Source organism: Carettochelys insculpta, chromosome 2 (genome assembly GCF_033958435.1).
Source record: "Carettochelys insculpta isolate YL-2023 chromosome 2, ASM3395843v1, whole genome shotgun sequence".
In the NCBI taxonomy this organism is placed as follows: Eukaryota; Metazoa; Chordata; order Testudines; family Carettochelyidae; genus Carettochelys; species Carettochelys insculpta.
This window is the reverse complement of record NC_134138.1, coordinates 279,690,554-279,751,501: the sequence shown is the minus strand read 5'-3', so window position 1 is coordinate 279,751,501 and position 60,948 is coordinate 279,690,554. Positions and strand designations below refer to the sequence as shown.

General features: G+C 53.9%; 2 protein-coding genes and 1 long non-coding RNA gene across 12 annotated transcripts in view; 2 read left to right on the top strand and 1 right to left on the bottom strand.

Moving 5' to 3' along the window:
* Positions 1 to 22,703: 22,703 nt before the first annotated feature.
* On the bottom strand, positions 22,704 to 29,120 carry LOC142008216 (GTPase IMAP family member 4-like). Of its 10 annotated transcripts, none has more exons than XM_074985352.1 (4): positions 29,008 to 29,120; positions 27,591 to 27,771; positions 25,928 to 26,026; positions 22,704 to 23,373 (listed from the first exon to the last, which is right to left on the bottom strand). In XM_074985352.1, the coding sequence occupies exons 3-4, from the start codon at positions 25,971 to 25,973 to the stop codon at positions 22,727 to 22,729; spliced, it is 693 nt and encodes a 230-aa protein (XP_074841453.1). In that variant the 5' UTR covers positions 25,974 to 26,026; positions 27,591 to 27,771; positions 29,008 to 29,120; the 3' UTR covers positions 22,704 to 22,726. The 10 variants fall into 10 exon arrangements, with proteins under 10 accessions (XP_074841453.1, XP_074841454.1, XP_074841456.1 ...); XM_074985353.1 differs by lacking the exon at positions 29,008 to 29,120 and adding an exon at positions 28,617 to 28,943; XM_074985355.1 differs by lacking the exon at positions 29,008 to 29,120 and adding an exon at positions 27,930 to 27,948.
* On the top strand, positions 29,091 to 47,183 carry LOC142008208 (GTPase IMAP family member 8-like). The gene is made up of 4 exons (XM_074985337.1): positions 29,091 to 29,235; positions 31,269 to 31,361; positions 35,057 to 35,821; positions 44,607 to 47,183. The coding sequence occupies exons 2-4, from the start codon at positions 31,316 to 31,318 to the stop codon at positions 45,488 to 45,490; spliced, it is 1,695 nt and encodes a 564-aa protein (XP_074841438.1). The 5' UTR covers positions 29,091 to 29,235; positions 31,269 to 31,315; the 3' UTR covers positions 45,491 to 47,183.
* Positions 47,184 to 55,709: 8,526 nt separating this feature from the next.
* LOC142008225 (uncharacterized) overlaps positions 55,710 to 60,948 on the top strand; it is a 5,318-nt gene continuing 79 nt past the window's right edge. Inside the window, exons 1-3 of the long non-coding RNA XR_012644114.1 lie at positions 55,710 to 55,797; positions 58,496 to 58,910; positions 59,651 to 60,948. The exon at positions 59,651 to 60,948 is cut by the window's right edge and continues 79 nt beyond it. This is a non-coding gene — a long non-coding RNA (uncharacterized LOC142008225). The remainder of the gene's footprint in view (positions 55,798 to 58,495; positions 58,911 to 59,650) is intronic.

Below are 60,948 nucleotides of genomic sequence, written 5' to 3'. Positions count from 1 at the left end.
CGTGTGACACCCGTGACAGGAGCCCCGGAAACGCCGCAGTCACCAGTGGGGGAAACCCGATGCGTCAGAGCTTCGCTCGGGGAGAGGCTCTGTAACAGGCCTCCTAACGCTAACTGATAAAGCTTTAACTTATTAACATAAGATTGCTTAAAATTGCCTATGCATTATTATCACTATCTCTTGTGGCCTACTGCCAGCGTAGCCTTGAAGTGTTGGCACGTGTGCTTTGTTTTGCAGGTGTTGTCATGGCATGGTTAGTTGTTTTGCAGCTTTTTACCTTACACAGACTGGTTTGTTTAGGATTTCTCTGAGGGTTCACAGAGGGGTCGGACTGGTCTCTTGAGACCGTTACAAACTCTTTTCGCACCCTACTCTCCTCCCCGCGTGTGAATGCCGAGGCTAGTAGGAATTGAGTGAGGTGGTTGAGGCCCCTTTGGCAAGACTTTTGGCTATACAGTGTGCACCTGTGGAACAGACTTGACAACAGCACATGAGACCGATATACCCGGCGCAGAGGCATAAGAGCCCAAGGAATAGGATTTGCACCAAGTGGGCCGCCCAGCCCTGCAGTGAGCTTAACCGGGACCAAAGCCAGCTACTGCCGTGGCTTTGTTGGATACCCTGAGCCAGGGCCTCCAAACAATTTAAAGTGGTTTTTACTGTGTGACTGACATTGGTGATGTTGAAACGACACATACCTTTAAACTTAGCGCACTTGTGTTCATGTTGCAAAAGGAGATAATTTACAGCCATGTGGTTTTGTATTACTTTTTTGCTCACCTCCCCGAGTTTCTGATTGAGGGCCACAATGAGAATGGAGGTGAGGTTGATAGTTTTAGCGAGGGCACATGCAAGGTGGGTTATAGCATAATAGTTATGGCCCAAGAGACCGGAAAGACCTTTAAAAGCAAAGATTAGATCTTTTTTTTGGCGGCCAAAGTTACCCTCGGGTTGCAAGTGGGTGGCAGGGGCAGGGTTGGTAGATCACGCGCCGAATGGCGTCGGGCCTTGCGTTGCGACGGATAAGGGCTGATAAGGGGCACAATCCTGCCAATGGTACAAGGGCCACCTGAGCTATTCGCGGGTACGTATGTGCAGGCTACACAGCCACACAACAAGAACCACCCTGTTGGCAGCAGAAGGGGGTTACGGGCATACAAAACAAGCTGGGTTTGAGTACATTGCAGCTTGGTGTTATTGAGGTTTACTTGGGGTTCTGGTGCATTAATAAAAAGCATGCAGTGTGTAGCTTGCGTTACGTTTGCTACGCGAAACGCATATGTGCGATTGTTTGGGGCTGCTAACACAGTTCCCATATTATACAAATTGGCAAAGGTGGCTGTGAAAGCAAAGTTTCGCAAAAGGGTATAGTTTTGCAAAAGAGCAGGAGTAGCACTGACACCTATGGAGCATGTGTTCATGAGCTGTCCCATGGCCATACTGTGGGGCAGATGCGTTGATGGCAGTTTGTGCCAACGTTACCCGTACGTTGGAGCTGTTACTGATACGTGGGCCCCACTTTGAGGCCATTGCTACAGCAGTTTAGAGGTACCAGCGCCACAGCCAGGCCATGGCTACAGGGTTTGTAGCGCTAGTTTGCGGGAAGAAACACAGTGAGGATAGTTCTTTCTGTTAGGGAGGACCATGGCCATGCCCAAGCCTTTTGCTAGGATAGTAACTGCTTGTATAGCCCCTGAGGGCACACCACGGTGCCAGGCACTAATTAGAGATGCACTGGTTGCTGGTGCGGGGGCACATTTTATGTGTGCCGTTGTGGGCGTTACGGGGACCAGCTTGACTAGGGGTTGCCCCACTTCCCAGACAACCGGCTGGTTGGTGTGGTTGTAACACCGTAGTTTAACTAGTGGTGGGCCAGGGATGGTGCAGACGGTGCATTTTAGTCGGGCCACCCAATATGCTACCAGGGGGAATTTCTCACCCTTGGTCAGGCCGTATTGGCGGGCTGAGTGAGCGCCTCGGTGCCCTGACTCCACAGGTAAGGCCATGGCGCGTTCTGTGATTGTATGTTCTGCCATCTGCCTTGAGCTGCGCCTCCCAAGTTGTTTGTTTGGTATGGGGGTCAATGTGCCGCACCGCTAAGAGTTGTTGCCATAAGTCGGCACCCCAGAGGGGGCGATCCGCTATCTTCCATTCCTTGGCTTTCCACGTCGTTACCCGGGTGCGCAGACCCTTGTAGACTACCCAGCTGTCAGTATAGATAAAGGTTTCCGCTTGCCCAGCTTCCACTGCCAGCGTTGCTGCCCGCAACTCTGCCCATTGGCTCGAGTTACCTGTTTCCCAGGCAAAGGCGATTTCACCCTTATAGGGGACGTATGCGACTGCTCGCCTCCGTCTCTGTCCCGTCGGGGTGTACGTAGCGGACCCATAGGTTACCCAGATGCTTCCTCTGCTCTCCTCAGGCACGGTATCCAATGGAGGTGCCTCCGCCACCGGCGAGAGGGCTACTGGCGCGTCGACAGTGGGCAGCTCATCCGTTAGCTGGGGATCATGCTGAAAAGTAACGGTTCCCAGGAGAAGGGCATGTGCAGCAGTGAGCGTGAGGGCTCCCAAGCGCATGCGCTGCTGTAAGTAGTGTTTCCACTTGAAGTGGGTAGCTGCTTGGGCCACTCCTGTATGTGCACACTCAGAGGTATCCGTGACCCACCCCATTAAGGGGATCGGGGTCCGTGCAGTAACAGGGGCGACGCCCGTGACCCGCTCAGTGTCCTGCAAAGCCCACACCACTGCTAGGATCTGCTTTTCCAGGGGGGTGGACCCACTTTCAGCTCCGCAGAGGGTTTGTGACCAGAAGCCGATAGGTTCTTTTCGCTGGGTTCTACCTGCTGCCACAGACCCCAGGACGCCACGTCGCCGACAGTTGTTACCTCCAGTTCAAACGGTTGGCCCTGCAGCGGTGCAGTGAGGCGGGCGTGGACCATCACTGCCTCTTTGCAGAGATTGAAAGCTCATTGGTGCTTCTCTGTCCAGTTCCACTGGGTGGCTTTGTGCACAAGCTCCTGTAAGGGACGCATAAGAAAAGCAAGGTGCAGAATAAAAGCACGCCAGAAACCGAGGAGGCCCAGAAAGGTTTGCAACTGCTGTTTAGACAAGGGTGTGGGAAACGCCTAGATGGTCTGCTGCACTTTCGGCAGAATGCATTTGTCTGTACCTATCCACAGTACCCCCAAGTAGACCACACTGGTGGCTGGCCCCTGCACTTTCTTGGGGTTAATAGCCCACCCCCGTTCCTGCAAACCTGTTACGACGGTGTCTAGGGCAGCTTCAACAGTCGGTTCATCTGGTCGCGAGATCATAACATCGTTGATGTAGTGGTAGCAGGCCGTCTGGTCAGGGAGGTCCAGATGCTCCAGATTGGCCTGCACTAACTTATGGCAGATCGTCAGGGAGTGCTTAAAGCCCTGCGGTAACACAATAAACGTGTACGGCTTTGTTAGCCTTTGTTTGAAGGCAAACTGTTCTTGACTTTTGGGATGAATGTCAATAGAGAAAAACGCATTGGCCAGGTCTATGACAGTATGCCACGGCAAGGCTGCCATGGTGATGCGCTCCAGGAAGGTAACCATGTCCGGAACTACGGCCATAAGCTCCGAAGTCACCTTATTGAGTTCCCGATAGTTCACCATCATGTGCCACGATCAATCCAGCTTCTTTACTGGCCAGATGGGGTTGTTGAAGGCCCTCAGCATGGGGCGAATAATCTCCGCCTGTAGCAATGCAGCAATAGTGTCGCTAATCTCGTGCTCCCCACCAGGAATACGGTACTGCTTGACTGACACCGGGGTCTGGGGGACCGGCAGGCGCACAGGGCCCCATTTGGGATGTTCCCACAGTAGGAGCTCCACAGTTCTGATTGCTCGAATGTATCAGGGGTGCCCAAAGGCAAACAGCCCATACTGCGTATCCACACACCGGCCACGCAAGACGTCCATTCCAATGATGTGTTCACCCAAAGGTGCAGCCAGCACAGTCGCCCGAAAGGGAGGGGCTTTCCCCAGCGTTAGGGTGACTTCCACCAAATAAGCGGTGGTCTCCGCTCCTCCGAGGCCCTGCACGACCACCACACGACCCGCAGTCTGGGTAGAATGCAGAATGGTCACCTCGGCTCCAGTGTCTAACAGAGCCAACACATGCTGCTCCCCTCCCCGGGGCCACTTGATGGTTAACGGGACAAATGGGCGCCGGTCCCCTGCCACCTGTCGCACAGCCACAGCCCGTACCACAGGGGACCCTCCTCCCCGTCACTTCCTAGGGGGAAGGGTCCAGTCGACGGGAGCACTGGGCTGTGTCCTCCCCCCGGATTCTGTACCTTTTTGTGGTGCCTGGGTCTCGCCCGCCCTCTTGGAGGCGCCCACATCCTCACTTCGCTGGGTAGGCGGCAGTTGTAACCAACGTTTGTACAAGTTTGGTGTTGGCAAATCATTGATCTCCTCACGGGGGACTCCTGCCTTCAGCAAGTCCATCCCCATGGTTCTCCGGGTCACCCGAGTGTGCCCTTTCTCCTGTCCAGGGGCTCCCGTCCGACCACCTTTTCCTTTTGCGGCACAGACCACTTTAGTGCCTGTGACAGTCTCCAACCGCATCAACGTTTCAACCAAGTCACCTATACACCCATCCGCCACCATGACCACAGCCATAAGAGAGGCCTTCAGCTCGGAAGGGGAGGGGCAAGGCATAACAGAGCGGCCTTGATGGATTTTTGGACCTCTACATCGTCCGGTCCCGTTTCTCCCTCAAGAGCCACAGCCCAAGCCACGCCCAGCTGCTGCAGCGCACTCACCCCTTCCGGGATAGTACGCCAGGGCCTCACCAGTGCTTCCAGTTCCCCTGGGGAGGGGTAGACCACGTCCACTGACACAAGCAACCAGCGGTACAGGGACGGCGCTTCCACGGCGTTTCCCTGTGCATTGGTAATGCCTCGCGAGCTCTGCAGCACCTGTTGGACCTGTGAATCCTGGGACAACACGCCCATCTGGCAGAGTTCCTCTAGTAGCAACAACACAGCGTTGCCCGCGTTGTCCCACACACGCACCAGCCAGGCCAAAAGGCCTTCCCCTGGCTCCTGCTTAAAACTCTTCACCATCTCCTACAACTCACTTGTTTTAAACGTCTGCCAGACCTCCGGCTGCAAGTTGCCTCCTTCTAACCTCAGCTCCGAAATGGGACACGCCTGTCTCAGGACGGTTTGCACAGCCGCCCTGTTCACCTCCTCCTCCTCCTCAGACGAGGAAGAGCTCCAAATGTTCCCATCCCAGGTCTCAGGGTCCCAAGTGGCCAGCACAAGGACCGCACGCACTTGGGCCGTCAACACCGGTTCTTTGCCTAGTTTCGTGCGCCGCCGATTCACCACTCTCGCCGCCAACACCTCACAACGATGGGTTAACTCTTGCGTCCTTTCGGACTGCGAGGTAACCACCTCCTGCGCTATTACCCGCGCATCCGCCAAATTGCGACATTCCTGCTCCTTCCCCGCCAGCGCCTTCTGCAAGCGGAGAAGCTCCTCATCCAGGGCCCAGAGGGCGATTAGGAAAAGCCATGCTACCTCTCCCACCGCCCTTTTCTCCGTCCCTGGCCGGCGGCTCAGCCGCAGCCAACACAACGCCTCTTCTACCTGTATCGGCGTCACGCCTGCCGCCTCCCGCAACTCTGGCCAATCTGCCGGGGCTGCCCAACAGGCCACCATCTGCACTACCGGCCCCCATCGCTCCATCGAGGGCCATCCTGCTATGTGCTGCAGGGACAGCGCTGGCTTCCCTGCCTCTCCCGCTTTCGACCAAAAAGGCATCGTACCTGGAGAACCCTGCTCGCTGCGCCAATTGTAGCCAACAAGGCTCCGGTTCCCCAGAGACGAGGCTGCACCCAGAAGGCAAGTGCTATATTTGGTTTATTGAAAGCGTGTGACACCCGTGACAGGAGCCCCGGAAACGCCGCAGTCACCAGTGGGGGAAAACCCGATGCGTCGGAGCTTCGCTCGGGGAGAGGCTCTGTAACAGGCCTCCTAACACTAATTGATAAAGCTTTAACTTATTAACATAAGATTGTTTAAAATTGCCTATGCATTATTATCACGATCTCTTGTGGCCTACTGCCAGTGTCGCCTTGAAGTGTTGGCACGCGTGCTTTGTTTTGCAGGTGGTGTCATGGCATGGTTAGCTGTTTTGCAGCTTTTTACCTTAAACAAACTGGTTTGTTTAGGATTCCTCTGTTCACAAAGGGGTCAAACTGCTCTCTTAAAACCATTACAAACACTTTTCGCACCCTACAATGCTTTAAACGAGGGAGCCCTGTGTAATCAATGTCTTATGCAGCTATCGCAACTGCCCTGTCCCCCACAACAACCCAGAGCATTGGTGAGATCTCACAACTCCCACACTGAGTGTCAGCTTAAATTGTGATTTTACAGCGACGTGTTTACAATAGACCAAATCTCATGGCTTATTTGCTACCCATTAGGCTATGCCTGAAAGGTATCACACATGCACACCTTTGCATTCTCATGCAAATGATCTCTGGGAGACACATTCCTCCCAGCCTTCAGCAGCACTGCATTCCTTCTGCCACATTCCCTACATGTATAAACGGGGAATAGGAGTTTTCTCAAAACAGGGGGCATCCAGCCCTACCCAGGGTGTGCTATCAGTGTGGCTGCTGAGCGCTAGTTCAATACACATTCGTGTGTAGATGCAGGATTCCAGAACAGCTGGTTCCAAAAACAAGCGGCTCTGTAGCCACAGCCTGAGGGACACCTGCCTTAAGCCCAGAGGTACGAGATTTGTCACCGTTAAGTAAAACAACTCCGGATGTTCCTCTCTCTCCCTCTCTTCATCCAACAACTTCTCCAGGCTCCTGTCTGGTCTCATTCCCAACTGAGGCCGCACCAGGTCTGCGATGTCCTGTTAGCGATGGGGTGACAGCACCGCCCACAGGATCCCAACTGGACCTCACTATCAACTAGATTCTTTGCACTACCCCACCCCTCATGGGCCCTCATGTCCTGCCGGCTTTCTGCCCACAGCCACAGCCTGAGCAGAGGGCATCAGTGAGGTGGCCGCAGTGATGCTCATGACCTTTGGATGAGTTGCTACAATTGCCCGAGAAACCTAGAACGTATCCGAGGAGTTTAAATCTCTCCCTGCAGTGAGCATCACTTTTCATTTATCAACAGCCAGTTGAACTCACTGCCGATTCCCAGCGCTTGCTGAGGGAGTGGGGCCGAGCTTCCCAGGCCAGCAATACATGCTCCGTCTGTACCTGGGGGGTGACAACAAAGGCAACTCAGAGTCTGCCCTCACACAGCCTCGACCGCAGTCAGCCACCACGGCTCAGTGCTGCTCAAGGAGGTGGCACGAGGGTGTGGCTCTAACGGGCTGTCATGGGGCAATTCACCACCACGGCGCCTCCTGTTGGTTGGCCCAGGAATTCACTGGTTGTCCTCAGCAGGGCACCTCCATCTGACGGGTGAGTTGTCCACTGCCGCTCCCTGTGCGTGGTCAGTCCCGGCCCCACGTCGCTCTCTGGCTTGCGGCATCCTCTTCAGGACGCTGCCCTCCAGCAGTGACCCCTCTAGGAGTCCTTTGCCCCCCTCCAGGGGACTCAGCAGTCCTGGCTCATTCCAGGGCACCCGTCACTGTGGCCCACGGCAGCCCGGGTCTAACCCCTCATGTCGGGGGCAGACGACAGTTCATTAGGGCCACCCAGGTGTGGGCAGGTGCAGTACAAGGGGGAGGAGGAGGGGGAGGGACTCAGGCCCACCCACTACTCTGAGTCCTGCCCCAGGGGCCCTCCAGCAACAGCCTGGTTCTGCTCTGCTCTTCTCTCCTCCCCCTCAACTGCCTTGTTCCTCGGGCCGCTTCCCCCACGGCCCCTGGCACCTGCTGGGTCTCTACTGCAGGGCCAGCAGTCTGGCAAGCATCAGTCTGGAGCCTCTCCCTAGCCACACTTAGCCGGCCCAGCCCTGCTCCTCTGAGGTGCCTGCAGTACCCGGGAGCTGGTCCTGCCCCTTCTCTGGTGTAATAGAACGGGGTTTGTGGGTACAGCTAGAGAAATCAATCCAGGGCACCTTCGCTTAAACCCAGGCTACTCACAGCCCCGGGCTGGGATTTCCATCTCACTAAGGCAAATCCAACCAACCTCAGTAGCATCTCTGCCAGCCCCACTGGCCAGCCAGAAGCCACACAAGCAAACCCACAGACTTCCCCACCGCTCTACCAGCCCAGACCAACAACACCCAAATTCAGGTGAGGGGCTCTTAAGCCTGTGTCACCAAACACCACACAGATTCTTCCAGACCCCAAAGGGCCCAGCCCCAGCCCCCTGTCGATAAATACTTGGATCTTACCCAAACACCACGCCCATCAATTCTTTCGATCTAATACCTAGAGACTTATTAATACAAAAGAAAGAACAGGGTTAGAGAGAAGAATTGTTAAATCAATACTTTACATACGTCAGTCATAACTGCTGATGCAGCCAGTGACGTAATCTGCTGATCCTTGAAAGTCTCGGAAAGTTCACGTCAGGTTACACAGATTCAGTTGTCAAAGCATTGTAGATCCAGCCTGCTGGGGTCTACGTGCCAGGACATGGGCCCTTGGACACCACAAGACAAAAGATCCAAGATGGATGCTGCTAAATCCACATCATCCCCCTTGCAGAATGGGCCCCCAGTCCAGACAGGCTTAACCTGTGAGGACTGAAGAACGAAGAAAGTCCCTGCCAGGGCCTATCTTACAGCTATTCATATCTGCAGGGAAAATTCCATTCTTCTCCATAGGCCTTGGCTTAACTCCTGACCAGGTGGGTCTCTGTGCTGAGTTTCCATTCGCTGCAGTCCCAGCAGGAAAACCCACCGTTGCAAAATGGGTGTGGGCCATCTGGACCTTCGCTCAGTCTATTGTGCTGGCTGGGGTGGAGCCCCAAATCCCTTTGTGAACGTCAGCACTGAAACATTTCTCACACAGCTGCAGAGTTAAAAATCTGTAACTTTCCCTACATACATGACACAGACATGTGAGTAGCATCCATAGATTCAGGGCACCATCAGCTTTCATTTGGCACCTCACATGGCCCCTAGCACAATATTTGGGGCCAACAGCCACACTAGACATATAAGTGGTTTCCACACCCAATGTCAAAGTCCAGCCACATGACACCAAGTCAGGACCTAACTGACCCAGCTTTGCTGGAGCAGCTCCTTATGTACTAGGCTGCTTCAGAAAGCTGCCCTGTGATTGGCTTCCTCCAGGACCCATTCATTTATTGGCTGGGGGAGCTGTGCATTCTCCCTCCAGTTTGTCTTGTCCATTTCTTTGCAGCGGGGGTCCCTTGTCCCACTACATGGGCACTTACTATGTTGGGAGAGATTGAAGTGTGGACACACAAGTTGGCTGACACAAGGTAGGGGCATTGACCTAACTCTGTTTGCGGAGCAGGCCTCAGGAAGACAGATGCCCGTGTGTGTGTGGGGCGGGGGGAGAGTGAGGGTCACAGCCCATGCTTGGGACAAGAGTTTCTGTTTCTCGTAAATCAGAGGAATACAAGAACAGGCTCAGTTGGCTGCTTAGTATTTCTTGGCATCAAGCAGCTAAACAATGACTACAAAAACAGGCTGCATGGAAATAGTTGCTGTCAAGGGTCAGGGGGGAAGCGTGGGAGGGAAAGGAAACCAGCTACATGAAAAGCTGAGCTTGGAACCTAAGCAGATTAAGTGACTTGGTCAGCCCCCAAACTGAGCCATCCAGGGACTTAGCAAATTCACCTCAGTGTTCAGCTGACGGGTGTTTATACAACTCACAGCCGGTCACTTTCTCGCCAGCTACTTGGGGTGAGTGTGTGGATGTGGTTGCGCTCACATTTAACCCTTTGCTGGGCCCCGTTTCCATGGGCTGACCCCTCTCTGAAGCCACAAACAAGTAACAGATTTCTTCAGCTCGACTCGACGGTCTGTGTGTGCACGGGGGGAACGAACCCAACAACAAAGATGCGGAGATGGAGCCTGAGCCTGCCCCTCCCTCCCTTCCCTCCTCCTCTGCAGCTCCCAAACCATCACCATCATCATTATTCATTATGTGTCTGACCCTTCTGCCAGGTGGAGCCGGGAGCGGCCAAGGCCAGGTTCAATACCTGGCGGTTCCTTTTCAGCCATGCAACACAGAACCAGCTCACGACCCCTACACTAACCTGGGAAAATTACACCCCACCCGAGCCGTGTCTACACGTGCACGCTACTTTGAAGTAGCGGCACTAACTTCGAAATAGCGCCCGTCACGGCTACACGTGTTGAGTGCTATTTCGATGTTAACATTGACGTTAGGCGGCAAGACGTCGAAGCCGCTAACCCCATGAGGGGATGGGAATAGCGCCCTACTTCGACGTTCAATGTTGAAGTAGGGACCGTGTAGTCGTTGCGCGTCCCGCAACGTCGAAATTGCCGGGTCCTCCATGGCGGCCATCAGCTGGGGGGTTGAGAGACGCTCTCTCCAGCCCCTCAGCTCAGTGGTGGCCGCGTGGACCGGCCCCTTAAAGGTCCCCTCCCCCTCCCTTTCTGTGCAGGAAGCTGAGAGAGCGTGCAGGCGGCAGCCCAGACACGCGGCCAGCCAGCACGCTCTTGAGCAGCCCCAAGAGCCCCCAACCGACCTCATGGCCGCACGGCAGCCCCCCCAGCGCCCCCAGGGGACCCCCCCCCAAGGGCAGCCAGGGCAGCCAGGGCAGCAAGCGGCAGCGGGGCCCCTCCTTGACGGAGGCTGAGCTTCGGGACCTGCTGGGGCTCTGGAGCGAGGAGGAGGTGCTCCAGGTAATGGGGAGCAAGTGGCGGAACGCGGATGCATTCGCTCGGCTGGCCGAGGGCCTGGCCGCCCGGGGTCACCCTGTCCGCACTCCGGACCATGTCCGGAGTAAAGTGAAAGAGCTGCGGCAGGGTTACGCCCGGGCCCGGGATGCGGCCGGCCGATCTGGTGCCGCCCCCGTCACTTGCCCCCTTTACAGGGAGCTCAGGGACATCCTGGCCCCCCAGCACACCTCCTCCCCTCCGGCCACTCTTGATACCTCGGCTGAGGAGCCCCAGCAGGCCCCGGAGCCGGAGGCCGCCCTGGAGGTAAGCCCCGCACCCTGGGGGCCCCCCCTGGAGCCCACCCCTGGGGCATCGCAGCAGGAGGAGGAGGAGGAGGAGGGGGACTCCTCCTCCACTGAGACGGAGCTGCACATCGTCCTCCCCTCCCGGAGCAGCAGCCGGGCGTCCGCCCCCTGGGTATCCCCGGACCGTGGGAGTGGACCTACAGGTATGTACCCCCCTGGTGTACACCCCCGGGGTTGAGGGGCGGGGGTAATAGATATGTGGCCAGGGCCCTCCACATGCCCAGATGGCCATGGCCCCAAGGACAGCAGTGCCATGTCCCTCACAGGAGTGCATCAGCCCCTGCCCCCGCCCCCCAGCACAACAGTGCCATGCCCCATCCCCGAGGCAGGGGGGAGCGGAACCTCTAAGGTCCCCCGGGAGGAGGGGGTGGGACACCCCGCAGCAGCGGCAGCCGCAGCAGCATGTGATGGAGTAGGGGGAGTGCAAATGCGAGACTCAGGCTAGATATGAGCAGCAAGCTGAATAGTTCCCAGGGGCAAAGGATGATCCTGGGGCTAAAACTGGCAGGTGACACCCCTGACCTGAACAAAGAGGGGGGAGGAGCCGAGCTGGCTTTGAATCGGGGGGGGCTGCAGGTAGAGGCTAGGGGAAGGGAGAGCTGGAAGGCAGCCAGCCTGAGGAGGGGGAAAGCTACACCCCAGAGGGGCACCCCTCGGGGTCTTCTCCCCAGGATGGGTTGGAAGGACTGTCTCTGACTGCTGTACTGTCACTCCTGGGAGAAACTGGGCATCTGTGGCCTAAGAAACCTCTCCTGTCAGACCCTGCTGAGTGAAGTGAGAGTCACTCCCGCCAGGGGACGGGGTGCAGTGCAGGGGGACCCGTGAACCCCATCACAGCAGCATCTCCTGGGGACGGGGATGGGGAACCTGCAGCACAGGGGTGGGGGGACAAGGGCCACGGCTCGGGGCCCACACTAACGCCTGTCTCCACTCTTCTTCCCCCCCTCCTGTGTTCCGCAGCTGCACCATCGGCAGGACCGGAGAGCGCCGGCGAGGCGTCAGTGGTCCCGGAATCCCCTCCGGGGCCATCGCTCCAGGCCAGCCCCTCGGCGGAGGACCGACCAGCCCCACGGCAGGCAAGACGGCGGACCCCGCAACACCACACGGCGGCAACGGACCCCCAGCTGCTGGCCATCCATTGCCGGCAGCTGGAGGTCGCAGAGCAGCGCCTGCGGGTGGAGCAACGCCGCCTCCACCTCCAGGAGCGGGCGCTGGCCTGGCGCCAAGAGGCATGGGGGGCCTACATGGAGACATTCAATTGGCTAGTGGACTACCTTGCCCCCCCATGCTGCGCCGGCCGCTGCTGCGCCCGCCCTGAGTGCTCCACCTGCTGCACCACCCGCTGCTTCACTCGTCGCCACGCCATCGCCCCGCCACCCGCCACCGAGGGCCGGACCGCCGAGGGACACCTGGGGCCAGCTGAGACTCGCCGGATGTATCTTCCGGTCCGCCCGGCCCCCAGCCAGCCCCGGACAGGGCTGCGGCCGAGGCGGGGCTCAAGGCCACCCACCCCCAGTGCCGGACTATAGGGGTGTGGGGCCCAGGACATGGCCCCCCCCCTTGTATATAGTTGGACTTATGTATTTGTGCCCCCTGTTTGCCCAGTCCCCCCCCCATGTAAATAGTTCTCCCCATCCTTGCAATCCCTGGTTTTCTGTTTTTTGTTACATGTAAATATATGGAAACTTTTTTATTATTCACTTATGTTATGGTTTAGTTAGTAGGTCTTGTGCATAGTTTTGTCGTTATTAGTTCAAAAAGCAGTTAAAAAAAGAAAACCAGTTTCATTTTACCAACGAGTGCGTGCTTTTATTGTCCAGGAGAAGTGTGGGGGGGATGCTGTTGGGTGCTCCGTGGTGTGGGCATAGGGGCAGGGAGTGTTGTGGAGGAAGGGGGGGGGCGCAGTGGGGGCCCTGGCAGAGTTCACCCCATGGCCTCCTCGAAGTGGGCCCGCAGGGCCTCCCGGACCCAGGTCCCTTCGGGGTCCACCTGGCGACTGGGGGCAGCGGGTGGCTGCACATCGCCCCTGCCAGCTTCCACAGCCCAGCCCTGAAAAAAGCCTCCCCCTTGCTCTCCACCAAATTGTGCAGGGCGCAACAGGCACCCACAATCTGGGGGATGTTGTTGGGGCCCGCATCGAGGCGGGTCAGGAGACATCTCCAGCACCCTTTGAGGCGGCCAAATGAGCACTCCACCACCTGGCGCGCGTGGTACAGGTGCTGGTTGAAGCACTCCTGGCTGGCAGAGAGATGGCCCATGTATGGGTGCATGAGCCAGGGCCGGAGGGGGTAGGCCGCATCTGCGATGACGCAGAGGGGCATGGTGGTGTCCCCCACAGGGATCTCCCGCTGGGGGATGTAGGTCCCCGCCTCCAGCCGGCGGCACAGGCCCGAGTTCCAGAAAACCCAGGCGTCGTGAGTGCTACCAGGCCAGCCCACATACACGTCCTGGAAACGTCCCCGGCTGTCCACCAAGGCCTGGAGGACCACAGAATGGTAGCCCTTGCGGTTGATGTACCGTCCTCCACTGTGTTGCGGGGTGTGGATGGGGATGTGAGTCCCATCCAGAGCCCTGAAGCAATTGGGGAAGCCCAGGGTGGCAAAGCCCGCGATGGTGGCATCTGGGTCCCCCAGCCTCATGAGCCTGTGGAGGAGCAGGGCGTTTTGATGGCGCGCACGACCTGCAGGGAAAGCACATGGGAGAGCACCAGTGAGGGGTGAGCAGGGTGTGCGTGGCCCTGCCCTGCCCTGCCCTGCCAGTGCCCCCCTGCCCTCCCCCCACCCCCCGTGGGTCCTCTTACCTCCATGAGGACAGCCCCGAAGGTGGCCTTGCCGACGCCAAACTGCTGTCTCCCGGATTGGTAGCTGTCTGGAGTGGCCAGCTTCCAGACAGCGATGCCGACCCGTTTCTCCACTGGGAGGGCACGCCGCATGGCGGTGTCCTGGTGCCTGAGTGCGGGGGTGAGCCACTGGCACAGCTCCATAAATGTCTGCCGGCTCATCCTAAAGTTCCTGAGCCAGCGGTCGTCGTCCCACTCCTCAAGCACCAGCCGCTCCCACCAGTCGGTGCTCGTGGGGTAGCTCCACAGTCGGCGGTGTGTGAGGCGGGGGGCGGGGGCGGGGTGCTGCAGGGTTGCGGGGTGAGTCCTGCTCCCCTGCGGGCTGCTCCTCCTCCGGTGTGGCAAGGAGGTGCTCAGCTGCCTCCCGCATGGCATGGATCAGGGCGAGCCCTGCTCCTGCAGGGAGGGCTGGGTGGACCTCTGGCTGCTGCTGCTGCTGCTGCTGTTGCTGCTGCTCGGGGTCCATGCCTGCGTCGCCCGAGGTCTGCGTGCCTATGGCTCTTCAGACCGCGTGCTGTGCAGGCTGAGTGTGTCTGGGAGGTGCCCTTTAAGGGAGCGGCTAGCTGTTGCCCCGGAAGCGCTAGTCCGCCCTGTGACCCTGTCTGCAGCTGTGCCTGGCACCCCTATTTCGATGTGTGCCGCTTTGGCGTGTAGACGTTCCCTCGCTGCGCCTATTTCGATGTGGTGCTGTGCAACGTCGATGTTGAACATCAACGTTGCCAGCCCTGGAGGACGTGTAGACGTTATTCATCGAAATAGCCTATTTCGATGTCTCCACATCGAAATAGGCTACTTCGAAGTAGGCTTCACGTGTAGACGTAGCTCCGGAGTGTCTCACAGAGACAATGATTCCCCACCAGTTGGAGAAGAGGCCATCTCCTACTCTGAACCACCAGGTTTGATGGTTTGGTGGGGAGTGTTAGACCAGCAACCCCTAAGCTTCCTGCCATCTACCTTGGTTTGATTGCTGAGGTGATCATTTCTCTGTGGCTGAGGCTGGACTCACTTCCTACAAGTGGGATCAGATGCTCCTGTGCCATATGATGGGATTCCCTCTGTGACCTCTTTCCACTCAGCTTCCCAGGAACTCAGTTTAACTCCAGACTTTGTCACTTGGGTATAGTAGCTAGTGCCAAGCAAGGCTTTGCTGGGCTGACCAGGCTCAAATGCAGGGGGTGGATTTAGCTGTACCAGGATAGGAAGCAACACTTCCCTTGCAGCTTGCTAATATGGGAGAGAGAAAAACTGGGGGGTGTTGAAAAACAGGGTGTTGATGTGTAACTCATGGGCACTGAGACCACTGACAAGGGAGAATGAAATCTCTGCTCTACAGCCTCGGCTGAGAGCCAGCTGCCGTTTAGTTCATGAGGTCGCAGGTTCATTCACTCCTGCCAATGACCCGCCTCCATCAGCCTTACATACAGAAATACAGTTTGCTCCTGCTTTGGCATTATGCTCATTATCATCAGCTTGGCTGGTGTTGGGGTACAAATTGTGTTAATGGCAATTGCAATTTTACCAATCCTTGTGGGCATACAGAACGGACAGCCTGTGTTCAACCCATTGCCAAGGGAGAGACACTGTCCATGAGAATGACCATGGAGCCCTTGGCTGAATTCTGTGAAAACGCATGGGGGAGAAGAGGCCTCTGAGTCAGCAGGGGAAATGCCCTCCAGGTCTGAGCTCTAAGAGTGGGTCAGCCTGGTTCTTCCCACTGTTCAAGGACAGAGCTCAAACAAGCTCCACGAGGAGTCCTCTTTATTATTTCAGCTTTACTCCAGTGGATGCTGGAGACGTCTTGTGGCTGGGGTGGGCTTTGGGCCAAGAGCCAAATCCACCACAAGGGGGCGGAGGTAGCGAGCAGCTGCCCGGGGGTGCAGCAGCCGTGGGCGGCTGGCAGAGCGGTTGGCGGGAGCAGCAGTGCAGCCTCAGCAGCGCTATGAGTGGCCAGCAGGACGGCGGGCGGGAGCAGGCGGATGGCGAGTGGCCAGTGGAGTGCGTAAGGGCAGGACTGTGAACCCTGCAGAGGAAGAGGCAACCCTGAACTCTGGGTCTGCCCTGACCCAGGGCAGCCACTGGGAGTGGGAAGCAGAGGACGTGGGGAGGGGATGTTTGGGCTGCTGGATTTAGGCCCCGAGAGGAAGGAAACACTTCCCAGCCTACCTGGGTGGGACTCTCACTCCTGGCTGATGTTTATGAACCTGTTTGTGGGGTTCTCCCAGTTAATGCCAAGTTACCTCCCCTGTTTCATTAAAACTGTCCTTTCTCCACTCTGACTCTGTCTCCTCTGTCCACTGTCCTACTGACTTATCTCAGCACCCGCGTTCTCTTTTCAGCCGGACGCTCCATTTACCTCCCTCGTCCTGTCTGTCGTGGAGCAAGCCTCTCCCATGTGTTAATTACTCTTGCCAGGCCAGGCCTTCCCACACCAGATTCCAAACATTGCCTGGCCCCAGTTACCCCACCCATCCCCGTCCTTGGCACACAGGCACAGTGATGGTCACCGGCCCAGGCTGTGATGCCTCATGCTCCCAGCAGAGAACTGATAACTCATCTCTGGGACTTGTGCTCTGGACTTTGGGGCCATATAGAACTGGTCAACTACTTCCTCCCGTATCGACCTGTCCCCACACCACCATCCAGGCTTCCTATTCCTGAGGCAGCGCTGCCCGCCAGAGCACCTCCGGGTGGGACGAGGGCGGGTCATTTCTGTGCCTGTGTGGGGCGCTGAATGTCCCCCCCCACGAGCACACCCCTCACCCTTCCACAAGGCGCCCAGGTGGTCTCAGGCTCCAGGCACAGAGTCAGGCTGAGCACACTAACGTGCACACAATGCAAACCACCCAGGCAGAGGCACAGCGCTAGGTGCGGGGGCCTGCGGGAGCGCTAACGCTGTGGCCGTGCAGTAACTTCTGGAATGTTTGTCAGCTGGTCTCCAGTGCCAGTGAACAGATGATCTCCGTGGCAGCCCTTGCTACACGGCTCACAGGGTCGGAGCCTGGGAGTTGCCTAGGGCTGCACCAGTGAAGTCACAAGTCTCTGAGAACATTAGCTGTATCTCGGGTGACGGAGACGGTCTATCACGAATACAGTGATCAACAGACCCCCGATTTTCATTGGGGGGTGCTGGTTTGCAGCTGTGGCTCCTGATCCTGGGGAGTGAAGAGAGGCTGACTATTAAAATGAGCTACTTATCGGGGTGGGCTGTATCTGAGAGACCCGTTGACCAGGTGACCTTAATTTGCACAGCTAACACCGCCCCGATCCGGATGTGGCACAGCTGTGTTATGGAGGGCTGGAGGGGGCACTCCAGTAAAGTTCGCACCATGATCTCCATTTAAAAGGTGTAAAAAAGGTCCAGAGCGATACCCTCCTTTGAGCCAGAAAATCGATTACAAATGTTTCATGTAGGCCGGGCTTTGCTTGATTGCAGTTGGTCAGGGAGAGATATCACTTCAGGCACCTACGGAATGGACAAGATCCACGCTAGTGACAATACACAAGGAAGGAAGTGCATTGGAGTGCAAGAGCTACAGAACAGAAGAACTACGTTACTCTAGCAAGTCATCTAGGCAAGGTGCTGATGATGATACTGACAGAGAGACTAAGACTGCGGGTAGAAAAACATCTAGCGGATGAGCATGCGGGATTCAGGAAAGATAGAAGTACCATACAGCAGATACTGGCACTAAGATTGATAGCACAGAACGGTCAATGAAAAAACAAGAATATCTATGACTGTGTTGTTGATTTTCAGAAGGCATTTGACAGTATAGCTCAGAAAGTGACTTGAGTGGGATAGGAATCGTACAGAGTGGATAGCAGACTGATATGGCTGAAGGTTTCAATGACAATGCAGAGGCAGTGGTGAGGACGTGCAGAGAGTTGGGAAGTTGGTTTAGAACGAGTAGAGGTACAAGACGAGGAGATCCAATATCGCCAAGTATCTTCATCAAGCACCTAGAGCGAGCGATGGACAAGATCAAGGAAGAGGTAAAAGGGACGTTGGTGCATGGGATAAGAATTAGCAACTTATGGTTCACAGATGATACAGTCATCATCAAGGAAGATGAGGAGAAGCTAGTGAGAATAATGCAGAGGTTGAATGAGGAAGGGAAGCAGTACAGACTGATTATGAACATCAATACAACGAAGAATGGTATTTGAAGATAAGGAAATGGGAAGGAAGATCATTCTAGACAGGATCGAACTAGCGAATGTAGAGAAGTTCACAAATCTGGGAAGCAACATGATGTATGATCCAGACTGTAAGAAGGAAATAGCAACTAGAATAGTGAAATGAAGAGTGAGCTGGAAGGTGATAGATAAGATCTGGAAAAGCAAAGCTATTAGCTTTGCAATGAGTGTCTTGAAAATGTGTATTCAGCAGCATGTTGGACAGAAGTGAGACATGGGTGATAACTACAGGTTTGAAGAGAAGAATATTGGCATTTGAGAGGAGTTGTTATAGAAGGATTCTGAGAACAGGATGGATGCAGAAGGTCACCAATGAAGAACTGTATAGGAAGATACAGCTGAGAGGGAACCTGCTACCGAAGGATGTACAACATGAGTTGCAGATATTCAGGCGTACCTGCAGAAAGAACATGGAGCAAACAGTCAAGAGCCTGGTGTTGGGCATAATGGACGGTTTGAACCGGAGAGGTGGACCCCACAGAGAATGAGTAGATGATACACTAGATAGGTGCAGAGCTAGTCTGCAGAAACTAAGCCACTCCGCACTGGATGGGGAAGGATGGAAGGAAAGAGTGAGGGAGGCATCAGACACCAATGGATGTTGAGCCCATGGATGCGGTTGTTGATGATAGATCTGCTGGAAATGCTCCTGCTAACGCACCCCAATATGTCATTAGCCTTCTTGGCTACAAGGGCACTGTTGGCTCATATCCAGCTTCTCATCCACATAATCCCCAGCTCTTTTCTGCCAAACCTCTCCTTCGCCAGTCGGTCCCCAGTCTGTGGCAGTGCTTGGGATTCTTCCGTCCAAAGAGCAGGGCCCTCCACTTGCCTGTGTGTGGAACCTCATGAGATTTTCCTCCTCATGAGGAGTCCATTAGCTTGCTCAGGGGCTTCCTCTACACCCACGCTGGAGTGGTGGGCTGCCTTGGCCTCCTACCGAGCCCCCTGCCTGGGTCCAGCCACAGAACCCAGCGTACGGAGTCCATATTGTCCAGGCAGTCACACTGTCATTCCCCGGCATCCCACACTGCCAACAGCCCATCAAAGTCCCTCCCGGTGCCCCTTGGGGCACCACCTTCCTCCCCAGACATCCCCCCTTGAAGGGTTCCCACCGCTCCCCCCTCCCGTCTCTGTGTTTTCAGGCTCAGTTCTGCCTCTGGGGGACATCTGCTTCCGTGTCCTGTTCCGCCAGCCAGACCTCTGCCTGCTCTGTCTGGCCTGGTGGTGTCGGATCCATAGACTGTCTGGCATAGCCTGCAGGAGCTGCTCCAGGACCACCGTGTCTATTATCTCCTTCACAACCTGCTCCGCTGGCTTCACTCACTGGGTTGCCCAGTCTGCCAACCTCTGCGCGAATGCCCAGGGCCGCACTATCCCTGTGCACTGGGCTGACCAGAATTTCTGCTGGCACCTCTCCACAGAGAGGCCCACCCCATCCAAAACAGGCACCTTTATTGCATCAGTCAGGGCCTGTTCATTGCTCAGGGACATGTCAGCTGCTTGAGCCTCCCAGGTCAGGGAATGTGCCAGGCGCACGGCTCAGGTTGTCCTCCCCCATCCAGCACCCACGGACACCCACTCAAATGCCCCCAGGAATGCATCCAGGTCATCCACAGGGTTCATCCTGCAAAGTCCCAGGCCTGGGGGCCAGCTGCCACACCCCTCCCGCAAGACTCACCAACCACTGCAGCATCTGCTCCTGCACTCGGCTCTGCTCCTTGATGCAATCTGCCAGTCCCTGCTGCTGCTCTGTCTGCCAGGCCCCCAGGGTCTCCTCTCCGACGGGGGGTCTGCTGCCTACCTGCAGGGCCTGCCGCCTCTGCTCCTGCTCCTGCCGCTGCAGGAGCCATTGCAGGGTCTCCTCCAGCTCTGGGCTTCCAACTCTGTGCTCTGGCTCTGGGACCCTCTGCTCCTGATGCCCTGGGAATGCGCAGCGCAGTCCGAGTCACTGGTCCCGAAGAAACCGTCCCCCCAGCTCGCCAGCTCCACCTCCCCTCCCTGCTCCCCGTCACACCCAGCACTGAGACGTGTCTAATGCAGGAAGAGTTTATTTAACAGAAAGCAGAGATGCCTCTGATACGAGTATTGGAAACAACTGGCTACATGCAAAATCACATCACAACCTGCATTCCAGAGGCTGGACTGACCCAACCCCCAACCCCTCCACCCCAGTTCTTGTTCCTTCTGGGGACACAGATCCTGGCCCCCCCAACCCTGGCCCCTTTGCTGATAAGATTTACATGGCTGTTTGTTTGCCGTGCGCAGTGCAGAGCTGTGGAACTCAGAGCCCCCGGCCCTGCAGCATCCAGCGCTCACAGGGACGCCTGCTGGGCCAGCTGGACGGCAGCTGCGTTTGCGCTCAGTGGACTCAGGTGTGACAGCAGCATCCCTGCCCTCCGGCTCGCACCCTGCGTGGGAAGGGGCACATCCCAGAGTGCTCTGCAGCTGGGATCCAGCTGGGGAAGGAGGGGCAGCGATTGTCTGATCACATCAGTAAACGCTCCTGCGCCTCCTCCCTGCTTTCCCTGGGTGTGCTGGAAATCCGCACGCAGGCTGGCTGCTCACTACGGGATCCAGGCACATGAGCACAGGGGGATTGGGGGTTGGGAACTCTCAGGGGGTGGTGAGGTTGTTACAGGGGGGCCATGAGCTGTCAATCACCACCCCATCCCCGCTTTGCCTTCAGCATCTAGAGTTGTGTTGTGTACCTAAAAAGGTGTTTTGAATTTCTAAGGGGCGTGGGGGCACAGTGAGAGGTTTGCCGTGGGAAAGGGGTCCCCAGTACTAAAGATCAAGAACCACCGCACTGATACATACGCCGCTATGACTTATGTCGTTCGGGGCGTGGGGAACCCCTCCCAGTGACATCAGTTACACCGACTTACATGCCAGCAGGGAGAGCGCTTTGCCAGTGAAATAGCATCTACATCTGCACAACGGAGCTGGTCCTGCCATGCTAACGTGTTCCATCCCTGAGGGTACGTCTGTGCTCCAGGGGAGATCAACAGGGCTGCAGTCATCTCCCAGAGTTCAATATAGCGCACCTCGTCAGGCCGCACTAAATCAATTTCCAGGGCACCCGCGTCGACCGCGGTGCTCCCACCCCTTGTTCGGAGCAGGGGAGGTTGACGGGAGCACGGCCGCCCTTAGTGGAGATGGTGTGGAAGCCTGAATTAAGGGCTTTAGCTACATAATTAGCATAGCTGAAATTGTGTTCTTTAATTGGACCTTCCTCTAGAGAGTAGACCTGCTCTGTGTTCATCAACACCGTCATTATGCCTGGGGCGGCAGATTTAGCAGGTGATAGATACAGTGGTCAGAACTGCTGAACGTCCAGATTTCAGCATCTGCAACAGCTGTATAAATTTGGGAATTTTGTTCATTTTTATAAATCTGGCAACCTCTTTTTGTGATGTAATTGTTTTTGTTACTGAAAACTGGAGGGCTGGGGGGCATCCTTCTCTAGGCCATTGGAAATTGTGCTGGGGAATGAGTGTCACAGGTGAGCCGACAGGAAAGCTGACTCATCCAGTTTCAATGTACCTTTTTAGGTACACAACACAACTCTAGATGCTGGGGAATGAGTGTCACAGGTGAGCCAACAGGAAAGCTGACTCGTCCAGTTTCAATGCTGAAGCGGAAATATAAAAAGTAAAGGAATAAAATTATAAAAGTTAAATTTGAGTTAAAATATTGGTGTTATTATGCAGGGAGATGCAATTCTACAATGAAGGGAAAAGTAGATACATGATTTTAACGTCAATGTCTAATTTATTTTTTTGAGCAATTAAACTCGTCGCAGTGAACGAGCATTCCAAAGTCCAGCCCCAAACAATAAAAGACCAGTGAGCCCCTTTCTCAGAGGACTGGTATCACTTAGAGCAGGGGCCGGCGCCCTGCGGCTCTAGCTCTTTAAGGAGCCACTTGCATCTCCATCTTAAAACAAAACAACTCCGTTCAGTTGGTTCAACAGCTGGATCTCTCCCGCCGTTAAACGGAATTGGATTTTTACGGTTTGAGCGGCGGCAGCCTCCAGAGCCACAGGGCAGTCGGCTGTGGTGGGGGGCCCCCAAAGGAGAGAGCCGGCAGGGCAGGTAGCTGCCTGTGCTGCCCAGGGGAGAAGCCTGCAGGAGAGCTGCGGGGAGGGTCGGCTGCGCCTGCTGGAGCCACGCAGAGAAGGAGATGGAGGAAGCAGGGCATGGAGGCGATGGCCATGAAGGAGCAGCGGCAGCAAGCAGAGCTCTGCTCTGAGGCAGGTTAAACCTGGTGATGTGGGGGGGCAGGTTTGCAGGATGGGGGTTAAGCTTGAGGCTAGCGGGGGATGATTGGGGTAAAATCTTAACTTTCTAACCGGTACAAATCACTGCGTGTGCTGTTCTTAAAACAGGGGTTATAAAAAGCATGGTTGGACATTACGTATGAAGGGCTGTCTCATATTCGCGTGCATTGCAGCTCCTGAACTATTGATTGTGTAACTGAATTTGAAAAAAATAAAATAAAAAGGTTCTTCTCACAATTTCAGTCGCAGACCCTGCCTTAGAGGATAGAGCAAAATTTTAGCAAAAGTGGTTTGTCTTCCTCAAACATTTCTTCAGTGTAACAGGGTTGCACATGGTTTGCACCCGCCATGTTATCGATCATGTTAAGCAATTCAGAAGCCTGAGCAGATCGTTCTGATTCTGAGGCTGTGTTGTTGAAAGCAAGGTAGCGGTTTCCACAATTACGAATCAGATCCTGAAGATCGCCATCAGCATTTGTTAAGAACTCTTTCAGTGTTTTCTTCCCTAAATCTTCTTTTCGGGTGAACAGTAGGATCATGTAATTCTTTGCTTTAAACTTGAAAATCTTCTTTATCTCCCTGGCCACTTCCTTTTCTTCTTGGGTGAAACGTCCCAGCTGCATGACGTGGATGAAGGCATGGATTCCTGGATAGAGGAATTTAACAGACCTGCCTATTTCTTTAGAAATCTCTTCATTTCGTTGGCTTGTGTCAAAAAGTCCTGGGGTATCAACAACTGTGATGGTTCTCCCATTAACAGTCCTAGTGCCTTTTTCACAATCCATTGTAACCGAAGCAGGTGAGATATCCGAATAAAATACTTCCTCACCAAGAACTGTGTTTCCTGTTGCACTTTTCCCAGATCCAGTTTTACCAACGAGGACAATTCTCAGTTCAGAATCTGCTGAGAACAAATGAGAGGGGGTTTGCCAGCCAGTTAGTCTGGTTTTACTACCATATCAGGGAAAAATGTACATGAACAGTTAGTTGAACCACAGAATCATAGGGCTGGAAGGGACCTCAGGACGTCATCTTGTCCAGCCCTCTGCCTAAAGCAGGATCAACCCCAATTAAATCATCCCCGCCATGACTATGTCAAGCCGGGACTTAAAAACTTCTAGGGATGGAGATTCTACCACCTCTCTCGGTAACACATTCCAGTCCTTCACCGCCCTCCTGAGGAAACAGTTTTTCCTAATATTCATCCTACATCTCTCCCTCTGTAATTTCAAACCATTTGCTCCTTGTTCTGCCATTTGTCACCACTGACAACAGTCCCTCCTCATTCTCTTTAGAGCCCCGCTTCAGCAAGTTGAAGGCTGCTATTAAATCACCCATAAGTCTTCTCTTCTGTACGCTAATTAAGCTCAAATCTCTCAGCCTCTCCTCGCAGGCCATGTGCTTCAGCCCCCTAATCATTTTCGTTGCCCTTCGCTGAGCCCTCTCCAATGTGTTCACACCTGGCCGCCTCATCAGTGTCAAGTAGAGGGGAATAATAACTTCTCTAGATCTGCCGAGTCTCCTAATGCACCCCAGTATGCCATTAGCCTTCTTGGCTACAAGGGCACACTGTTGACTCATATCCAGCCTGCACTTGGGACAGAAGAATCCCAAGCATTGTTACAGGATAGGGACTGACTGGCTAAGAAGCAGTGAAGCAGGAAAGGACCTGGGGATTATAGTGCATGGGAAGCTACAGCTGAGCCAACAATGTGTCCTTGTAACCAAGAAGGCTGCATTAGGTGCAACATTGTAAACAGATCTAAGGGAAGTGATTATTCCCATTTGTTCAGAACTGGTGAGGCCACATCTGGAGTATTGTGTCCAGTTCTGGGCGCCTCCCCCCCACACTACAGAACGATGTGGATGCACTGGAAAGAGTCCAGCAGAGGCCAACAAAAATGATGAGGGGGCTGGAGTACGTGGTTTATGAGGAGAGGCTGAGGGAGTTGGTTTCATTTCAACTACAGAAGAGAAGAGTGAAGGGGGATTTGATAAAAGCCTTCTACTACCTGAAGGGGGTTCCAAAAAGGATGGATAGAGGCTGTTGTCAGGGACGACAGAATGAGAAGCAATGGTTTCAAGTTGGGATGGGGATGTCTAGGTTGGACATTAGGAAAATTTTTCATTAAGAGGCTGGTAAAGCACTGGAATGTGTTACCATGGTTGTTAGAATCACCTTCCCTAGAGGTCTTTAAGACCCTCCTTGAGACAAAGCCCTGGCTGAGGTGATTTAGTTGGGGTGGGTCCTACTTTCAGCAACAGTTTGGACTCGATGACCTCCTGAGGTCTATTCCAACCCAAGGATTCTGTGTGGCCACAGCTGCGGCACATGGAGCTCACGGGGTTTGCAGGTTTCAGCCGCTGGGTTGAACCATTTGCAGTAAAGCTGCAGGACACTCTGTGTGTCCCCCGTGAGAAGCAGCAAATAGAAGCCAGCTGGTGCTGAGAACAGGCTGGGACGCCCCCTCTGGGATTTCTGCAGAAGAGGGGCTGCCTGGCCACAGAGTGTCATTTCTGCTGTTCAAGGAAACAGGACGGTGACGTTCCCGGGCTCCCCCGGGTTGTGTGGCCCCTCGCTACCCCCTGCCTTTAGTGTGAGCAACCCTGCTCTGTGCGCCTCTTGGGAATCGGCCCCCTGAACCGAGCGACACCGGCTGTGACGTGCAGGCCGATTCACATCCTGCGCTGCCTTTGCGGGTCAGCAACAGACACAAGCCGGCCTGGACCTCTCTGATCTCCTGGGAACTCACAGCACTGTCCGAGTCACTGCTCCCGAAGAAACAGTCTCTCCCGCTCGCCAGCTCCACCTGCCTTCCCTGCTCCCCCTCACACAGCACTGCGACGTCTCTGAACTGCAGAAAGTTTATGTAACAGAAAGCAGAGATGCCAGTGGCACGAGGAGAAATACTGGAAACAAATGGTTCCTAATGTCCAATCTAAGCCGTCCTGTCAGGATTGGTCACTAGGGAATATTGCCTGTTGGGTGGTTCCGCACTGGAATAAATTGCCTCGGGCAGCTGTAGAATCTCTATTGCCGGAGATACCTAAGGACAGGTGTCACGAATGAGTGCAGGGAAGGGGTTAATCAGGACTACAGTAACTTAGCCAGAGTCCAGGGGTCTAGTCTGGGGTGGGAGGGTGGGTGGGTGAGGCTCGCTGGCCAGTGAAGAGCAGGGAGGTCAGAGCAGGGGATCATGGCGGTTCCTTCTGGCATTAAAATCTTTGAGTGTATAGCAGGCGATGGGGTAGCTCAGGGTCCCTCACACCTTCCCATGAAGACAAGGCCCCTGGGAGAGTTCTCTGCCCCCTCCCTCTTACCGGTCGGCCTGGGAAGGAATCACTGAGTCACACCCTTTTCCTCCTCTCCCCTCTGAGAGCCCAGGCTGGGGAGGCTCAGCAGAACGGGCTCAGCTGATCACACAAACGTGCCCAACTAGAACTGGAAACTCTCGTACCTTTCCGCGAGCCGGACGCAGCTGAGGGAGTGGCCTGGTTAGACATGTCTCTGGGAAGAAGTCTGTTTCCGTCCCAGGGCTCAGAGTCTCACGGAGCGTCTGCATTCAAAGAAGAGTGAGGGAAGTGGTCGCTCAGGCCTGGCTCCACAGAGGGACTTCAGCTCTGTGACACTGACCTGTGCCAGCCCAGACTGCCAGGCACCTAGGAAATCCCTGGGGGGCAGGGAGCCTGAGTGGTCCAGGCTCCCCACACACTGAACATTGGTGGGGACCCCCTTAGCTAACCAGTGGGAAATAAAATGAGAGACGTGCAGGGTCATCCTGAGTAGGAAGGGGGAAGACAGTGCAGGGCCTGGGGCAACCTCCACCCCAACACCCCATGAGTGGGGCCTGAAGCAACCTCCACTGCACCACAGGCCTTACCCCTCTCTGCCCCCCAGCCTGCCCCCTCTGTGCCTCTCCCCAGACAACGGAACCCGGGATGACTTGGGGCTGAGGGCTGAGTGCCCTGGAGGCAGCCGAGTGGAGCAGATGCTATTCCTGAGGCTCACCTGGTGAATGCCGGGGGAAGGAGAGTGGGAGGGACCTGCTGCCTCTGCCAACTGATCCTCCACCTTAGATACCACCCACAGCCCTCCCCGCTATAAGTTAGTTACAGCGGCTGCTGCAGGGCTGCCAAAAACGCAGGGCTTTGTCTGCCATCCCAGTTCTCCTATGGACGAGATGGCTCTGGGCGCGTGCCCTAAGCCATGTGCTCCTCTAGGATCTGCACACTTAAGTCTGGGCTGCAGGAAGGAACATTCTGCTTTGGATCCACAGCTGGCAACCCTGCCCTGGAGTCCGGTACCTCGGCCATTCTCCATCCACACCAGCTGGGGCGGGGGGGTGACTCCAGAGTTCTTGGTTTGGGGACTTACAAGAAAGCTGGGGAGCCCCAGGACTACATCTTCTCTCATCAAGCAGAGTGGATAATTTGAGCTCAGGTCTCCCACACCCTGGATGAGTTTCCCTAACCGCTGGGTTAATTGTACAACGCAGCTCTTCTCCCCTTTCCTGACCTCCTCACACAGCCAGACCGGAGGTACCATCAAGTACTGTTCGTTATTTTTTGTTCTGTCGTATGTCATGGAACTACTTTTCTGTAAATTTTATTTTGTTGCAGCAAACATCAATGTTATGACTTTTTAAAAAATATGTGGAAACACTATTTTCATATCATAGCTGGGGTATGAGATTATTAACACTTTTTTTTTGCAAAGTTCCTAAAATTGTACATACATTTCTGCCTCAATAAATAATGCAATTGCAAAGTTTTTAAATTGAAAATACCAAATGTAAAGGGAAACCACAACATTAACGTTAAGGTCAAATTAACAAAATCCGAATTGTCTGAGTTTCATAGCTGCATTTTCACTTTTAAGTATCATTAAGCAAACGGCAGAGCAAAAACATTCTAAAAGAGCCTTTGTGCACAAAATTAACCAACCGCTTTCATTGGGTTTCCACTGTGGATTCCTACATACAACAAAGGACCTTGAAAGATGAATCCCAGCAAAGCGTTTACACACCTGTGCTTATAATTCATTTAAAAGTAATTATATTAATCACTAAATTAAATGAATATAATTGTGCGTTGTGTGAAGGGGAAGTAGCAGCTGCTCACGTTTGGTTCTAAATGGTGAGCAGAAACGGACTTGGCATCCCAAGGAAATTGTCCAGAGCAGCTCGCCCTTCGCGCTGGCCCTGCCAGTGGCTGGCTGAGCAGCAGGCCGGGGAGAAGCGAGGCTTTGGCGGAGCCTGTAACTTCACTGCAGCGGCTGTGGCTCTGGGTCCCCAGCCTGGCGCTGGGCAAGGACAAGGCAGCAGTTTAGCGGGGCTGACAAGGGCAGGGGGGGAGAGGGGCCGACCCCGCGGGGATCCCACCGCCAGGTATTCAGGGGCTTTCCCGGAGCGGCGGCTCTGAGCAGCTTCAGCGCCGCCAGACGCTCCCGGGCGGTCTCACCCCCAGGGCAGCCGCCGGAGAGGAGGAATCGCTCCCCAGCAGCTCCCCAGGGCGCCGGGCAGCGCTCCCCAACCTCGCCCCGCCTGAGCCCGCCCCGCCCCGCGCTGCACGGCCAGAGCCCGGGCGGGCTTCGCTCCGGGGTCGGCGCAGACCCGCTGGCCGGGCTCAGGGCTGCCGCGAGCGGCCGGAGAAGGGAGCTCCCAGCCTGAGCTCCCGGGGAGATGCTGGGCCGGGGACCCGCAGCCGGGCTCCCAGGGGCACCAGAGCCCCCGAGAACCACCCAGCACCCCCGCCCCCCGCCAGCGCGGGACCCCCCCGCCCCGGACTGCTCCCGCCCGGCCTGGCCCGGACAAGGGGGGTCGGGGCCCGCAGCGAGGCCGAGCCCGGACAGCAGCTCCCGCGGGGGCGGGGAAGGAGCTCGGACCCCGCCGGACTCGCCCGAAGGCGGCGGCGGTGCTGGGGGTGGGGGGTCGCACCAGCCGGGAGAGAACCGGGAGGCCGAGCCCCGAGCCCCGTCTCGGGCATCTCCGCCCCGCGGCCCCCCAGGAGCGGGGCTGGGATCCAGCCGCTGCTTCTCCCCTGGGCTGGGCTGGGCTGGGCTCGGCTCGGCTCGCACCCCCGGGGGCCTCAGCCGCGCCCGGCGCCCCAGCGTGGCCAGCCCGGGGCGCAGCCGGGAGCCGCCCGTACCTCGTCCGCCGCCGGGCGCGTCCTGCCTCTGGGGAGCCGCTGCCGCCTGTGGGGCGCCCGCCCCGGCCGCGGCCTTTTATCCCGCCCGGCCGCCCCGCCCACCCCGCCCCAGGGAGCGGGGCGCTGCCGGGGGAGGGGGGACGGACACCCGCTGGCGGCCCCTGCCCCGCGGTAGCCCCGGAGCGGCCCCTGCCCCGCACGTCGGTACCCGCCCCCGGCAGGCGGGGGGAGCCCGTCGGTCTGTAGCGCCGCGAGCCCGCAGCGCCCGAGGGACCCCGGGAGCCGACGCGCGACTCCCCCGCCAGAGCGCGTCACCCAGGGCTGCTCCCCGCGCGGTGCTGCGCCCCCGGCTCCGCCCGGCCCTGTGCCCCCGCGCCGGGCGGTTCTCTACCCGGGCCGGTTCTCCCCGCGTCCGGCCTGCGGGGTTCGGCACCGCCCGCACCCCCGGCCCGACGGGCCCAGCCGGCAGCGCCCCGCGGGGCTCCCCCGCTCGGAGCACGTCCCCCGCCGGGCGGGGCGGGGCGGGGCGGCCGGGCGGGATAAAAGGCCGCGGCCGGGGCGGGCGCCCCACAGGCGGCAGCGGCTCCCCAGAGGCAGGACGCGCCCGGCGGCGGACGAGGTACGGGCGGCTCCTGGCTGCGCACCGGGCTGGCCACGCTGGGGCGCCGGGCGCGGCCGAGGCCCCCGGGGGTGCGAGCCGAGCCGAGCCCAGCCCAGGGGAGAAGCAGCGGCTGGATCCCAGCCCCGCTCCTGGGGGGCCGCGGGGCGGAGATGCCCGAGACGGGGCTCGGGGCTCGGCCTCCCGGTTCTCTCCCGGCCGGTGCGACCCCCCACCCCCAGCACCGCCGCCGCCTTCGGGCGAGTCCGGCGGGGTCCGAGCTCCTTCCCCTGCTGTCCGGGCTCGGCCTCGCTGCGGGCCCCGACCCCACTTGTCCGGGCCAGGCCGGGCGGGAGCAGCCCGGGGCGGGGGGGGTCCTGCCCGGCCCGCGCTGGCGGGGGGGGATGGGTCTTTCTCGGGGGCTCCGGTGGTCGCTGGGGGTCCCCGGCCCCGCATCTATATCTCCCCGGGAGCTCGGGCTGGGAGCTCCCTTCTCTGGCCGTTCACTGTAGCCCCGAGCCCCCGGGGCAAACCGCTGCAGGGGGCGGAGAGCGCGGCAGCCCCCGCCCCCGCCCCCGCTGGCCTCCCCTCCTCCCAGCCAACTCCCAAGTGCATCACGTGACCTTGGACACCCCCGCCCCCCCACACCCCCCACTGTTCTGCAAATTCCCCCCCCGCCTGCAAGGGTGCGCCAAGGAGGCACAAACCTTCTCCTCCTCCTTCCCCTCCGCGGCCGCACGCGGAGCAAGGGCATTAAACTGCCTGTGGGGGATGGGCGAGGGGGTGCTGGATCCTGCTGTGGGGCGCAGGGAGCCGGACTCCATGACCTCTCGAGGTCCCTACCAGTCCCCCTGCTCTCTGAGGCTGCGCAGTTGCAGCCAAGGAGCTTTGGTTGGACTTCAGGAAAGATGCTGCCGGGTGGTTAAACACTGGAATAAACTGCCCTCTCTCAACCCTCTTGCTAATCCCCAGGGAGGGCCATTGCACAGCCCCTGCTGGGCATGGCCAAGAGGGTGTTTGGGGATGGGAGGCTCCTTCCAGTTCCGGTGTCCTTTGATGCAGAGACTCCAGCCTGGGGGTGCACAAAGGTGTTCTGTTTTTTGAAGCTGGTAGGAGAGGGTAGCTGCTGCCACCTTCGCCTTGGGGGGCATCTTGGTGCTAGCAGCTCTGGCCCCCAGAGGTGCCAGCGCAGGGTTAAGGGAGCACCAGGCTGCTCGCTGACATTGGTTAGGGTTGCCCAAGGCAGAGGGGGAGCTGGGAAAGGAAGCAAGCTCCAGGCCCCCTTCTGCCTTTCTGAGAGCCAACAGACCCTGGGTAATGTGTCGCCCTCTCCCTTGAATGTGGCCCTTCTGGTATGGGCTGGTGCTGCCGGGGGATGGGGCCTGGGTGCAGTGGATGCCTTCCAGGGATGGGGGGATGCGGGAGCAGTGAAGACCCCAAAGGCAAGGACCAACTGGGGCCAGAAAACAAAAAGGGGGGGGCATTGCTGAAGTCCTCAGCCATGTGCCACTCAGGTGGGAACCCCTCCCTCCACCTCCTGCTGCTTTCCCAGTTCTCTCAAGTCAGTTCTGCTCCCTTGAGCTGTTTCTCCCCTCCCTCTACTTAATACTCTGTCCAGACGTTCAAAACCGCCCCCTCCTCTGACTTCTGCCAGCTCTCCCTAAAATCAGTTTGGTTCTGTGCATTGTCCTGAAAGGTGCCTATGGATGAGGAGTAGTGGAGTGTTCCTTTGGGTAAATAAATGGGTATTGTTAAGTAACTTAAGTACAGCATGAGCCACGCAAGCCTTCTTTCGTCATGGCACTGTAACTGGCCATCATGGTAAAGCTGACCAAAATTCCTGGGGAAACTTGTGATTAACTCAAGCAGATTTGCAGATGTGTCGTACCTCATGGACCCATCTAAACTGTATTAGCAAAAGAGCAAGATGAAAATTAGAGCAATGGTTTTATTGCAGGAAAGAGACACTCTGCACACACCGGTGGGGGCTAAGCTCAAGCTGTCCTGACCATGTGTTATCTGAGGATAGTGAGTAACCACCATCTCTTACTCAGACATCCAGTGAGGTACCGAAGTGGGACCGAACATCTTGCCGGTTACAATGTCGTCAGAGGAATCTTTCCCCACTTCCTGTGGGCAGAGCGAAGGTGAGTTATTGATCGTGGTGTTTAGGGAAGTGTGACGGTGCACTCAACTCTCATGAACACCACCTGTTACCAGGGTGTGAACCTGCACTCTCTGTTTGCGGTGCCCCTTCGTGGTTGTTGCTGTTGTCAAGCAGCTCTTCAGTGGCTCAGGCCTCGTGCTGAGTCACACACACAGCCTAACACAAGAAGGACCCCTTTCGGGCTAACAAAAGCCCAGCAAGGCCTGTCCTTGTGCCTTTTGTTGCTATCTGAGCCCTGCCTCTGGGTTCAATTCGCAGCCCCTTCTGGGCTAGTTTTATGTCTGTCCCTGCCCCCAGGGCGTTCTCCCTCAACACTCTGTCCTCAGCACTCCTTTGGTGTCCTTTAAGTTCTGCCCTTCCCTTTGGCTTCTAAACAAACTTATCACCTCCTCAGGACTTACACTACCTGCATGATGGCTGCTGTGGGACCCGACAAATAGCCTCCACATGCTGCTCCCTTTAATAGTTGCTCCCTGGGCTGTTTCTCTTTGTGCCTAAGAACCGTCACACGTTCTCTTAGTGTTACAGTCCTGGGGTTTTCTCTGTCTTTCCCCTCTTGGTTCAGGGTGTCCCCCAGGCCCGCTTGCCTGGAGGGTCCCTCTGTCTTATATCTCCAGGTCCCAGGTAGGAACTTTTGAACTCTGACTGCTTCCCTACAGCCTTTCTAGGCAGGCTCAGAGGACCTACCTTCACTGCATCTTTCCTGACCCAAGGTGTGGTGGAATGTAAGGCCTAAAGCAGGAGCCTCAAAGGGTCTGGTGTTCATTGTCCCACAAAATGCACGAGCAAGGCCTTACCTAATTCATGACGTGCGAATTTTGACACTGAGTGCAGGAGCACGTATGTTAGCTTTTAAGAGGCAGTCCCACACATGCAGCACTCGTGCTGTCGGCCCCAGGGCGGCAAGCTTTTCCAAATGACTGCAGTCTATAAAGGTCTGTGTTACTTCTCCTCATTTTTTCTTGACTCGTCCACAACTCAGCTGCAATTATTTGACCATCATCCCACAATTCAAATAGGGCTGTATTCAAGAGAATATCAAGTGCCCAGACAAACAGACGTTTGCTCACTATGGAGTTAATACAACACCCATAGAAACCAATTCATTGGCGGGAGGGTGTCTTTCCACTGATTGTCACGGGGCTCTGGGCCAGACCTTGTGTTTATATCCAAAATGGGATCCAAGGTCACAGCAGATCTCAAAGCCGTGATTCAGTGGGGAGTAGAACTTCAGAGACCAGCTCACTCTGCCTGGACTTGGCTTTGCTCGAACAGAGAGAGATGGACACTGGTCAGGATTGTCATTCACCCTGGTGAGCCAGTTCTCAACTCCTTTCCCCCAGCTTGTGGGCAGAGGGGGCGGAACATCTCAGATGGTGATTCTTTCTCAGGCGGACTTGGGAGGGGCACAGGAAAGAATTGCCAGTGCCCTCCCATGAAAAACATAAAGAAATGTGAAGCTAGCCAGGCACCTTCCTGGGAGCTGCCTCCCCACTCTGACACCCCAAGTGCAGAAGGTGGGGGCCTGCAAAAACCTTAAAAATCCCTTGCCTCTGTAGGCTCTGCTTTAAAAAACAAAACTCCCCCAGGTCACAGATTCCCTCCCCCTGGGTTGGTAGCTGCCACCACCCACGTGAGAACTCCTCTTTAGAACCCAAGAAGGTGCACGTGGGAAGTTGACCTTCTGCTGCAAATCATGGAGGCATGAAGGTTCTTTTGAGACACTTTTATAATGTCACGTCAGGCAACTGTACCAGAAGGGGAAGGGCTGTATGGGGAATGAGTACAGTACCGAACAGGACAGTGTCCACAGATAGTTTCCTACCCACCGTATAACTGACAAACCCCCAAGGCAAAGCAATGAAAAGTTAAACCACCTGCCAGTCCGTACCCTGTGCCCCTCCAAGCACAGATGTGCACTTTACCAGGACTCCAGCTCACATGTATCAACCTTATCACCACCGCACAGACCACCAGTCAGGTATTGTCCTTTCTACCAAAGTGCTCCCTCCCATCAGTCTCACCTGCTGCTTGGCTTCCTAGTTCAGTTCTTACGCTTCCTACACAGCTCTTCTTACCCACGTCAGTCTTAAACTCCAGAGCCCCTGTTCCCCGGCCAGCTGTTTATCCCAGACCGATCATAGCCAGAGGCTGCATGTTTCTGGACTCTTGCCCAGCCGCAGCGCAATTCATGGCTGTGCGTGTCGGGGGTCATGTTTGGAATTGGAGACCTTTCTCTCCCTATTATGGGCACAGAATTGTATGATATATGAGTGTGTCTCAAAGACCAATTCATGAGCCTCAGTCTGAACTCTCAGTGACCTCTCCTGTTTGTTTCAGTCCTGGGGCACCATAACTCCCTCCTTACCCCCAACTTGCCCTCTTCCACTCCTCGTTTCACTTCACCCCCACTAGCTGCATCCTGTGGTTCCCCAGGGCCACGCCACTAAACATCTGTTCTCACCTGCTGCTCCAGCCCTGGGCTGAACACACCTCCAGTGAGAGGCCTCAGTCCTGAATGCAGCACTCAGGAGTCCTCAACTCCTAGGTCTATCCTAACCAGAGAGTCAAATGCGCTGTGTTGCAGAACCGTTCCCAGCAAGGGAAAGGTTCACGTCACTTGTCTTACAGCATGATTTGCCTGGATCCAAGACCTCTGATTTCACAGTGAGGTCAGCAACTCCCTTCCTCGCTGTCATGATCATGAGGGTTAGCCAGCAGCCTAGGAGTAAAAGGGTTAACCTCCTTAGCCAGGTGGGGTTGGCCTATAGGAATGTAGGTAAGAATTAAAACAAAAAGCAGTCAAGTAGCACTTTAAAGACTAGCAAAATAGTTTATTAGGTGATAAACTATTTTGCTAGTCTTTAAAGTGCTACTTGACTCCTTTTTGTTTTGATAGTGTATAGACTAGCACGGCTTCCTCTCTGTAGGTAAGAACTGAATTTTTTGGCTCCTCCCTTTTTCTGTCCTCTGGTCTTTCTTCTTCTTTCCAGCCAGGAGGGAGAGAGACAGAATATGTCCCTCCAAGAAGAGGCCCTCCAATCTTCTGTAAGTCAGGGAAAGTTTAGACAGATCCGTTCGGCTTTATCGTTTTATGGTTTGGGAAGTGGGGTCTGATGTCTGTGCACTTTTTAGAAATGTTCTTTTACTCTCCTTGTAACTAAGTTCTAGGCCCATGGTGGAGACTCCCCATGTGTTTTACTTCGTGACTCTTCCATCTAGTCACGAGGCTCGCAACAGGAATAGTGTTGTAATAATAAAAGTTCTCTCTTTTTTTTTTTCTTTTTATTAACCTGGTATTGGTTAATGTTTGTGTCCTGGTTCTTACTTTTGGGGCTGAGATTTCCCAAGTCATCTCTCCCTGGTTTCCTTATTATTATTTGGGTGGTGACAGTGAATTTTATCCCCAAAATCTAAGGGTTTTCAGGATTTTTGGGAGGGGAGTTTATACCAAAACCTGGTAAATAAGGTTTTGGAGGTACTTTTGCTGGCCCCCACTTCTACATTTATCTTGCTAGAGTGGGGAAGGAGCCATGACACTCACCCATTCAGCTTTCCACTGAAAGTCAAAGCATTGAGCCAGATGTGAGCACCAGGCCACAGCTCTTAGTTCTCTCCAACCCCTGTGGTGCCTGTGCAGTGATGATCTGAGTCTGTCACACTTGTTCCCAACAGGGCTGGGGTATGGCAGCCAAGACACTGGGGAGTCAGAACTCAGGATCATCCTCGTCGGTAAGAGCGGAGGTGGGAAAAGTGCGACAGGAAACACCATCCTTGGGCGGGAGGAATTCAAGTCTGTACTTGAAGCGACACCCGTAACTCAGATGTGCAACAGAGGCAGCAGGTGCTGGAAGGGACGGGAGGTGGTGGTCATTGACACACCCGCAATTTTTGATGCTGAGCGCTCTGAGCAAACCACCCGTGAGATCTGTCGCTGCGTCACACTCGCCTCCCCAGGACCCCACGCACTGGTGCTGGTGACCCAGCTGGGCCGCTTCACGGAGGAAGACATATGTGCGGTGAGGAGAGTACGAGAGATTTTCGGCCCTGAGGCCATGAAGTACATGATCGTCTTGTTCACCCGCAGAGAAGATCTACGGAGTGGGACCCTGGAGGAGTACATCTGCCATCCAGTTAACAAACTGCTTCTGGAGCTGATCCAGCAGTGTGACGGCCGGTACTGCGCTTTCAACAACAGAGCAACGCAGGAGGAACGGGCTGCCCAGGCTACAGAGCTGCTGGGTAAGATTGCTGAGATGGTGAAGGTGAACAAACGCTACCTGTGTACACAATTGAGGAAGCTTCCAGAAGAGGACACCTGTACACATTCAGAGACAGACAGGCGTAACACTAGGATGGATGAGGCGGAGGAAGAGAAATCAGCCGTGGGAACAGGGAAATCCCAGAAGAAAACAACAACACAGACAGAAGAAAACAAATGTGAGTTTCATCGTATTTTTGTTTCCTTAGTCGCAGGTGCTCAGTGGACCCCAGACTGAGTTACACCCATGACTATCAAGTAAGAGAGGAGTGGTTGTGTTGGTCCATATCTTCCCAAAACAAACCAGCAGTCCCGCAGCACTTTAAAGAGTAACAAAATAACTTTTCGGGTGATGAGCTTTTGTGGGGGAGACTGAGTGACACCTTGTGGTTCCCTCTGCTTTTACCAGATTTTATAAAGCCAATGAAACTGGAGGTGGATGGAAGAGATCTACTTAATCACATTGAATGTCAACATTGGGAAATGCTGGAGGGTTGTTCCCTACTCTGCAAGTTACTGGGGGGGCTTCTCTCACTGAAGAGATGGTTCCGTCGATTAGGAAGGTTTCCTGTAACCCCACGTTCTCTTTTGGCGCACTATTATACCGTTAGGCTTAGTTATACATCCTCAAGCCACCCAACAAGCCCAGCCCTCCAAAACTCCACTCAGTTCTATTGCCCTTCTCCAGAACCCCAGTAACTTACCCTGGCTGGTAATGAAGAACTGAGGTCTGAATGTGATCCACCAATCAGAGAGCTCTCTCTGATCTCTGTGCTGTAGGACACGAAGCTTCTGCAGCCCAAAGCCATATTGGCTTGCTCTGCCGACATGTCACACTGCAAACTTACTTCTAATTTGTCTCCCTAGCCCCGACAGTCCCCCAAAACCATCAAAGGAAAGTCACTGCTCTGTTCACCCAACAGGCTTGTGTGTGTTTGTTTTCCTCTCGTACTGGAGACTAAGGGTAAAAGTTTCCAAATAGCTTAAGTTTTATACCCTGCGTCCCAGCCACTTGCAGACCCCCGGCTGTGCTGGGCTGGGTGAGGCAGCCACACAAGTTCAGCATAGGCACTTATTACACTGACAGGAAAGGGATCTTCCATTGCTAGTAAACCCTTCTGTCTGAGAAGCAGTTGCTAAGGGAATGAGAAACCGCTGCCTGGCAGACTCAAACGTAGGACCTCCTCTACCCTTTGAGCTAATTGCCAGCTGGCTGTCAGTTAAGGCTGTAGAGGAATCTGGTTCTTTCTATGTAACTGCTCTAGGTGCCAGGGCATGGAGCAGCGAATCATGCCCAGAAGGTGTTTGGGTTACAAATGGAAGAATTCCTCTGTTGTTCCAGCACAGTCAACACTGGGGCTTAGGTTAGATGTGAATTTTTCATGTCCCTGAGCTGTGTAACTGGGTTGGGCTAACTTTCTAGTGCAGAACAGCTCAGTACAGAACATTTTTATAAAGCTCAGTAAGTGACATTAATGATTGTTCTTTACTAAAATCACATCCAGTGAATCCTTTAAAAAGACCGACTGATCAAACAGGCCACAAAATTATTCCTAAAAGTACTGAATCCAATTCCATTCTAACAATATCTAACAGTTATTTCCATTAAGCAACCAGTTTGTCACCCTCTCGAGAAGCTCTTCAGAGATGTGTCCCTCTGTCTGATGTCATCTAACTGTAGACATGCCTGTGACATTGCTCTCACTGACTGCAGTGGTAAATTAATTTCTATGTGGTGGGGAAGAGACAAGGTTCTGCAAGCGGGAGGTGCCGGCCAAGGACTGGATGGGCCTTCCACTTCCTGACTGTGGGATCCATTGTGTGCGGCCCAACGTTTAAGGATTGCAAAATGTCATCCTAAGGTCCGGTAGCTCTTTTATGACCTCCCACCACGTGTCTCTAATATTGCAGCAATCGTGACTTGTGGTTTACTCTTCATTCCCCCTGCAGTGTCTTTCCTTTTCTTTCTGAAAAATCCTACTGATGAAGAATCCTAGGGCTAGAATAATCCTCAGGAGGTCATCAAGTCCTGCTCCCAACCCCTTCTCTTTCACTGGGTACTACCCACTTCCAGCTTTATTAGCAGCAGCTTCTAGGAGTTGAACTCACCTCAATAATCAAACCTGGATCACTCTATCTGGCTTTCACCCTCTCCTGTGTTCCCATTCAGCAAAGCCCTTAAACACACACTTTGAAGTGAGAGACCTAAAAAAGAGCCACCGTGGCTTAACAACCATGTGAAAGAGGCAGTGAGAGATAAAACGGCGTCCTTTAAAAAGTGGAAGTCAAATCCTAGTGAGGAAAATAGAAGGGAACATAAACACTGCCAAATTAAATGTAAAAATGTAATAAGAAAAGCCAAAAAAGATTTTGTGGAATAGTTAGCCATAAATTCAAAAAACAATAGTAAAATGTTTAAGTACATTAGAAGCAGGAAGCCCGCTGAAAAAGCAGTGGGACCCCTGGACGATAGAGATATAAAAGGAGCAATCAAGGAAGATGATGCCATTGCAGAGAAACTAAATGATTTCTTTGCTTCAGTGTTCACAGCTGAAGATATTAGAGGTTCCCAAATCTGAGCTGTCCTTTGTAGGTGACAAATCTGAGGAACTGTCCCAGATTGAAGTGTCAGTAGAAGAGATTTTGGATCTAATTGATAAGCTAAACAGTAACAAGTCTCCAGGACCAGATGGCATTCACCCAAGGGTTCTGAAAGAACTCAGATGTGAAATTGCAGAGCTATTAATGGTGGTTTGTAACCTATCCTTTAAATCAGCTTCGGTACCCAGTGACTGGAAGACAGGTAATATAACGCCAATATTTAAAAAGGTCTCTAGAGGAGACCCTGGCAATTACAGACCGGTAAGTCTAACGTCAGTACCGGGCAAGTTAGTAGAAACAATAGGAAAGAATAAAATTGTCAGACACGTAGAAGAACATGATTTGTTGGGCAAAAGTCAGCATGGTTTCTGTAGAGGGAAGTCGTGTCTTACTAATCTATTAGAGTTCTTTGAAGGGGTTAACAAACATGCAGACAGGGGGGATCCAGTGGACATAATATACTTAGATTTCCAGAAAGCCTCTGACAAGGTCCCTCACCAAAGGCTCTTATGTAAATTAGGTGGTCATGGGATAGGAGGAAAGATCCTTTCATGGATTGGGAACTGGTTAAAAGACAGGAAAAAAAGGGTTGGAATAAATGGTAAATTTTCACAATGGAGGGGGGTAACTAGTGGTGTTCCCCAAAGGTCAGTCCTGGGACCAATCCTGTTCAACTTGCTCATCAATTATCTAGAGAAAGGGGTAAGCAGTGAGGTGGCAAAGTTTGCAGGTGATACCAAGCTGTTCAGGATAGTCAAAACCAAAGTAGATTGTGAAGAACTTCAAAAAGATCTCAGCAAACTGAGTGATTGGGCAGCAAAATGGCAAATGAAATTTAATGTGGGTAAGTGTAAGGTAATGCACATTGGGAAAAGTAACCCCAATTATACATACAATATGATGGGGGCAAATTTAGATACAACAGATCAGGAAAGGGATCTTGGAATTATGGTGGATAGTTCTCTGAAAACATCCACGCGGTGTGCAGCAGCAGTCAGTAAAGCACATAGGATGTTAGGAATGATTAAAAAAGGGATAGAAAATAAGATGAAGAATATCTTACTTCCCCTATATAAAACTATGGTACGCCCACATCTTGAGTACTGCGTGCAGATGTGGTCTCCTCACCTCAAAAAAGATATACTGGCATTAGCAAAAGTTCAGAAAAGGGCACCTAAAATGATTAAGAGTTTGGAAAGGGTCCCATATGAGGAGAGGCTAGAGAGACTGGGACTTTTCAGTATAGAAAAGAGGAGATTGAGGGGCGATATGATAGAGGTATATAAAATCATGAATGGTGTGGAGAAAATGCATATTGAAAAGTTATTTACTTGTTCCCATAATATAAGAACTAGAGGACACCAAATGAAATTGATGGGTAGTAGGTTCAAAACTAAACTTTTCTTCACACAGCGCACAGTCAACCTGTGGAACTCCTTGCCGGAGGAGGCTGTGAAGGCCAGCACTCTAACAGAGTTTAAAATAGAGCTTGATAAATTTTTGGAGGTTAGGTCCATAAATGGCTATTAGCCAAGGGTAAAGTATGGTGCCCGTAGCCTTTAGTCAAAGGCTGGAGACAGATGGCAGGAGACAAATCGCTTGATCATTGTCTTCGGTTCACCTCCTCTGGGGCACCAGGCACTGGCCACTGTCGGCAGACAGGATACTGGGCTGGATGGACCTTTGGTCTGACCCATTATGGCCGTTCTTATGTTCTTATGAGTTCTTTCTTGAACTGAGGCACCAGTACAGCTGGAACCTCTCTCGTCCAGCAACGGCCGTAGTCCAGAATGATTTTAGTTGGCTGGATGACCACTTATCGTGGATGCGGCCAAGTTTCCTGAGGTCCCACAACGTTTGTTTCTCGACACCGTTCCTGACTCTCAGTGTTCTGTGCTGTTATTTAGCTGCAATTTAACCCTAAGTGTCTTCTCAGAACCCAGTAGCAGTGGAAGTGTTGGTAATGCTGCCAGACAATATTGACTTCCCATTGTCTGGCAATTTCTCTTGTTTCCAACCAGTCAGGTCCTGAGGGTGCTGGGGTAGAGAGGCCCAACCTGTGCTGAAATTGTCATAGAGCACATGTGGCCAGTTGTCATACCCAGTCTCATCTTCCTGGCTTGTCCCCTCTTTCACTGCTTTCGCCTTCTAGCCTAATTAGAACATATGGGGTGAGGACAGGGGGAGGGAACTAGGGCTCAACTGCATTGTTGAAGCAAAAGACTTCTCTGTATTTAGGCAGCTAACATTCAGCTTTATTCAATTCAATTAAGGCAACAGATGAGCCAAACTGGACCCCAGTACAGCCAGGTCCAGCAAGGCTGCTTGATGCAGCTAACGCTAGTATTTTACACAGACAAGTCCAACGTCAGAGGCAATTAGTTAGGGAAACATAAATCATTTTCAGAGAGAAAACTGTTAGCAGCAAGGAGGAACAGGTACTAGGGTGTGAGAGCTCCAAATCCAAACAGTTCGTTAGCACATTCCACTGAGCTCATCCTCCCGGCCATTCCTAAAGAGGTGACGAAAAGTTCAAACTCTTGTATACGTGCAGAAATAAGAAACGTGAAATGGCTTCTATCTAAGATGGCTTCCTCAGCATTATTAACAATAGAAAACATTTATTTAATTTTTTTTTGTTTTCCACATTTTAAAATATATTGATTTCAGTTACAAAACAGAATGCACACTGTACAATGTTTACTTTATAATTTTTATTACAAATATTTGCACTGTAAAAAGAAACAAAAGTCTCCGTTTGTATGTTGCATTTTCACAATTAAGAGATTGTGCTACTGTACTTGTTTCTTTTAATTCAGCTCATACAACTTATTTTCTCATTTTTCACATTGCAAGTATTTGTAATAAAAACTAATATAAATTGAGATCTCTACACTTTGTATTCTGTATTGTAATTGAAATCAGTATATTTAAAAAGGTAGAAAACATCCAAAAACATTCAGTACATTTCGGTTGGTATTCTGTTGTTTAACAGGATGATTCATTGTCGTTAATTTGTTTCAGCACGATTAGTTTTGGACTTAATCATAGAGGTTAACTGCAATTCATTGACATCATCATCATCATCATCATAATCAATAACCGTGGGCTCAGCACCCGTTGGTGTCTGATGCCTCTCTCACAATATCCTTCAAGCTTTCCCTGTCCAGTGCGGAGTGGCTTAGTTTCTGTAGACCAGCTCCGCAACAATCTACTACATCATCTATCCATTCCCTGCAGTGTTTGCCTCTCCTATTTGAACCGTCCATTGTGCTGAGTACCAGGGTCTTGATTTTTCGTTCATCATTCATTCTGCAAATATGCCCAAATAGTTGTAGCTTCCGTTTTATAACTTCCTGCAGCAGGTTCTCTTTCGGCTGTATCTTCCTTTACAATTCCTCATTGGTGACCTTCTGCATCCATCGTATTCTCAGAATGTTTCTATAAAAACTCCTTTTGAATGCCAATATTCTTCTTTTTGAATCTTTCGTTATCACCCATGTCTCACAGCCATGCAACATGCTGCTGAATACACACGTTTTCAAGATGCCCAGCCTTAAAAAAAAACACATGGTCCTTCTTGGACTCCCAGCATAGACTGCCGAAAGCCGGAATGAGCCATGTACGGCAGAGGCCCAGGACTCCCATTCAAGTATGCCGACGTCGCCCAGTAAAGCTAGTCCCATGCAGTAGAACAGGCCATAGACGTTTTGCTCCTAACTATGCAAGTGCCTTTTCTCTGGGACTCCACTGAACTTTCTCCACCATTAATTCTTTCCTTATACGTGTTCCTCGCTCTTGGTTTATGCTTGTCTCTCTCTGCCTGTCCCCTGCCGTGGCAATCTGTTTGCTGGATGTCATGGGATATTATTCCTGTGCCAAAGGTGCCCAGGTCTGTGTGTCCCACCTTTTGAGCTTTCCTACCCTTCCTTATCAACTCCTGCCTTTGCTCTAGCTTCCATCAGCTCCACGTCTCCGACAGATCGTCTCGTTAGTCAGAGCAGTGTCTGTTCCCCACCACCACCTTTCTGCCAACGCCCCCGTTCACCCTGCATAGTCCTGGTTAATCCTTCAGGACCCCTCTGGTCAGTAGATCTGAACTCTGAGTTGTCCCTGCACAGTTCCTGGAACCAGGTTACAGCTGCCCCGTGTCTAGTCACAGTCTCACATCGATCTTCCCTCGCCCTGCCCTGGGGAGCTGCTCCTGCAGCCTGGCTCTCTGGCCGTGAAGGGTGGTGCCAGCCGCAAGAGCTGCCTGCTGAACTTTGTGGGGGGGGTCCTCCATTACAGCTCACTTCCCCGGAGCAGCCCCTGCGCCAGGGGAGCGGGAGCCGTTGCCAGGGGTCTCTGTTCACGCTCTCATCTTACACCAACAGCCTCCCCGTCCCTCTTCTCTTACCATGTCCCTGCTCGACCGGGGCCCCCTGTACTGAGCCCCTCTCCATGTGCCTTCCACACCCACAGTCACTCCCACGTGCTCTCCCTCCCGACCTCTGTCTGCCCCCCACTCTCCCACATGCTCTCAGGTTACCAGCTTGAACCCTGGTCCACGTCTTCCCCACCCCCCGAGGGGAGCTCCCCTGCCAGGGCCCATCTCCCCTCCTGCTGCCCCCCACCTCTGGCTACCTGCCCACCCGCCCAGTCACGTGAGCAACGCTGGGGCAGGTCCATCCCGGAGCAGCCAGGGCTCCGTCTGCCCTCATTGTGGGCAGGGAACCAGGCTGCTCCCCTCAGCCCCCTGCTCCTCCCTCAACCCCTATTTCCACCACGCCCTGTTCCTCTCTCTTGCTCTCACACACACACACACACACACACACACACACACACACACACACACACACACACACACACCCCGACCGGTGAGCGGCCATGCTTCTGCTCCTTGCTGTGCTGCTGGAATAGACCTCAGGAGGTCACTGAGTCAAGCTCCCAACCCCCAGATCCCCTCTCTTTCACTGGGTACTACCCGCTGAGAGCAGCTATCTCTGCTCCATGGCCACTCCTGACACCCGCCTGGGAGCAGCCCTGCATGCGGGGTGCAGAGAGCCGTGTCTCGCATTAGGAGGCTGTGCTGCTAGTCCCATCGCCGTACGGAGCAATGAGATGCAACCTCCGCTGGGAATTGGCAGGTGCGCTGAGCCCGTGGGCAGAGTTACTGAGAACTGGCTGGAGTCGGTGCACTCAGGGGATGCTGGGCTGACCTCCTCCGTTTGCCGATCACGCTCTGCAGAAATGCCTAACCTGCTCCGAGGGATCTTTCACTCCCACCGCTGGGCACAGAGCCAAGTGCTGGCTCAAAGATCTGCCTATGACCCTCACTCTGACCTCTCAGCACCCCTCTGGCTTCAATCCTCTGGCCTCACCCTTCCTTCCCTGCCCATCTCCAGAGCCCAGTGCCCTGTCCTAGGCTTTCTTTCCAGTCAGCCCCAGCTTGTCCCAGCCTGGGCCTCTCCAGTCTTGGCACCATGGCTGTACCACTCAACCCCAGCCCTCGTCTGCTGTGTCAGTTCTGGCCCCAGCGTGGCTCCGTTAACAGGCCACAACCCTGAACAGCAGAATTTGCTCATCTTCACTCCCAGGTTGTTCCTAACGAGGGGGTCAAAGAGGCTGCATTGCGCAGTGTTTTTCTAAGGTCAGACAAGCTCACTAGGAGGAGACGTGAGCTTGCTGTGCTTGTAGCAGGATTTAGTTGGATCTAAGACCTGTGGGATTTAAAGACCAGATCAGTAACCCCCGGGCCACCCCGTCCCCTTCCACAGCAGGTAAAAGCCTTGAGCCAGGTGTGATCACAGGGTCACAAATTAAAACAAAAAGCAGTCAAGTAGCACTTTAAAGACTAGCAAAATAGTTTATTAGGTGAGCTTTCGTGAGACAGACCCACTTCTTCAGACCATAGCCAGACCAGAACAGACTCAATATTTAAGACACAGAGAACCAAAAACAGTAAGCAAGGAGGACAAATCAGAAAAAGATAATCAAGGTGAGCAAATCAGAGTGGAGGGGTAATTCTTAAATCTTGATCTTCCCCCCCACCCCTCCACTCTCTGATTTGCTCACCTTGATTATCTTTTTCTGATTTGTCCTCCTTGCTTACTGGTTTTGGTTCTCTGTGTCTTAAATATTGAGTCAGTTCTGGTCTGGCTATGGTCTGAAGAAGTGGGTCTGTCCCACGAAAGCTCACCTAATAAACTATTTTGCTAGTCTTTAAAGTGCTACTTGACTGCTTTTTGTTTCGATAGTGTATAGACTAGCACGGCTTCCTCTCTCTTACTATTCAACATGCAAGGGTCACAAATTGTACTTCTCACCCACCCTGTGGTGCCTGGGCAGTGATGTTCTGACTCTCACACTTGTTCCCAGCAGGGCTGGAGGACGGCAGCCGACTCACGGGAGAATCAGAACTCAGGATCATCCTCGTTGGTAAGAGCGGAGGTGGGAGAAGTGCGACAGGGAACACCATCCTTGGGCGGGAGGAGTTCAAGTCTGCACTTGAAGTGACATCTGTAACTCAGACATGCAGCAAAGGCAGCAGGTGCTGGAACAGATGGAAGGTGGTGGTGATTGACACACCTGCGATTTTTGATGCTGAGCACTCTGATGAGCGAACCACCCGTGAGATCTGTCGCTGCGTCACACTCTCCTCCCCAGGGCCCCACGCGCTGTTGCTGGTGACCCAGCTGGGCCGCTTCATGGAGGAAGACAAGCGTGCAGTGAGGAGAGTACGAGAGATTTTCGGCCCTGAGGCCGTGAAGTACATGATCGTCTTGTTCACCCGCAGAGAAGATCTACGGAGCGGGACCCTGGAGGAGTACATCTGCCATTCGGTTAACAAGCCGCTTCTGGAGCTGATCCAGCAGTGTAACGGCCAGTACTGCGCTTTCAACAACAGAGCAACGCAGGAGGAACGGGCTGCCCAGGCTACAGAGCTGCTGGGTAAGATTGCTGAGATGGTGAGGGAGAATAAAGACCAACCGTTCTACGTGAATGAAGTGTATGAAAAGGCCGAGAAGCGTAAAAGAGTGAAAGACCCCTGTGGTGAGAGAGGTGGAAGCCCACATACGTGTGAGACAGCGGCAGCTGAGCTGGGAGAGTTGATGGAAACACAAAAGCGCTATGAGAAAAAACAGAAACCTGCAGCTGATAATAAAAGCACAAGTTCTGGGGAGTGGTGGCCCAGCATGTCAAAGTTCTCATTGCCAAAACTCACAAACCCTTTCTCTGGGAAGGCCAAAGGGGACAGTAACTGAGCCCCAGCTCTTGCCTGGCTTCACCAGGCTCCAGCGGGGCTCAGTCATTGCTGATGGAGGGAAAAGAAGTTTTCAGTCTCCTTAGGTGAATTTTCCAGGGGCTGAGGAGCACACCTGCCGGGCAGTGCGGAGGGAGTGGGAGCAGCCCTCTCAGCTCAGGCTGAGGCCCAATCTACTCCCAGTGCTCGGGGCCTGAGCCTCAGCCTGAGCCCCAGGTTCCCAGCTCTGTCCATGCAATTGTTTAACAGCCTTAGCGCGAGTTCTGCCAGCCTGGGCTGGGCTGCTCACTGTCAATGCTGCTCAGACGCATGCTGTGGGATGTAGGAACCCCTGGCCCATTTGTCCCTGGCTTGGGAGACTGGGCGGAATTGTTCCGTGCAGTGTCAACTCCCAGCTGTTGTTGTCCCATTCCGTCGGAAGCAAATCACTGGCTGAAATTCATCTGTTTGTCCATTAAAACCCCTCCAGGGAGTTTCCCATTCTTTTCCCACATTCCCTTGCACAGGCACTCCTAGGTGTCAGCCTTTGGCCCACCCTAAGCAGTTCAGCTCTCCCAAATGCCCAGTCTGTTTTACTGTGCTCTAATCCTCCACCCCCATTTACCCTTTCCAGCAGTGACGTGCCAAGTCTGAAGGGACCTTCCCCAGGTGATCACTCCAGAGTTTGAGCCGGCTCTCTCTGCTCTGGAATGTGGCTCCTCTCTACCACCCCAAGGCACATTGGCATTTTCTGCTCACATGGCAAACTCTGGTCTCATTTGTTTACCTGCCATCCTGTAATCTCTAAAATGTCATTGAAGGAATTTCACTGTTTCATAACCCTACAAATTCCTGAGTTCTGTGTCTCACCGGCTTATATGCCTTCCCCCTATAGCAGTGCAGGGAGCGTTTTTAAAGATCTGTGAATCAAACCATTAATTAGCATTTATTCATTTCTCATATTACGTACTGTTAAACCTAGAACAAAGATACCTTAGTGGGAAACCGTGCTTGAGGTCAGAGACTCCTATGTTATAAACCTCTCAGAATTAAACACAGACTATACAGAGAAGTTGAAATGCATTTTATAGTCGTGTTTTGATTACTGCTCAATTTCATTTTCAAGATAATCAAAAGTTATAATGTAAGTATTAGATTCCTTCATGCATTTTTCACTGAGCAATGAAATTAATGATGATTTTTTTTCAGTCTGGTAGAGTGAGACAGTTTATTTTTTTCAGTTACAGAACTTGAAAAACATGGAAGTGATATATGCCCTTTAACAGGAGAGGTACTTCCTGTGTTCTTCTAATATAGTAGAAAAGTCATAGCTTTCCAGTGACAAACGCGAGACCCAGATGTGCACGCTGCTTTCTCTAACTAGTACTGAAGGAGTTTGTCTTTAAAATTTCTGCTTATATTTTGCACTTTTTTGATGATTCGCAATAAATTTTTTCATCTCCATTATATAAGTGAGTGAGACTAGAGGCTTGGGTTTGTTTTGTTTGTTCTTGTAGGTCAGGTGGGAGCAAACTTTTTACAGCGGGCCCCACTTTTCATCCCTTCCCCCCCAACCTGTCTAATGTAATCCAAACCGATGGACATTTCAATATGTTCACGTGGGGGTGGGGAAATTTTTGCATGTGTAAAGAAAATAAGTGCAGTGAATGTAAAAACTGTATTAATTGGTATATAAATGTGAATGAGCAAATATAAAAACAGTAGCAGGTTTCAAAATTTTTAAGGAGGTGGATGAACCTGAGATCCAGCAGCTGATTGTGCTTCACCCCCTGTAGGAAATTTCATCTCCACCCCCACCTCGCTGCCTCCCGGAGGGGGCCTGCCACCTGCTTTACACCTCCCTGTCCTAGGTGATGATCCCTGTCCTCCAGAGGTGGGGGAGGGATAACTCAGTGGTTTGCACCTTGGCCTGCAAAACCAAGAGCTGTAAGTTCAATTATTTAGGGGCCTGGGCCAAATGGATTTAAAAAAAAAAAAAAACCTGCGAGGAATGATGCTTGGTCCTGCCAAGAGGGTGGGTACCTGGACTCAATTACCTCCTGTGGTCCATTCCACCTCTATGAGATTTGTACCTCCATATATATATAGGGCCAGGCACCACTTAAAACACTCAAAGTACAGCTGTACCTGGGCTTTCAGCGATGGTATGGTGTGCTGCTGCCTCGGCCCAGGGTGAATGTCACCCCCCACGTTTCAGTTACACTCCCCGTCTCTCCACACATTTACACTGACACAGGAATCCCAGGCCCCAGCACAGCGCAATCAATGGGTCCCCTCGTCCCCCTCCCTTAAACAAAGCCACAAGCCCCCCAACCCCTGCCCAGGGAAACCCTGAGTTCCACAGTGCAGTCACAGAACCTCAGTCATTTGCAGCCCCAGCTCTGTTTCTTCCCCCTCTGCCCTTGCCCTGCCAACTCCACCCCACCCAACAGTCCTGTGCCCCCAAACTTGGCTCCTTTCTCCCAGCACCCTGACATTTACGCCTGACTCTCTACTCTATTACCAGCCTGGGACCTCCTGGAATCCTCAGCCTGGATTTTCCCTCCAGCCCCACGTCCTGTGTCTGGCTCTAGCTCCCTCCCTGTCTTCTGACTCCAGCCCCATTCCCAGGCCTGTTCCCTCCCCCGTCCCTCACAGGGGCGCAGAAAGTTCCAGCCCAGAATACAACTCTGCAGCCTGAGGCAGGCGCTGGGGTGTGGGAGCCTGCGACAGGGAGGCCTGCAGCCCATTCGCGCAATTTAAATGGCCCAGAGCCCCCAGCTGCCACGGGGGCTAGGGCTTCCCAGGCACCTTTAAATTGCCCAGGCCCCCCTGAGTAATTGCCCCCTTTCCTCCCCCCATTGGCAGGCCTACACTACCGCTTAGATGAAGAGAGCCCGGTGGAGTGGGCTGTTTAAATGGCAAAGAACTCATTACATTATTTCAGTGGGTTTGTGAAATGTCCCCCAAGCAGAACGCTGTGAGAATACAAGAATGGCCAGTTTTGGTCAGGCCAATGCTGCAGCCAGCCCAGGGGTGGGCAGTATTTGGTGGGCGGGGGCACTCCAAGAGTTCGGCGAGTGGTCAAGGGCCGCAGGTTTCTATGGAGGGGGTGTGGGATCTGGGATGGAGGCTGGGTACAGAGGGAGCTCGGGGCAGGGGGGCTGGGTGCAGGAGGGCATGTGGGGGTTGGGATGGAGGTGGCGCGCAGGAGGGGGCTGTGACCTGGGGCAGGGAGTTGGGTACAGGGTCTGGGAGGGGGGTTGGGTGCAGGAGTGGATTCTGGCCTGGGGGCGGGGTGCAGGAGGGATGCAGGGTCTGGGAAGGGGCTGTGACCTGGGGCAGGGAGTTGGGGTACGGGAGGGGGTGGGGTGCCAGAGGCAGGCTGTGGCCAGGAGGTGCTTCACCAGGTGGCTCCTGGCCCCCAGTCCAGCCAGGCTCTCAGGCAGGTCCCTTTCCTGCTGACTCCGTTCCACACACCCCTCAGTGCGCCCAGCTGCTGGGGCCAGCCTGTGTCTTTGTGCACTGCGCCGTGGGGGGCGGGGCTCTGAGAGGGGCTCACACCTATAAGCTCCGCCCAGGCAGCGCCTATCACCAATGGGAACACAAGGAGTGTTCTGGGGGGCGGGGGCAGCGTGTGGAGCCTCCTCCTCCTGCCCCAGGGGAGGCTGAGCACAGACACACAGAGAAAGCACCTCGCTTGCTCTGCTGGTCAATCTGCCGCCTGCTCACCTCCCGCAGTGTCCACCCCACCAGCGGCCCTGCCACTCACTGTGCTGCACATGGTCACTTCTGCTGCCCCCAGCTTCCCTGCTGTGACCTCCACGGGTCCCTGTGGGGTTTGTGCCCAGCTCTTAGTGACTCCCAGCACATTCGTGTCAGGTGGGGGCGACCCCTCGACCAGGACAGGCTAAGGGCCGTTCTGCCCCCTTGCCTATTGCCTCGGGGTACCCAGTCCACTTTTGCAAACTGGTTAGATACACAGACGTGTCCAGCTACTACTTCCCCTTCCCCCGACAGAACAGAGCACTGGAATGAGTTTTACACACGGGGTACCTGCGTGCTCAAAGGGCTTTGCTGTATTTGGGAATCCACAGGGGAAACCCACTGAAAACCGTTGGTTAGTTTTGTGCACAAATGGTTCTTTTAAAACGTTATTGCTCTGCCGTTCTCCTAACCATATTTACAAGCAGGTACCAGTTTATAAAATCCCAAATAGAAAATTGGGACTTTGTTAATTCGACCTCAATGTTGAGGTTTCCCTTACATTTTTTTTAAATTAAAGAAAACAAAATGCAGAGAATTGTGTTAGTTTACAATTGGATTATTTGTTGAGGTAGAAATATGTGTGCACCTTTTTGAACTGTGCAAAAAAAATTGGTATTAATACATATGCCAACTATGATACTAAAATAGTGCGGTGCCATTTTTTTTTTTTTAAAAAAAAGTGTAAAATTGACCTTTGCTATAACAAAATAAAAATTACGAAAAGTAATTCCGTGACGCACAGCATAGAACAAAAACAACATACTTGACATAGGGGACAAATTTTCAATTAAAAACAAATGGCATCAGAATTGTACTTACACCTATACAAGAGATGGCAAACGAAAACAAAAAAACAGGAAAAAAATACGAAACATTTACATGAGCAAATTATTATCTGACTTAAAACTTTCCATAAAAATGAGAAAAATTATACTAATATTTGCCAAGTTTTTGTATTAACTTAGTGATTTTAGGCATTTTCCATTACTTCATATTAAGCTTTCTTTAGAAGTTTGCTATAGTGAGGTAAAAAAAGCCCATGTTTCAAGTCTGTGTTAGTGGTTAGGATAAGAAGCAGAGCGCACGTCTGTTGCTAAGCAACCATTTAGGGAGCACCTGAGAGTAATCCCAGCTGTTGCCCTCCTGCAGGATTAATGATTCATTTACTGGGTGTATTTCAAGTACTGATTTCCCCTTCTTTCCGTTTGGTTTTTGTTTAGTTCTGTTTTTAAACTCATCCTGTTTTGAAGGTCTCGGTACAAAGAGGAACTTTTTCCTTTACACGCTGAGACAGGATCAGAGTGAGAAGGGGCGCTGGGGGAAGAGCAATTCAGGAAGGTCGCAGGATGGAGCCAGGAGAAATGAACTCGTACCCGTGGCCGGAGGAGCAGACGCAGCAGGAAGTTTAACACACTGAGGAAGGCTGTAAAAAAAAAAAAACCAAACCTGTTCTCTCCCAGGTCAGTGGAAGGAGACCAGGGAGCCGGCCGGCCGAATAGGTCGAGTTACGTTGCAGCTGGGAGCATAGGCCCAAAGCACCATGGAACCCGTGTGCAGATCGCAGCGCTTAGAGCAGGGAGCTGCCTCTGCCGGGTGAATGTGGGGCTGGATCACTCTCCAGCACATCACCAGTGACCCCTTGCCCCTGGGGTGCAAAGACACCCGGCGTAGACCTGCAAGGGGTGGGGGGAGGTCGACACCCTTCTGCCTTTCCCCCTTATTGATCTGCCCCCCATGGCGCTGGAACAGTTTGCACAGTGCGAGTGCTGAGAGCCATTGAACTGAGCTGTGGACCCCGCGTCCAATGGAAACCACCTCAAGCCCAGGGCGACGTTCCCGCTAATCTTCTCTGGCTCTGTGGGGGACTTTTCCCATCCAAGTACAGAAGAAATGGTGTTGTGTGCCCTGAGGCACGTGCGAATGTGCGGCACCAGAGAAGCACAAACCGAGCTCCGGGCGCTCTGCTAGGCAGCTGGGCAGCACTGGGATCTCTCCCACCTGGCCGCCCCAGTGCACCGCGGAATGGGAGCGCTGCTCAAGGTGGGGTCTATAGCACCTCCTGCCCCCTAATTCCTGCACCTCTGCCCCCGGCTTCAAGCACTGAGCTGGGGACAGTCTGAGGGGGATCCCTCAGCTCTCCTGAGGACACTGTTCAGTGGAGATCTATGATGAAGTGTGTGGAGCTGGACCTGGGGTGTCACCCGTCGCAGGGGTCATTCTCCCTCACACACCCACTCCCTATCGGCGCACGTGTCAAAGTGAAACTGCTCCAGCAGCAAGGCCAAGGGAGCTGCACCCCCAGCCCAGTGGTCTGGGCCCCCTCCTGCTCGGGGGGAGATGCCTCTTTGAATCCCACCTGCACAGCCAAAGGAAGGGGACTGAACCCACATCACTCACATCCTGGGCATGTGCTCTTGCCGCTTAACTGGACATTATAAGGGAGGCACGACCCTCTTCTGGGGAGTAGGGCCGACAGCCACCATGGGGCCCAAGGCAAGGCGGGAGAAGGGCCCAGCTCTGTGTCCGGGAAGGGGTGGGGGCCAGGGTGGAAGGGGCAGGTCGGTGCCCCCCCCCGCCCCCCCGACACACTGCAGAACGGCACAGCAGCTCCGCCAGCACTTCAAAGGCACCTGGAGCATGGACCACAGGCAGAATAGAGAGGGGAACAGCTCTCTTCCCCGGTTTGGGGATTGTACTGAGGGTTTGGCCTGAGCCAGGCCTTTGGACATACAGAGTGAGGCAACAAACCATAGAACCACAAGCAGAAACATTGCAATGCTTTTAGTGGATTGCATCCTTAGTGCACAGCACCACAAACCATGTGTTAAAGTAGCCTCACATTAAAAAGGTGATTGGAAAGTGGAACGTGGGCCTCAGCTGAGCAAGGCTGTTCATCAGGGTGCAGTCATTTGGAGGAGTGGGACACTAGACTATGAACTGCTTGGCGCAGGGAGTGAATTTTTTCATCATTGTCAAGAATTCCTACCACACTGTGAATATTTAAAAGAAAAATGTGCCCATTTTACAGATGGAGTTACTGAGAAATGGGGAAGTTAAGGCCCCAAAATTGAATAGTTTTAATTTGAGACCCCAGCTTTAGTCTCCTTTGAATTCCCATGGACTGAGTGTGTTATAGGGCCCTGATCCCTGAATGGGATCCTCTTTAGCCACAACTGCAATGTGAACAATTTAGTACTTATCAGTCTGGCAATCAAGCTCTTCCAATATGACAGTCAAATGACACAGGATTGTTAGTGAAAGTTCAACAAGTAAAGCTGAACCTAGTCATTTTGGGCTTTAAACAGCTACTTAGTTACTGAAACATCAGTCGTAATTAAGCTTGATCATGATTATTCATAGCTGTGACATACAGGCTACAGTCCATGGTCATGACCAGCTTTGTCAACCCTGCTCTACTGTCTTACTGTAGTACATGGTTTTCCAAACAGGGGGGCGTGCCCCACTGGGGGAGCATGAAGAAATTCTGGGGGGGTACGAGGCAACCCAGCCCCCCCATTATTGCACATGCAAAGGTGAATGAGTGTGGGTTGGAGGATGGGGTTAGATGGGGGCTGGGGGTGTCTGGCTCAGGTAAGGGGGATGGGGATGGGGTGGGGATAGGGTAAGAGAGGGGGCTGGTGGTGCCTCGCTTTGTGGAAGGGGAGGGGCTCACAGGGCTCAGGCAGCAGCCAGCTTGCAGGACACACACGGCTTGGCTGGCTGGCCCCGGCACCGAAGGCTTGGGCTGATGGCTGGCTCCAGCAACAGGGGCCCTGGGTGCCTCGGGCTGGAAGTTGGCCTGGACAGCATGGAGCTTGGGTGAGCAGGTCGGACGGCTGGCCCACGACTGGGGCAGGCACCTGGCCCCAGTGGCTGGCAGGTGAGCAGGTGTGTGGCCCCAGCAGTGCAGGACTCAGGTGGGAAGCTCTGGCATCGCAGGTCTGAAGTGGGCGGGTGGCTGTCGTGGGCCGCTCTGGCGGCTGGCACGGGGCTCGGGCAGCTGGCCAGCTGGGGCTGCACCAGGCACCTGCAAGGGGCTGAGAAAAACTATTTGGGCTTGTTTTTAATTTTCAATACCATTTTATATCAAGTTTTTGTTTATTTGTAAAGTACAAATTGAATGGTTTGTTAAAGGGGGGTTGGATGATGGTAAAGAAAAGGTGGGGGGGCTGTGAGGGTGTCTCAGAAATCAAAGAGGGGCGCGATGCTGAAAATGTTGGGAACCACTGCTGTGCACAGCCAGACTGACTGGCCTTGGCTCCTAAGCGTAAGGCTTGGGATATACAATCCTTCTGGAAGAAGATCCACTCGGATGGCCAAAGGACGTGCAGGACCTGTGGGCTGGCTGGGACACACAGCACCGACGTGCTGTTATAGGCAGTTTCATCATCTCCTCCATACGCTTACCAAGCTCTGTTTTCAAGCCGGTTACGTTTTCGTACCCCCCGCCCTGCTGCCAACCTACCCCTCCTTTCTATCCTAACCCTGTGAGGGCCATTTATGTCCCTTTGTTCCTGTGTGGGCACTGGGACAGAGCGGCGGTAACTCCTCTCCCTCCCTCCTGCACATCCTCCTGACGCATTTGTAGGGAGCAATCGGATCTCCCCTCGGCCGCCTTTCTGTGAGGCCAAACAGGCCAGGTGGCTCCAGTCTGAGTCGTGAGGTCACTTTTCCATTCCTCTGATCACCCATGAGCCCTTCCCCCCACCCGTTCCAGTGTGAATTCGTCTCTGACACGTGGGGATGAGAACTGCCCCCAGCAATCCCATGGAGGCCTCCCCACGGCCTGGGAGCGCAGCGTCGACACTCGCCTCTTTGGGAGGGGAAGGCGGACGGCGTCAGTGGCAATTGCTCCAGGCTGTGTCCTCCCCCACGATTCCTCCTCTTGATGTTCCCTCCCCGTCCTTCCTCTTACACCATCTGTAGCTCTGACCTCCACGGTGCCTCTTCACCTCCCGGCCTCCAGCTTGCTCCTCCCTTCCTTTTCCTCTCTTCCCTAAACTTGCTGCCACACACGTGTGTCTGGTTTCAGCACCTGTCCGCGTTCGCCTTCGGCTGCATTCCGCCAGCAGCTGGACAGAGCCTGTGATGAAACTTTGCTGTGTCATCCGGGTCAGTTTATCCTGCTGTGACCTCAGCCCCAGATCACCCTCTTTCCTTCCCCCTGCACGCCTGGGAATGCCAAACAAGACCTGACACATAGAAAGCTAGGGACTTTCTTCTTCCTTTTGGCTTCCCTCCGCCTGCCTGCGAACACCACACTGGATGTCCTCTGGCTAATATTGCTTCCCGACCCACCTCAGCCTCTTTCCGTGCCCTCTGCCCTGTGGTTCTCCTCCTTCACCGACAGCCTCTCGAAAGCACACAGCCTGCAAGAGCCAAGGCTTTTCACTTTGCAAATCTGGGCGCCTGATTTCCACACCTTGCACTGGGGCTGCTCCCCCAGGGCAAGTTCTGTTCTCCTGTCACACGTTCCGTCTTCCACCTCTCACAGGGGCCCCCCGCCTTAGAAATTAAAAACGCCTTTTTAGGTACACAACACAACTCTAGATGCTGAAGGCAAAGCGGGGATGGGGTGGTGATTGACAGCTCATGGCACCCCTGTAACAACCTCACCACCCCCTGGGAGTTCCCAACCCCCGACCCCCCTGTGCTCGTGTGCCCGGATCCCGTAGTGAGCAGCCAGCCTGCGTGCGGATTTCCAGCACACCCAGGGAAAGCAGGGAGGAGGCGCAGGAGCGTTTACTGATGTGATCAGACAATCGCTGCCCCTCCTTCCCCAGCTGGATCCCAGCTGCAGAGCACTCTGGGATGTGCCCCTTCCCACGCAGGGTGCGAGCCGGAGGGCAGGGATGCTGCTGTCACACCTGAGTCCACTGAGCGCAAACACAGCTGCCGCCCAGCTGGCCCAGCAGGCGTCCCTGTGAGCGCTGGATGCTGCAGGGCCGGGGGCTCTGAGTTCCACAGCTCTGCACTGCGCACGGCAAACAAACAGCCATGTAAATCTTATCAGCAAAGGGGCCAGGGTTGAGGGGGCCAGGATCTGTGACCCCAGAAGGGACCAGAACTGGGGTGGAGGGGTTGGGGGTTGGGTCAGTCCAGCCTCTGGAATGCAGGTTGTGATGTGATTTTGCATACAGCCAGTTGTTTCCAATGCTCGTATCAGAGGCATCTCTGCTTTCTGTTAAATAAACTCTTCCTGCATTAGACACGTCTCAGTGCTGGGTGTGACGGGGAGCAGGGAGGGGAGGTGGAGCTGGCGAGCTGTGGGGACGGTTTCTTCGGGAGCAGTGACTCGGACCGCGCTGCGCATTCCCAGGGCACCAGGAGAGGAGGATCCCAGAGCCAGAGCACAGAGTTGGAAGCCCAGAGCTGGAGGAGACCCTGCAATGGCTCCTGCAGCGGCAGGAGCAGGAGCAGAGGCGGCAGGCCCTGCAGGTAGGCAGCAGACCCCCCGTCGGAGAGGAGACCCTGGGGGCCTGGCAGACAGAGCAGCAGCAGGGACTGGCAGATTGCATCAAGGAGCAGAGCAGAGTGCAGGAGCAGATGCTGCAGTGGTTGGTGAGTCTTGCGGGAGGGGTGTGGCAGCTGGCCCCCAGGCCTGGGACTTTGCAGGATGAACCCTGTGGATGACCTGGATGCATTCCTGGGGGCATTTGAGTGGGTGTCCGTGGGTGCTGGATGGGGGAGGACAACCTGAGCCGTGCGCCTGGCACATTCCCTGACCTGGGAGGCTCAAGCAGCCGACATGTCCCTGAGCAATGAACAGGCCCTGACTGATGCAATAAAGGTGCCTGTTTTGGATGGGGTGGGCCTCTCTGTGGAGAGGTGCCAGCAGAAATTCTGGTCAGCCCAGTGCACAGGGATAGTGCGGCCCTGGGCATTTGCGCAGAGGTTGGCAGACTGGGCAACCCAGTGAGTGAAGCCAGCGGAGCAGGTTGTGAGGGAGATAATAGACATGGAGGTCCTGGAGCAGCTCCTGCAGGCTATGCCAGACAGTCTATGGATCTGACACCCCCAGGCCAGACAGAGCAGGCAGAGGTCTGGCTGGCAGAACAGGACACAGAAGCAGATGTCCCCCAGAGGCAGAACTGAGCCTGAAAACACAGAGACGGGATGGGGGAGCAGTGGGAACCCTTCCCAGAGGGAGGTCTGGGGAGGAAGGTGGTGCCCCAAAGGGCACCGGGAGGGACTTACTCAATGGGCTGTTGGCAGTGTGGGATGCCGGGGAATGACAGTGTGACTGCCTGGACAATATGGACTCCGTACGCTGGGTTCTGTGGCTGGACCCAGGCAGGGGGCTCGGTAGGAGCCCAAGGCAGCCCACCACTCCAGCGTGGGTGTAGAGGAAGCCCCTGAGCAAGCTAATGGACTCCTCTTGAGGAGGAAAATCTCATGAGGTTCCACACAGGCAAGTGGAGGGCCCTGCTCTTTGGACGGAAGAATTATGGGGGGATTATGTGGATGAGATTATGGGGGGATTATGTGGATGAGAAACTGGATATGAGCCAACAGTGCCCTTGTAGCCAAGAAGGCTAATGACATATTGGGGTGCGTTAGCAGGAGCATTTCCAGCAGATCTATCATCAACAACCGCATCCATGGGCTCAACATCCATTGGTGTCTGATGCCTCCCTCACTCTTTCCTTCCATCTTTCCCCATCCAGTGCGGAGTGGCTTAGTTTCTGTAGACTAGCTCTGCACCTATCTAGTGTATCATCTACTCATTCTCTGTGGGGTCCACCTCTCCGGTTCAAACCGTCCATTATGCCCAACACCAGGCTCTTGACTGTTTGCTCCATGTTCATTCTGCAGATACACCTGAATACCTGTAACTCACGTTGTACAACCTTCGGTAGCAGGTTCCCTCTCAGCTGTATCTTCCTATACAGTTCTTCATTGGTGACCTTCTGCATCCATCCTGTTCTCAGAATCCTTCTATAACAACTCCTCTCGAATGCCAATATTCTTCTCTTCAAACCTGTAGTTATCACCCATGTCTCACTTCCGTCCAACATGCTGCTGAATATACACATTTTCAAGACACTCATTGCAAAGCTAATAGCTTTGCTTTTCCAGATCTTATCTATCACCTTCCAGCTCACTCTTCATTTCACTATTCTAGTTGCTATTTCCTTCTTACAGTCTGGATCATACATCATGTTGCTTCCCAGATTTGTGAACTTCTCTACATTCGCTGGTTTGATCCTGTCTAGAATGATCTTCCTTCCCATTTCCTAATCTTCAAATACCATTCTTCGTTGTATTGATGTTCATAATCAGTCTGTACTGCTTCCCTTCCTCATTCAACCTCTGCATCATTCTCACTAGCTTCTCCTCATCTTCCTTGATGATGACTGTATCATCTGTGAACCACAAGTTGTTAATTCTTATCCCATGCACCAATGTCCCTTTTACCTCTTCCTTGATCTTGTCCATCGCTCGCTCTAGGTGCATGATGAAGATACTTGGCGATATTGGATCTCCTCGTCTTGTACCTCTACTCGTTCTAAACCAACTTCCGAACTCTCTGCATGTCCTCACCACTGCCTCTGCATTGTCATTGAAACCTTCAACCATATCAGTCTGCTATCCACTCTGTACGATTCCTATCCCACTCAAGTCACTTTCTGAGCTACTCTGTCAAATGCCTTCTGAAAATCAACAACACAGTCATAGATATTCTTGTTTTTTCATTGACCGTTCTGTGCTATCAGTCTTAGTGCCCATATCTGCTGTATGGTACTTCTATCTTTCCTGAATCCCACATGCTCATCCGCTAGGTGTTTTTCTACCCGCAATCTTAGTCTCTCTGTCAGTATCATCATCAGCACCTTGCCCAGATGACTTGCTAGAGTAACGTAGTTCTTCTGTTCTGTAGCTCTTGCACTCCAATGCACTTCCTTTCTTGTGTATTGTCACTAGCTTGGATCTTGTCCATTCCTTAGGTGCCTGAAGTGATATCTCTCCCCTCCCAACTGCAATCAAGCAAAGCCCAGCCTACGTGAGACATTTGTAAACGATTTTCTGGCCCAAAGGAGGGTCTCCCTCTGGACCTTTTTTACACCTTTTAAATGGACATCATGGTGCGAACTTTACTGGGGTGTCCCCTCCAGCCCTCCATAACACAGCTGTGCCACGTGCGGATCGGGGTGGTGTTAGCTGTGCAAATTGAGGTCACCTGGGCAACGGGTCTCTCGGATACAGCCCGCCCCGATAAGGAGCTCATTTTAATAGTCAGCCTCTCTTCACTCCCCAGGATCAGGAGACGTAGCTGAAAACCGGCACCCCCCAAAATGGAGCTCTCAGAGTTTGTGATGAAAATCGGGCATCTGTTGATCACTGTATTCGTGATAGACCGTCTCTGTCACCCGAGATGCAGCTAATGTTCTCAGAGACTTGTAACTTCACTGGTGCAGCCCCAGGGAACTCCCAGGCTCCAACCCTGTGAGCCGTGTAGCAAGGGCTGCTACGGAGATCATCTGTTCACTGGCACTGGAGACCGGCTGACAAACATTCCAGAAGTTACTGCACGGCCACAGCGTTAGCGCTCCCGCAGGCCCCCGCACCCAGCGCTGTGCCTCTGCCTGGGTGGTTTGCATTGTGTGCACATTAGTGTGCTCAGCCTGACTCTGTGCCTGGAGCCTGAGACCACCCGGGCGCCTTGTGGAAGGGTGAGGGGTGTGCTTGCGGGGGGGGACGTTCAGCGCCCCACACAGGCACAGAAATGACCTGCCCTCGTCCCACCCGGAGGCGCTCTGGCGGGCAGCGCTGCCTCAGGAATAGGAAGCCTGGATGGTGGTGTGAGGACAGGTCGATACGGGAGGAACTAGTTGACCAGTTCTATGTGGCCCCAAAGTCCAGAGCACAAGTCCCAGAGATGAGTTATCAGTTCTCTGCTGGGAGCATGAGACATCACAGTCTGGGCCTGTGACCATCACTGTGCCTGTGTGCCAAGGACGGGGATGGGTGGGGTAACTGGGGCCAGGCAATGTTTGGAATATGGTGTGGGAAGGCCTGGCCTGGCAAGAGTAATTAACACATGGGGGAGGCTTGCTCCGCGACAGACAGGACGAGGGAGGTAAATGGAGCGTCCGGCTGAAAAGAGAACGCGGGTGCTGAGATAAGTCAGTAGGACAGTGGACAGAGGAGACAGAGTCAGAGTGGAGAAAGGACAGTTTTAATGAAACAGGGGAGGTAACTTGGCATTAACTGGGAGAACCCCACAAACAGGTTCATAAACATCAGCCAGGAGTGAGAGTCCCACCCAGGTAGGCTGGGAAGTGTTTCCTTCCTCTCGGGGCCTAAATCCAGCAGCCCAAACATCCCCTCCCCACGTCCTCTGCTTCCCGCTCCCAGTGGCTGCCCTGGGTCAGGGCAGACCCAGAGTTCAGGGTTGCCTCTTCCTCTGCAGGGTTCACAGTCCTGCCCTTACGCACTCCACTGGCCACTCGCCATCCGCCTGCTCCCGCCCGCCGTCCTGCTGGCCACTCATAGCGCTGCTGAGGCTGCACTGCTGCTCCCGCCAACCGCTCTGCCAGCCGCCCACGGCTGCTGCACCCCCGGGCAGCTGCTCGCTACCTCCGCCCCCTTGTGGTGGATTTGGCTCTTGGCCCAAAGCCCACCCCAGCCACAAGACGTCTCCAGCATCCACTGGAGTAAAGCTGAAATAATAAAGAGGACTCCTCGTGGAGCTTGTTTGAGCTCTGTCCTTGAACAGTGGGAAGAACCAGGCTGACCCACTCTTAGAGCTCAGACCTGGAGGGCATTTCCCCTGCTGACTCAGAGGCCTCTCCTCCCCCATGCGCTTTCACAGAATTCAGCCAAGGGCTCCATGGTCATTCTCATGGACAGTGTCTCTCCCTTGGCAATGAGTCGAACACAGGCTGTCCATTCTGTATGCCCACAAGGATTAGAAACATTGCAACTGCCATTAACACAATTTGTACCCCAACACCAGCCAAGTTGATGATAATGAGCAAAATGCCACTCCAGCCTCTGAATATCTAGTGAATTTAGCAAAGCAGGAGCAAACTATTTCCAAATGTAAGGCCGAGGGAGCCGGGTCACTGGCAGAAGGGAATGAACCTGCGACCTCATGACCTAAAAGGCAGGTGGCTCTCAGCCAAGGCTGTAGAGCAGAGATTTCACTCTCCTTTGTCGATGGTCTCAGTGCCCCTGGGTTACACATCGACACCCCCAGTTTTTCTCTCTCCCATATTAGCAAGCTGCAAAGGAAGTGTTCCTTCCTATCCTGCTACAGCTAAACCCACCCCCTGCATTTGAGCCTGATCAGCCCAGCGTAGCCTTGCTCGGCACCAGCAGCGATACCCGAGTGACAAAGTCTGGAGTTAAACTGAGTTCCTGGGAAGCTGAGTGGAAAGAGGTCACAGAGGGAATCCCAGCATAGGGCACAGGTGCATCTGATCCCACTTGTTGGAAGTGAGTCCAGCCTCAGCCACAGAGAAACGATCATCTCAGCAATCAAACCAAGGTAGATGGCAGGAAGGTTAGGGGTTGCTGGTCTAACACTCCCCACCAAACCATCACATCTGCCGCACACCTGGTGGTTCAGAGTAGGAGGTAGCCTCTTCTCCAACTGGTGGGGAATCATTGTCTCTGTGAGACACTCTGGGTGGGGTGTAATTTTCCCAGGTTCGTGTGGGGCCCTTGAGGTGGTTCTGTGTTGCGTGGCTGAAAAGGAACCTCCAG

What these genes read in the sequence shown, in the direction of transcription:
- LOC142008216 (XM_074985352.1), bottom strand. Translation starts at nt 25,973, where the DNA reads ATGTCTAACCAGGCCACTCCCTCAGCTGCGTCCGGCTCGCGGAAAG. An exon ending in TGCGTCCGGCTCGCGGAAAG is followed by an intron (nt 23,374 to 25,927) that starts GTACGAGAGTTT and finishes ATTTGTTCTCAG; the next exon opens with CAGATTCTGAACTGAGAATT.
- LOC142008208 (XM_074985337.1), top strand. Translation starts at nt 31,316, where the DNA reads ATGTCGTCAGAGGAATCTTTCCCCACTTCCTGTGGGCAGAGCGAAG. An exon ending in TTCCTGTGGGCAGAGCGAAG is followed by an intron (nt 31,362 to 35,056) that starts GTGAGTTATTGA and finishes TGTTCCCAACAG; the next exon opens with GGCTGGGGTATGGCAGCCAA. An exon ending in ACAGACAGAAGAAAACAAAT is followed by an intron (nt 35,822 to 44,606) that starts GTGAGTTTCATC and finishes TGTTCCCAGCAG; the next exon opens with GGCTGGAGGACGGCAGCCGA.